The sequence below is a fragment of the Mus caroli genome, unplaced genomic scaffold (assembly GCF_978045245.1).
Source record: "Mus caroli unplaced genomic scaffold, Mus_caroli_1 scaffold_12, whole genome shotgun sequence".
Classification (NCBI taxonomy): Eukaryota; Metazoa; Chordata; class Mammalia; order Rodentia; family Muridae; genus Mus; species Mus caroli.
The window spans coordinates 110,653,336-110,725,424 of NW_028227267.1; the positions used below are offsets into that span (position 1 = coordinate 110,653,336).

The 72,089-nt window shown below is 35.8% G+C and overlaps 1 pseudogene; it reads right to left on the minus strand.

Moving 5' to 3' along the window:
• Positions 1-24,550: 24,550 nt before the first annotated feature.
• LOC147001942 (large ribosomal subunit protein eL29 pseudogene) lies at positions 24,551-24,979 on the minus strand (annotated as a pseudogene).
• Positions 24,980-72,089: the final 47,110 nt, after the last annotated feature.

The following is a 72,089-nucleotide window of genomic DNA, read 5'->3' on the forward strand; positions in this document are numbered from 1 at the left end:
AATCATGAAACATGTCCCACAATTTTACATATATGTATATATATATATATATATATATATATATATATATATATATACACACACACACACACACACACACTACTGGCAGTTAATGGATTGAGGCTTTGCATATGTTTGATAAACTTCTGTGTTCATACTAGACATTTCAACAAAGAGTGTATATTGGAAATTTTTTTCATGGTACATATTTGATTTACTAATTGTGGATAGTGTTAAAGGGTCTTACACATGATCTAGTTTTAATAAGCATTGAATCAACAATCTCTATATGTCACCTAAGATACTGAAAGATTTTCTATAGTAACATCATAGCGTTTGATAAAATAGTAGCATCTACATGAAAAATGTGAATACCGCATCAGAAAATTTCTGTTTCTAGATTCTCAGCCAAAATATTTTCCTTCACATTTTCTCTTTTGCCTGCTTACATTTGTCACAGCTGTAAAACTGTAAGCATCAGAAGAGAAATACTAGCATGCCAAAGAAGAAATAAAACTGTTTCAATAAATGACAGACATCTGTTCAAAAGTGATGGAAGCAGTTCTCCTATTTTTTTCATTTATATTTTCATGATTTATTCAATTTATCTGTTATTGTACTTCTAGTCTTGACCAACAGTACAAAAAGTTGTAAAATGATGACATTATAAAGAGTTTCCTAACAAAGCCCTGTCCTTTTTTCCAGAATATAATATATGTAATTTGTGAAAAACAAAATATGAGGTAATTAAGAAATTAAATGGTGTCTTATACCAAAAACTAAATTTTGTTTTCAATTTTGTTTTTTACTTTAAGAGTTAGTATTCACGGGCTGGTGAGATGGCTCAGTGGGTAAGAGCACCCGACTGCTCTTCCAGAGGTCCAGAGTTCAAATCCCAGCAACCACATGGTGGCTCACAACCATCCGTAACGAGATCTGGCGCCCTCTTCTGGAGTGTCTGTGGACAGCTACAGTGTACTTACATATAATAAATAAATAAAAAAAAAAGAGTTAGTATTCACATATAAGTGAACAGATACAGGTAACATCTCTGAGTCCTATCTTGTATTTCATATGGCTTTATGTCTTTATTTTGACTCTGACCTAAAGACAACTGCATTAATTATAGGGCTTCCAGCCTATAAGGTCTCATTCATTGGAAAACTGAAAATTTTCAAAGTTCTGAGCTGTTTAAACATAGAAAAAACAAACCATCTAGTGTATTTAAGGCTAATTTCCTTTATTAGGTTTCAGACAAATGTTCTCATCAAAGTTCACATCAAAGAGAATTTGGCTATGCTACATCTCTAAGATTATTCAATGTCTCCTCAAAGTAGAGACGCTTATGTTCTACAAAAGTTGATTTGTGAACTATTTTTCATGGAAATATAGGGTCCCTTGTTCAAACACCTTATGGATTTCTAGATTACAACAAGGGGCTTTTTCTACAGAAATGATCTACTGCTGTATGAAGCAGATGCTTACAAACCCATTCTGAGAGCCATTTCATCATAAGTCTAGTATAATTCTTAGCAAAAATAGCATATGCCTACATTAGAATAGGATTTGAGTTTTCATTTACCTTTCATAATTTACATTCCACAATAATTTTCAATTTTGGAGAGGTCCTAAAGTTAAAGCAAAACCCCATCAATAAAAATATGTACCATAAAACTGGTTCTTTATTTTCCTTAGTGTTTTGTACTCTATTTTCTTATCTATGCTTGTATAAATCTGTGACTGCTGCCTTAAACAGTAGGGTCTCCTACTCCTGCACTACTAAAGCTTTCCTGATTCATGACCCCCACCCCAATTTCTCTTCATCAATGTCAAGCTCAATGATATTGGTATCCTGTTTTCCCCAAAGCATATATCATCTGCTCCTTCCATCTTCTGTCCCAATGAACTCTTTTCTGCTTATGTTACGCTTGTCTCTATGTCCAGCTATGATGTGCACAGCATAGAGTACAGAGCTGTGTACCTCATAGGTATGAATAAATATTTGATGAGTGAATATATACCATTATTTTCCTTCCCACTGTTATATTCATGTGCAATTCCTAGTTATTACTGAATTCTACCATTTAATTTGGTAATATGCATAAAGGGACAGGAAAAAAAGTCTCATGAACCAGATAGTTCTGAAAGCAAAATGTGATGTGGTTTGAATTCATTGTACTAGAAGATTGTTACAAATTCATTATTTTAAATCTCAAGGAGAGCATCTTTTGATGCTTGATAGTAAATCTTTGCAAAATATGTGATGCAATATCTCATATTTTATTTTAAATAAAACTTGCTCATTTGTATGTAATATATTCTGCAATTGTCTAAATTGAAAAGTCCGTATATCCACAAATAGTTTGTTTCTTAATATGTATATGAAAGAAAAAACTAAAAAGCACTGAGAGAGAGATGTCTTCCTCTGTCTTATGTTCCAACATATAACATACTATATATCTATATATCTATATCTATAGATTTATGGTATCTAGATCTATATATCTATATATACACATAATATGTATATATATATACATTATATATACTATATATATAAACACACACACACATATATATATATATATATATTATATATATGTTTTTCAAGATAGGGTTTCTCTGAATAGTCCTGGCTGTCCTGGAACTCACTTTGTAGACCAGTTGTAGACCAGGCTGGCCTTGAACTCAGAAATCCGCCTGTCTCTGCCTCTTGAGTCCTGGGATTAAAGGCCTGCGCCACCACGCCTGGCTATACCTTATATTTTCATACGGAAAAGCATTTACAAACATGAAAAAGCCTGACTTCCTGAATGACTTTATAATTATGTTTCCATGAATACTAACTTGGTGATACTCAATATTCTTAAAATTTTTTTATCAACTTTACATCATTCTTTTGCTAAAGACCTTAGTGGAGTATGCATATTTTTGTAAGCTTATTAGTAATCACAAGGACTTTGTAGGAAAAAAAAAGTAATAGTTGTAAGCACTGAGCCTTTATACCTATGGTCACACTGGAAGAAATAATCATAAGCAGATCATGTAATTATTACTTTAATTGCTTTTTAATCTGGTTCATCAGTCAATTTTTTTTCAGTTATGGTCACGAATTTTCAATTTTCTAATAAGTATCTACTACAACTATCAAAATGCATCCCCTCGCTGAAAAATAATAGACAAATAAAAGAAAGAAACCAAAAAACAAAACCAAACAAACACCAAAAAAACCCACTATGAGTTTCTTTTATGTTGGAGCCTTTAAAGAACCTTAAAATTTATTACTTATAATAATGGCAATCACGTTGTGTAAGCAATATATCTCTTATTAATATTTATGTATTTTAAAAATATTATCTATTTATGTATGTGTGTGCATGTGAGCCATACACACACATCTGTTATTTTGTGAAAGTGTGCTCAGGTACCTATGGACGCCAGGAAAGAGCTTCGAATTCCCGAGAGTTGAAGGTAAAGGCCGTTGAGAGGTCCCTGACGTGGGTGGTGAGACTCTATCAATGTTTTCTTCAAGAACAGTGAACATGCAATCACCGTGCTATCTCCTTTGTCTAATATATATATATATATATATATATATATATATATATATATATATATATATATATATGCTAAAAGCCAAATTTTCATGTTAAAAATTGAATTGTAGCAAACATTTTCTCCTGATGAATATTTTAAGTAGTTGTCTACCTATATTCTATGTCTATGTATATTTATATGTAATACATTTATCTTGTTATATGATGTTTATCAAATATTATTGATGGTTATAAAAGAAGATATACAAAATTTAAAATACAAAATACACAATATTTCAATTCTACTCCATATAGCCTCTTCCATTTTGAGATCACCAGTCAATAGAGAGAATGTTCCAAAAGCATACTGGCTAATTTTAGTTATAATTTGTGTCTTAATTTGAGGGAAATGTAGTTTAATCAACAACTTAACCTATGTTAAAGATAAGTTATACTATACATACAAGTTATATAAGTTATATACTATATATACAAGTTATATAAGTTATAACTATACATAAATTATTTTATCTAGAAAAATACTGTTACTATATTGTAAGAAATTACATAATAATTTTATTCATGTAAATTTTAAGGTGTCTTGTTATGGTTACCCAGCTGGCCTGAAACTATGTGCTAGGTTGTGTTCAAGTTTGTAAAACCCTACTGTCTCTGTTAATCAAGAGTTGGGATTACAGACATGAGACATTGAGCTCAGTCAATAAACTCATATTTCACAAGAAATAAGTAAATTAATCCACTGTCTTATGTAAAAACTGTACTTAAGAAATGATGGATGATGTGATTGCCAAAACACTAGCTATTTGTAAGAAATGTGGGTAAAGTCTGGAACTACGTATCACAAATGATTCAGGAAGTTAAGGTGTTATGTATTTGATTTTATCAGACTAACATGAACTAAACTTTCATAGCATCCTTAATAACCTGAGAACAGTCATACATCTTTATTTTTCCTCTAAAGGTCTGAATTCTCTTTTATTTTTTGTTCAAAGCAAATTAAGCATGCATCTAAATTTATTTTTCAATGCAGTAAGCAAACTGTTCTGAAAAAAAAATGATAAAAACATCATGTTAAAATACATTCATATTCATTAAATAAAATTCATGCAAATGATAATAGGAAAAAATAGATTATCCCCATATATTATTTGTAGAGTATTAGATATTGGTCTATTTTTCTAATGACAAAATGAAAATTTCCTGTGAACATTTCTTTATTAAAAATTTGCATTTATTGCTAGAAGATCAATGAGTACATTGCCTTCCACACAGAACATATATACAAAGTGTCTGTGTGTTTATTTTTGGAGGATAATGCACTCTAAGAATGGTAAAAAGAATGGTATCTGTGTCAATGTACCCTTTGAAAGCTATTTTGTTTCCCCCTTAGGGAAAGGCAAAGTCTAAGAACATCAGTTAAACATAGGATACTTGCTACATAGGAGCCTTCCATGAAAAGAGATGAATTAAGATGCTGTGCATGTGGCATGCCATCTGTTCTTGTTTTGTTGTATTCATCAAACGCATCTGCTCTTATTCAGCTATAGGGAAGCACTAAATCATCATTTACACCTCAAAATGCTGAGATGAATAAACGTCAGATGTGTGAGCCTTGCGCACAGAGAAGCAACTAGAGCAGGATTCTAAATCTCAGGTAAAATGAAATGAAACCTGAGTGAATAGTCAGACGGAAAGAACTAACATGACTATGAGTTCTAAAAAGTATTATCTCCTATTTATTTTATCAATTTCATGAAAAATTATGTTTAAAAAAATCACAATAAGTAAATGAACAAATAGCATATACATTTTAACTTGGAGGATTATCTCACTAAAATATAGAATTTTCTTCAATCATGAGTTTGGATAACTCAGTGTGGAAATGGTGGAAACTATATCTTTGACAGCTATAGAAATTATGTTGGGTATGGCATAAACCTTGCCAGCAGTTAGAAGTTTTGGTATTTACTAAGCCTGGACTTGTGTTACATTTTTCTTGACTTAAAACTAATTTCTTAAAGTTATTCCTCAAATGTTCTCGCAATGAATAAGGTCTATACCCACCATTATTCTTCTTCAGACATTAGTATAATTCAATTCAATATTCCATTAACCTTTCTGAATGTGAAACATAGATGTCCTTGAATTTACTGGTTGTGGGGCAAATATTGGCATATAAGAACTCTAGGTTTATTACATAACTTTCTCAAGTAGAGAAATTTGAATCAAGTAAGATTGGTGCTGTAGCTAGGCAATAGATGTGCTGTTAGTACACCCATTTAATCCCAAAGAATGATGCCAAATTGAGGGACAGACAAAGTTATGAATCAGAGAAAGATTTGACAGGATAAAATACTCCCAAATCTCACCTGAGCACACAGGAAAGAGAAGCTATTTAAGAGCACTGCAGAGAAAGAGAAGGAATTATTTTAAAAACCAGGAGAGTTTACAGACTGCTTGCAGAGAGATGAGGCTAGACACTGGTAAAGACAGAATGAACCAGAGAATCAGGAGGCAGAAGATTAGAACAGATTGCTAGAGTTGGTTTGACTCCAAGCAGAGTAAAACAATGAGAAACTGGGTGAAACCAGTTTGAATTAATCAGCTTTGAGAGGAATTTGTGCCAGAAAAACTGGGTTGAACTAGCCGGCCAGAATTCAAAAAGAGCTTACTGCTTATTTTCAGTAGGTCTCAGAGGTTGGAAAGAGTCTAGGTTTAGTTTAGCAGAAAGATGCAGTAAGCCTCCAAGCAAACAATTACATCAGGTGAATAAAAATTACTTTTACATTGTCAGAACTAATAAAAGGCCCCATCTAACATACATCATTTCATCAACACAATTCCACATAAAGGAAAATAATCAGACAAAGGATCACTCAATGTCATATAAGCAGAAGATATAAACATTTGGACTTGAATATGCAATTAAGGCTTAAAAGCCAAAGCTCTTGAACACTCTCTGATAATTAGCACCTTAGGAGTCATCTATTCTCTTTTGAGTTCTGGTTTATTAAATATTCTAGCATGGCACATATTCGATTCAGTTTTCTCAAGTCTTGACCTGTTTTACAACATAGACGTCTATTCATTTATACATTGACATGGTATTTTGAATTGGAATTTAAACATAATAGTACATGAAAATTAGGATAAATTTACAAACAGCAATAAAAATGATCAAGATACAGTTTTATAAATAAGAAAATAAGAACAAAAATCCCTGATTCTTAAGGAAAATAAAGTGAAGCCTTGCTAAAGATTTTCTACTGCCCTTTCTGCTGCTTGGATCTTGATATAGAACAAAGGAAAAATATCAAGCTATAACAACAAAATTGTTTTGCCCCCAAAGATCACCTCTCCCTGTATGTTTCCCCTAAAGCTATTTCTTATTTTAAATAGACATCTAGCTTTTCTTTTGCTACTTCTCCAGGGAAGAAAGATGCACCATCCTGATAAATTTAACATTCCTTCTACTGAGAATGTTTCCCAGGAGACACAACCACTCCCAGCATCAGATACACAATCCTTGTAAACATCCAGTGAAATCAGCTATTATAGGAAACCAAAGGATCAGCATAAGCTACTTCCGTCTCCTCTAAAGCCAGTATTTGACTTCTAGCTCTCCAGCCTCTTAAGGGCTGTGAGGATTTATTTGTCTGTATAGATCAGTTTGCAAATGTTAAGCAGGCCATTCATGATAAAACTTTTGATAGTTCTTGTTCACTTTCTGCTCCGCAAACCATTATTTTTCACAAACCTGATGGAACTACCCAAGAAACATTAAGAATTGGATACCTTTTCAGAGTGAAACTTCTGATTTAGAGAGGTACTCCATCCCCCCTTTTAAAGAGTCTCTTGGAAAAGGCAGTCAGATATTTTGTTATAAATTAATAATTGTTAAATATCAAAGCAATTATAATTTACCTAAATCATTTAAGGGAATAAGGAAATTTGAAACTAGGGGATGTTGCTCAGAGAAGGATGAGAAACGCATATCTCAGCAATATCAGATATTTGTGCTGACTCAGTACAGATCAAACTGGTTATCATTGAGAAGTTCAGAAATAGCCTCGCTACATTTATTCTACCTTAAAGGGAAAACTAAAAACAGACAAGTTTAGAAAGTCTGATGAAACTCTGTATTTCTATTGCCCATATGCACACATACAAACATAAACATATTCCTATACCTGAGGAGATATGGACCTGTCAATTTAGTGTCTTTCTTAAGAATCACAGAAAAGATTATGAACATTTTACTGACTATAGAAATAAGTGCCTATTAGTGTCCAAATGTGACAAACAGATCCCATCAAGTGAGTAAAAGTTTCTAACTCTGGGCATCCAGCATTAACATACAGATTATTTCTAGAGTCATATCAGTGTTAAGAGTCTCAATGATTTATAAAGTGTGATGCTTTTCATAACATCTGGGTAAAGTACTGCCATTCATCAGTCTCCATTCTCTCTAAATATCTTCCACCATAAAATATAAGTCTTTGTTCTAGGGCAATGATTTCATATTGAATGTTCATGTGGACACAATTGTTATATCCGTATGTGGTATAATTTTTTTATTCTGCAGAAAATTCGAATCTGAGTGAGATTTCTATGAGTCACAATAATAATTCCATCATAATTTAGCAAAACCATCAGTGAGTTTTAAATATTCAAGGCTTACACTTACTACTATTATCTAGTACATGGTTTAGTGATATAGTGAATGCATATTTTTAAAGTCAAATTTTAATTTGAACATAATTCTTTATTTTATATATCTATTGGATCATGGGAAGGAAAAATCAATATATCTGTACAAATATTTTCTGAAAAATGGGTGTCATTCATATAATTTATTGAAGAAGACTATAACAAATAAAATACCTAATAAAGAAATAAATATGTATATATATGCATACATATGTACATATGTTTGTACATATGTACGTATGTACATACATACATATATATTTGGAAGAAGACATCCAGGAAATTTGGAACTTTATGAAAAGATAAAATCTAAAATTAATTGGGAATAAAGGAAAGGCGGAAAACCCAGGTAAAAGGCAGAGAAAATATTTTCAACAAAACCGTAGATGAAATAGATAAGATGTGATCAAGTTATAAAAAACATACAGAAATCCAAATGGAAAAAAAAAACAAAGTCCCCTCAGCATACAATGATCAAAACACTGAACATACAGAACAAAATAAAATAATAAAAGCTGTAAGGAGAAATGACAAAATAGCATATAAATTATACCTTAGATAGGACCTGATTTTACAGTAGAGACCCTAAAAACCAGAGTAGCAATATAGGCAATAAGGGATAAAAGATGTCATCATGGGTTACCACGCACATCCAAACTTTTAATCACAGAACAAGGAGAAAATAAGACATTCCATGATAAAATTAAATTCAAGCAAAATTCTATCTACTAATTCAGCTCTTCAAGACAGTGCTTAAAAGAAAACTCCGATAAAGAAGATAATCACAACTAAAGAAGAAATAAATAATCCCATGGAAAGAAATCAAGCAAACCTAACCCTCAAGAGACTAGAAGCCACATGGAGTTTACAAAAGGTACAGCATACAAAAAAAGGAAACATTGGAATCATTAACATTATCCATCTTTTTCTCTTTTACCCAATTTAAAAACACATACACACATACATAGACATATACACACAAAGAGAGATAGAGAGACTGAGAGAGAAAAAAAAAATAGAGGAGAAAGAAAGAAGAAGGTCATTTGGGGGCAGTATGGAAAAACTTAATAGAAGCATCCCAAAATATATACATATATCGAGGAGATCTGAATAAAATTGTCAATAGTGAGAAAGACATGGTCCCAACTGTACTTCCCTATCATCAAGGCTTCAGTACCAAAACTGGGTTACATCTAATAGAGTTGTTGGCCAAAGGGGTCCCATTGGTATCCCAAAATAATCTCACCTAGTATGCAGACTAAAGTATGTTCTCTACAAACTGTCAGAAAAGCATCATTACTTAAGACAACACATATATAGCTAGGTGAAAATGGAGAATTTCATCTGGTGCCTACATACAGCACTCACCTCTTCCTCTTACTTTTCCTGTCTTTGGAACAGAAAGGTAGTCTACAGACTACCAAAAGAAAAATATAAACATCAACCCAGTCACAAACATTTAATCTACAATGGTGTCTCACCCGCACATTATGCTTGTGTAATGCTGGAACAACGCTCATGAGAGTAATGAACTAATATCAGCTTCGTCTTGAGGCCCCCTCCATAAACTGGAGCCCATACCCCACATGGCCTGGGTGACTAAGAACCTAGGACCACACAGTCCAGAAATGATGTGCTTTGTACATGGCATAGATTGCCATAGTATATTTCTATAAGATTATAGCTGTCTATTTTTTAATCATTTATTTGTTTGTGTGTTTGTTTTAAACTCCAGATTTTAATCCCCTCCAGGTCCACCCTCTGTCTGTTCCAAATCCCATTCTTCCTCTGCCACCCCTGTCTCCACAAGGATGCACCACCCACCCAATACCCCCTCACACCTGTAAACTCCCCGTGGCCTCCAGTCTCTTGAGGGTTAGGTGCATCTTCTCTGACTAAACCCAGACCCTCAGCTTCTTCCATCTTTCCACTAATTTAACTGCAGGGCTTAGCAGCTTCTGTTCATTTTTTGGGTACAAATATCTGCATCTGACTCTTTGAGCTGCTTGTTGGGTCTTTTGGGGTGGGGGGAAGTCATGATAGATCCCTTTTTGTGAGTGCTTCATAGCCTCAGTAATAGTGTCAGGCCTTGGAGTCCTCTCTTGAGCTGGATCCCACTTTGGGCCTATAGCTAGACAGGGCTGAAATCAACAAAATAGAAACAAAGAGAACAATACAAGGAATCAACAAAACCAAAAGGTGGTTCTTTGAGAGAATCAGCAAGATAATTAAACCCCTAGCCAAACTAACTACAGGGCAGAGAGGTAGTATCAAATTAACAAATTCAGAAATGAAAAGGGAGACATAACAACAGAAATGGAGGAAATTCAAAAATATCATCAGATCCTATTACAAAAGTCTTATACTCAACAAAACTGGAAAATCTAGATGAAGTAGATGGTTTTCTAGACAGATGCCACATACAAAAGTTACATCAAGAGCAAGTAAACTATTTAAACAGGCCCATATCCCATAAGAAAATAGAAGTGATTAAGAACCTCCCAACCAAAAAAAGCCTAGGGCCTGATGGAATTAGTGTTGAATTCTACCAGACCTTCAAAGAAAATATGATACAAATATACCTCAAACTATTCCATAAAATAAAAACAGAAGGAACACTACCTAATTTCATTCATAAAGCCACAATTACTCTGATACCTAAACCACACAAGGACCTAATCAAAAAAAGAGAACTTCAGACCAATCTTGCTTATGAATATCAATGCAAAAATACTCAATAAAATTCTTGCAAACTGAATACAAGAACACATCAAAACCATCATTCATCAAGATCAAGTAGGCTTCATCCCAGGAATACAAGTTTGTTGGTTCAATATATGAAAAATCCATTAATGTAATTCACTATATAAACAAACACAAAGGGAAAAAAATCACATGACCATTTCCTTGGATGCTTGAAAAGTATTTGACAAAATATAATACCACTTCATGTTAAAAGTATTGGAGAAATCAGGAATTCAAGGACCATACCTAAACATAATTTAGGTTGCTACGATACACAGCAAACCAACAGCCAATATAAAATCAAATGGAGAGATACTTGAAGCAATCCCATTAAAATTGGGGACAAGAAAAGGATGCCCACTCTCCCTGTATCTATTCAATATAGTACTCAAAGTGCTAGCTAGAAAAATAAGATGACAAAAGAGATCAAGGGGATACAAATTGGCAAAGAAAAAAAAATAAAGGTATCACTTTGCAGATCAAATGATAGTATATACAAGAGACCACAAACACTCTACCAAAGAATTTCTCCAGATGATACACAACTTCAGCAAAGTGGCAGGGTATAAAATTAACTCAAATATATTAATAGCTTCCCTTATATAAATGATAAACAGGCCAAAAAAGAAATTAGGGAAAGAACTCCCTTCACAATAGCCACAAGTTACATAAAATATCTTGGAGTAAATCTAACCAAACAAGTGAAAGATCTATATGACAGTAACTTCAAGTCTCTCAAGAAATCAAATAAGATCTCAGAAAATGGAGAGATTGCTTATGCTCATGGATTGGCAGAATTTACATAGTAAAAGTGGCCATCCTACAAAAGGCAATCAAGAGATTCAATGCAATTCACATCAAAATCCCAACATAATTCTTCAAAGACATGGAAAGAGCAAATTTCAAATTCATCTGGAACAGTAAAATACCTAGAATAGCAAATACAACTCTTAACAATAAAAGAATGACTGGGGGAAGCACTATCCCTGACTTCAAGCTTTACTACAGAGCAATAGTGATGAAAACTGCAACAGACACATTGATCAATGGAATAGAATTGAAGACCCAGAAACAAAACCACACACTTATGGACAATTGATCCTTGACAAAGAAGCCAAACATATAAAGTGGAAAAAAAAAAGAAACCATCTTCAACAAATGATGCTGGTCTCACTGTCTCTTGATATGCAGAAAAATGAAAATAGACCCATATTTGTCCCCTTGCACAAAGCTCAAGTCCAAGTGGATCAAGGACTTCAACATAATACACTGAATCTAATAGAAGAGAAAAATGGGAAAGAACCTTGAACTCATTGGCACAGCGGGAACATTTCTAAACAGAACTCCAATGGTGCATGCTCTAAGATCAAAACTTGGTAAATGGGACCTCATGAAACTGGAAAGCTTCTGTAAGGCAAAGGACATAGTCAATAAGATGGGGAAAATATCTTCATTAATTCCATATCTCATAGAGTACTAATATCCAAAATATATAAAGAACTCAAGAAGTTCACCAGGAAACCAAACAAACAAACCAAAAACAGGGTATAAAGTATAGGGTCCCTAATGAAAGAGCTAGAGAAAGGACCTAAGGAGCAAAAGGGGTTTGCGGCCCTATAGGGGGAACAAGAGTATGAATTAACCAGTATCCCCAGATCTCCCAGGGACTAAACCACCAACCAAAGAGCACATATGATGGGACTCATGGCTCCAGCTGCATATGTAGCAGAGGATGGCCTAGTTGGTCATCAATGGGAGGAGAGGTTCTTGGTTCTGTGAAGTGTCTTTGCCCCAGTGTGGGGGAATACCAGGGCCAAGGAGCAGGAGTGAATGGGTTGGTGAGTAGGGGAAGGAGGGAGCATCTAGGGGAAGGATCTAGAGGGGAAACTAGAAACAGAAATAAGTTTTGAAATGTAAATAAAGAAAATATAAAAAAAAAAAAAGGACTAAATTGAGAATTCACAGCAGAGGAATCTCTAATGGCTGAAAAGCACCTAAAGAAGTGTACAAAATCCTTAGAGATCAGAGAAATGCAAATCCAAATGACCCTGAGATTCCACTTTACACCAATCAGAATGGCTAAGATCAAAACCTTGGGTGACAGCCCATGTTGGCCAAGATGTGGAGGAAAGAGGATTACTTCTCCAATGCAGGTGGGATTGCAAACTGGTACAACCACTATGGAAATCAATTTGGAGGTTCCTCAGAAAACTGGAAATAGATTTACCTGAAGACCCAGCAATAGCACTCTTTGGAATATACCTAAAAGATGCCTCATGATGCCAGAGGGGTACATGTTCTACTATGTTCATAGCAGCCTTGTTTGTGATAGACAGGACCTAGGAACAACTCAGATGTTACACGATAGAAGATTGGATATAGAAAACGTGATTCATTTACACAATGGAATAACACTCAGCTTTTAGGAGTGAGGATATCCTGAGTTTTGCAGGCATTTGAATTTGCAGGCCTCAGTTGCACTTGGGAGGGAGATGAAAACAACCAAAAGGGGAAACGAGAGGGAGGGATCTTGTAGGGAAAGGGGATACGTTGTATGTGGAGGGGGAGGGGAACATGATATGACATTGGGTGGAGGAAAAGGACTAAAGCCCTGAGAGCCAGCAGAATAAATGGAAACAGGCAACCTCCAGAGGCATGAGGTTGCGGCGATCCTCCAAATTGTTCCAAAGACATGGGAGGTGAGAGACAGGCAGGATTCATAGGGAGAAACCTTAGATGAAATGCTCTACATTGGGGAGAGGGAACTTGTAGAGCCCACCTCCAGCAGGAAGACAGTACATCAAGTGAGGGATGGGGTTGAAATCCAACAGTCAAAACTCTGACCCATAATTGTTCTGTCCAAAAGAACTGCGGGGATGGAAATAAAGAGGAGCCTGTGGAAAAGAAGGTGTAGCTTTCTCATTTTAAAGAAAACATTGAAACTAGCCTGTCTCACTCCATTCGCTGGCTTCCCACACCACTCTGGATCTCCTAACACAGCCATGAAACACCTACCACAGAACTTAAGATTGTGAACTTAAAAACTATTTTTCAAATTCTGTCAGCAATTTCCTCTAGGAGTTGTAACTTAGAATAAAACCTATTATTCTGTCTTGGTAGTTCTTTTTTGCTGACTGGCATTTTCATTACACTAATATGATATAGGCAATTTTAATCTATAATTACTCCTTATTATCCCATGACCTTTAGACACTTCAACACTGCTTTCATCAACTCAATATAGCCAATTCCCTCAAGAAAAAGGATCTATATCCAATACTTTATATATCAATTCCATTACTTCACATTAATATGTCAGCACTGTTGAATAAAACTGTAGCTACTGATCCTTCTCAGCAGCAATTCATGACACAGCTGCATGGCACAGCTGCATTTAGAGGCACTTAGACATATCACCATTGTGTGTCTTGTTAGATAAAGAATGCAAATATGACTAGAAATAAAATTAGTATCAACAATCTTTATCTATACAATAAAGAATTTCAGCAGCATACTCATCAAAGAGCTAAAACTGAGTAACAACATCCGTGAAATGTTTTAAATTTAGTATGACTTCATACTAAAGTCCTTTTTTATTATTTTACTTACATTTTTCTTATTCCTTGGTTTAATTTTCTGCCTCAGTTTCTAAGTCAGTTTAGTTCATTTGCTGCCTTCATCTTAATTAATGACATCAGAATTAATGGCATCAGAGAAGTAGTTTCTATGTTATGGTATTTTTCCTTAATCAAATGGGAATCTCCTGTTCTCCATTCACTGGATTTCTTGAGTCCATAGTGGGTGCTGTGTGACCTGAAGTATGGGCTAAGGTAAAAGGTGTTTATTAACAGACCAACAAAGAAAACCCAGGGTAATTAATTCAATTATTTGAGAAAAGTCAACAGGAATGTTCAAAATATTAGTTACTAGAGGTGCTTAGGAATGAGCTGGTATGCTACATTCCCCCTCAAGATACTTGAGGTTGTCAGCCCAGCACATTTTTTCCCATAACATTTTGTTTTTTCCAATTTATGCTAAACTTATCAGGTTATTTTCAGATTTATTGCTTAATCTACATATTTTGAGAAATAAAGGAATTCTGCCTGTGACCACATCATGACTATGCACTGTCATCAAAACTGCTTGGATTACTTATGAATGTGATGGTTTTCAAAGTTCTGCAATATGTGTTTCAGGTCCAAGCTAGATTAAGACAATCTCTCACCAGCTGCTGTCAGGAAGATGTAAAATGAAACCAATTTAGCTCTTGTACGTGGATAAAAGAGAAAGAGCAAAAATCCAATAAAGGGAAGAAAGGTCAGCAAAACACAGCCTAAGAGAAGCAAGAAGATCAAATGAAGATACTGGGAAATTGGTCCTCACATTCCTAATGAGTGTTGGCTCTACCCTTGGGTGTGGTTCTTCAAAACTAATTTTGTTTTGAACTAAAGAATAATAACTTTTATACATTTATAGAGAACAATGTGATTTTTATGATGTAGTTACTTAACAGAAAATAACATTCTCAAAGGAAAAGCCAAGTAAAAGAATCTTCATTTTAAAACATGAGCTCATACTTATGAATAAATTGAAAATTGCTTAAAAAAACTCATAAACTGTCCCACCACCCTTTACCTCCCATGATTATTATTTTCTAAATAAGATTGAGGCCTTCACACATTGCTCTTCCTTCTTGATCTTCAAATGCTCTGTAAGTTGAATCATAGGAATTACAAGATTTTTCTTCCTAATGACCACTTATCACTGAGTACATACTATGTGTGTTGTTTTGTGATTGTGTTACCTCACTCAGGATGATATTTTCTAGTTCCATCCATCTGTCTAAGAATTTCATGAAGTCATGAAGTTTTTAATAGCTGAGTAGCACTCCACTGTGCAAATGTACCACATTTTCTGTATCCATTCCTCTGTTGAAGGACATCTGGGATCTTTCCAGTTTTTGGTTATTACAAATAAGGCTTCTATGGACAGAGTGGAGCATGTATCCTTGTTATATGTTGGAGCATATTTTGGGTATAATTCCAGGAGTGGAATAGCTAGGTCCTCAGGTAGTACTATGTCAAATTTTCTGAGGAATTTCCAGACTGATTTCCAGAGTGGTTGTACCAGCTTACAATCCCACCAGCAATGAAGGAATGTTTCTCTTTCTCCTCATCCTTGCCAGTACCTGCTGTCACCTGAGTTTTTGGATCTTAGCCATTCTGACTGGTGCAAGGTGGAATCTCAGTGTCGTTTTGATTTGCATTTTCTTGATGACTAAGGATGTTGAACATTTCTATAGGTGCTTCTCAGACATGAAAGATTCCTCAGTTGAGAAATCTATATTTAGATCTGTACTGCATTTTTAGTAGGGTTATTTAGGTCTCTGGAGTCCAATTTATTTTCTTTGTATACTTTGGATATGAGCCCTCTATAGGATGTGGGATTGGTAAAGATCTTTTCCCAACCCGTTGGTTGCCCTGTTGTCCTATTGACAGTGTCCTTTGCCTTACAGAAGCTTTTCAATTTTATGAGGTCCCTTTTATCAATTGTTAATCTTAGGGAATAAGCCATTAGAGGAAAGGGATAGGGGAAAATGAGAGGCAGGATCAGATGTGGGAAGAGATAGGGGAGATGTACAAAGGGTCAGGGAACTGAACAGAGTTGTGTAGCAATGTCTATATAGCATAAAAAACGCGAGATGATAATGAAAGAAAATAATTTTGCATAAGGTTCATTGTAGTTTCAGAAAATATGCTGCACTTTGAGAAAATAATCATATATGTGTCCATTAGAATATAGAATCACTATGTATCCTGTGTAAATGTGAAGGTCATATTAATTAGCCCAAACTAAAGCATAGTCATTCAGTAAAATTTGTGAGAACAACATACATGACAGCCATCCATTGGACTGGGCACCGGAACCCCAACGGAGGAGTTAGGGAAAGGACTGAAGGAGCTGAAGGGTTTTGCAGCCCCATAGGAAGAACCATAATATCAATCAACCAGAATCACCCCAGAGCTCCCAGCCACTAAACCACTAACCAAAGAATGCACACGGGACCAGCTCCAGCTGCACACTTAGCAGATGGTCTTGCTGGCATCGTGGGGAGGGGAAGCACTTGGTTTCATGAAGGTTTGATGCCCCAGTGTAGGACAATGGAAGGACAGTGGGGCAGGAGTGCATGAGTGGGTGGGGGAGCACCCTTGTGGAAGCAGGTGGGAGGGGAGTCGGATGGGGACCTTTCAGAAAGAAAACTGGGAATGGGGATAACATTTGAAATGTAATAAGAAATATAACCTAAAAATACATTTTAAAAAATCACTTCATAAACTGTTCTCAAAAAGATAACTATTACACCAGTGGAGCCATTACCCCTGAGAGGACCGTGCACAGTTCACACGTTGCTGTCATAGCTGAAATTACCTGATGCTTTTTTCCAAAACAACCAGGAATGCACCCTTTACCAGTAAAAGCTTGCTAGCAAGGGCTCAACTCACTTTCAGCTGTGTTTTCCGTCTCACATCCAAGGTCTGTGTTATGTTCACAAGTACAGTTTTGTTAGCCAGTTCTGACAGGCAAACAGGGAGATGTAAAAGGTCCTCTGTTCTTTTGGAAGTCTCTGGGACATCTGTGACCACCCATGTCTGATACTATGATTTCCATTAAATAACAAAATGAATAACTCTGATATACATTACTCATCCATGCCATTCAGACTATCACCATTCCCACTCTCCTATTTTTTTTATTTGGGTTACAGAGCAATGAGATCCCACAAAACTTTTACAAACACTCTCTATTTGGGTGAAAACGTCTGATAACTCTTATCATATTCTATCACAAACACACACCCTTGTATTTCATGGTATTTAATTTTGTTGATCTCAAAGGAAAATATAGGCAATTTTGTCACTGTAGTGTTCATTGGACAGTTTTTTGTTCCTATAATTGTCTGAGATTCACTTGTTACATCAAACAACATGTAATAAGTAAAAGTGCAATTAAATTATTTATGATTACGTAGTCTATTTTCTTCATTTAAAGAGTCACAGAATAACTCAATAGAAGATTAAAAGTATCCTATACCCTGAAGGACAAACTAAGAACAGAGAATGATCTCAAACTGTGTGATACTTTAACACTAAGCATAAAATATTTAAGCCCTTTCTGTAGCCTCTTGCCCATGAGTTCTCATTTTTAATATTGCTACATTTTAGTAACTGTTTTCATGTGCTCCATAAGTTGGAAAATAGGGGTAGAAAATGTCTTGGCTAGAGAAATATGAGTCATTGGATAACAAGTTTATAATCTGGTCCAAGATTTGAGTCATTGTCATAAATTCCTAATTCATCTTATTAGAAATAAAGTATTAGGATATTTCTTATGGTATATAGCTGATATCTACAGAGGAGTTTTCAAATGCCAAATTACTAAGCCAGTAAATCAGGGTCACTTTTGTATATATTGAAAATTTTGAATTGGGAACTGTTTCTTCTGTAAGAGTTTTTTAGCCTATCCAAGGAAAGATTTAATCAGATATAACCAACTCTACAAATAAAGTAAAAAATAAATTATATTTAAGGTCATATATAAGTACTCAAAAATTAGTATCTATAAGCATTAAAATGATAAGATTACAGGTAATATGCACACCTACAATTTGTGTCTCTACAGATCTTAAAAACCCTAAATCATATAAAGATTTGACTTATAATACATTTAAGGTGGAGGGGACTTTCAATAAACTTCATAGGAATTCCTTAGGTGTTTTCATCTAACTTCTTATAACAGAATACTATGCAACATCATATCAGAATTTCCATCAGGTGAAGAAGACATTGGTCACGTATTTTACTTATATAAATTGTCTATGGGTGAATAAACACATTTAATGTATTTCCATAAATATTTGATGTTTAGGAGGTTATTTTTATCCATGCTACCAAAATCAATATTAGTAACATAATTTTAATTTGCACTGATTTACTCTAACACAAGAAACTTCTTATGAAAAAAATGAAATTATCATGTTAAATAACATATCTTTTTAATATCTGTATTTCCATATTTAATTAAGACCTGAAAAGAGATCATATTGAATGTTCATCCATTAATAATCTTTTAATTACAGTGTTCATGAATTCTTGTACTATTTTACACATGCATTAATGCCAAATGAATTCAATGTGATCATTTCTAAAACCTTATAGGTTTGCTAAAGATGAGGTTCAGAAAATAAAACGGGCTGAGCAATTGCATGAGGAGCTATAATAGAATCAGCATAGAATTGTTTTATCCATAACTTGGCTCAGTACAAAGGCAGGTTTTCTTTTTTTATACTAAGCACTTCAAGTTTCTAATCCATTTTAAATAAGTCATACCTGAATGTTAACAGTATAATGGTATAGGAACCCTATTATAGACAAATGCTTCTAAAGGGATCAGATTTTATAATTATTAATGCCTGATTTCTTAATTGACATTTTGATGGCCGTGTTGGGTCAATATTCTTTTCTCATGATGAACTGTAGCCTAGAGCACAATTCTGTTTTCTTTTAACACGCAGATATAATAGACAGCTCAGTATTACTCCACCAAACATTTTTTTCTAAGAAAAAAAAAACATTGAGATATTTGTCATTTTTCCTGTTTCTGCTATTGCTACAGTAATAGGAAAATCAGAAAATTCTATTGATGCAAAAATGTGAGTCAACCAATATTTATAAACCCTTTTTTCCCTAGGATTTTCAAAAATCTATAACTAAATAGGAGAGTCACATGTCACAGGCATAGCAACTATTGAAATACTAAATCCATTATTAAAATGATGATTCAAATTCTAAAGTGTGCTTAATTTCCAGTAACATAAAAGTTGAGTCTGTTTCTGTGTCTTTGTCTGTCTCTGTGTCTGTCTCTCTGTCTCTATCTCTGTTTCTCTCTCCCTCTCTCTCTTGAAAATAATTCTCTGAAAAAGAACAGAAGTCAAATTTCAGTTAAACAAATGTGTTCGCCAAAAATGAGTAGGTATGATCAGTCTAGATAAACAGAATAGAAAGATTCAGAAACAAAAGTGGTTAGAAGAGGATCCTTCTCAAAAATGGATAAGTTCCAAGGAGGTTGTTCTCACAAATTTTACTGAATGACTATGCTTCAGTTTGGGCTAATTACTGTGACCTGCACATTGACACAGGATACATAATGATTCTGGATTCTAATGTACACATACATGATTATTTTCTCAAAGTGCAGCATATCTTCTGCTACTACAATGTACCTTATTCAAAAAGTTTCTTTTATTAGCACCTCGTGGGTTTTTTGCTATGTAGACATTTTAAATGACATGGATGCTATTTCTTTTATTATGTAGATAAACATCCATTAGAGCTATGCCATTCTTGGAGATGAAAAGGACTTTCGTTAGACATTTTAACTTTATCTACTTTCCAATCCTTATTATGGTAGACTGCCTAGCTTGAAACTTTAACCACTGTCCTCAAGTAAATGGAATGTTAAAGGCCATGGTGTTAGGCTTCTGCTTCATAAAATAATCTTTTTAAAAGAGAGTGCCTTGTGTGTCCGTTTTGCTCATTGCTTTCCATTATGAGATATGTAAGAGAAGGAAGCTGAAATATTTCATTCAGATGCTATCTCCAGAGAACAGATCCACCTTAACCCCCAGAAGACATAAAGGACTGAAAACACAGTGATCTTCATTCCAAGGAATGAAACATGTGAGATAGTAAATCAATGAAAACTAGATATGTTACTAACTCTTGCAGTTATATAGGATGATTAAATAGCATAGAGAGTTTGAAATTGAAGTAGCTACCCTTTCCATTAGTGGGCTATCATGGAGAATGGTGTCCTAGGAATTACACTGGGTTCAGCACATATCTAACATCCTGAAAATCTTTATCTCCAGAAGCACTATACACATCAATTTATCATCTTTCCATGTGTTGATAAAAGAAAAGAAAGGAAGAAAAGATACCAATTACCTTGTAGGTACAATGAGCTTGGAAAGTTCTATAGAAGATCAAGAAATCCTAAATATTTGACAAAGAAGTGACATTTGAAAGAAGAACCTGAGCCCTGGTTGTCATATAAAACCTACTTTCGAATTCTTTTCCACAAAAATCTGACAAGAGCAGGCCATTTTCTCCTTCCTGGAAACTGGAGATGGATTTGATCCCAGGCCAAAATGCTTCCTGGGATGGTTGCCAATAATATGACCTTAGTGATGTCCAAGACATTTTTCCATAAATTAATATAAAACAGAGAAAATCATAATTGTTTCTGTTAAATAGATAATCATTTTTATATTCCAATGCATCACAAATGTGTCAAATATATCAGAAACCAAGTGAAAGAGTATATCTAGGCACTACATTTGCTGTTCCCTGTCACTAAAGGAATCATATAACTTTCTAAGCTAAATCCTATATACTACATAAGAGGAGTAATCATATTGAAAGATATTTTGGTTGTAATGTGAAGGAAGCTTTAGGAATAAAATTTCACATGAATGTTCATTGATATAAACAATCTGTTTCTAGGTATCAAGTGACAAACCTGCCCCATAGATATGTTCTATAGGTAGTAAAGGCGCAATATAAGCTGTCTAACTAAAGCCACGTGGGAATTGTTCAGTTCTACAAGTCAGGAATCACACCTCCCAGTACTAGGCACACAATCATAGCATGTACTTGTGCGCATCATGTTTGTAAACGTGTATGAATGTAGGAACATTTAGAAGTGGTAAATCAACCTCTATTTCCATACTTCATCATGCTTTACTGCTTCGTTTGAGACAGTCTCTCACTAAAACTAGACCTCAAAGTTTTATTGCTAGAGAGATGGCCCAAAATTACTTTTGAAGTGACAGGTTCATGACAACTTATATGGCTTTTGATGGGTGCCCTGATCATTTGACCTGAGATTGTCATGTCTATGCAGCAAACCACTCTATCCACAAACCCACTATGTAGACCAGACTGCTTTCAAATTTAAGTGCTAAAATTAAAGGTGTGTATCACCATGTCCAGCTTATAAACTACCTTAAAAAATGAATATATATGTTTCATCCACAATCAACCGTTATCTATTTTCGGCAATGATGTGTGAATTTCAGTTTTGTGTTAAACTTCATACAAGACTTATAATTACAAAGCCAATATCTCTGAGAAGAAAGTAAAAACGTTGGCAAAGAACCTTAAATAAGCAGTTCAAAATTAAAACCTACAACGGTGAGACATCAGTAGAGTAGAGAAAGGAGGAACAAAGGAGGACAAAGACATCCCTGGGTCTGGGAGCCGTGGACCAACAGGGAAATATCTTCTTGCATATCCTGCAGATTGATTCTGAGCCAGAGGAATTCACTTAAGAGTACAGGAAGCAAACAGGTCCTCTGATTCCCACAAACGTGCTCACACAGATACAAAAGACAACCCCCCCCCCATACACACACACACTTAGAAATGACAATTAGAACTCAGGCAGAGAAGAGTGACTGTGTTCTAATGATACACCTTACCCTTCCTTACTATTGCTTCTTTCAACATGCATGTATGGGTGTGCATCTGTATGTGCATGCAGCTGCAGGTGCCTCTGCATCACAGAGGCTTCCACTCTGTTGAGCTAATGTTACAGACGATTATACAACACCAATCTGGTTGCTGGAAACATAGCCAGTGTCATCTGTAAGAGCTCACAAGTGCTATTACCTGCTGAACCACTGCTCAGGCCCCAAAGATTACTTTAAATGGAAAGGATTAAACTGCCCTATCAAAAAATACAAAGTAGCAAATTGTTGGCATATATATATATATATATATATATATATATATATATATATATATATATATTGGTTGGTATATATATATACAAGATTCAAATATAGGCTGTCGTAAAAAAAAAAGGTTGACTTAAAGATATGAAAGGACAGTAAAAGAAATTCTCTGGAATTTATAAACAACATGGATCCTGTGTAGCTCCACCTAAATTAAGTAAAACGGATGATGTCAGAAATAGTCCCCAGACACAAAAGTATATATTTGGCATTGGCAATGCATCCCTTCAGAAAACATTAATTACAAATGCGTATGAATTGATATTGGGAACCTAAGCACATACATACAGCATGTTGAGGGGTCTGAATGGATGAATCAGCACAATGTAGTACAGTAGGCAAAATAAGAACCAAGATTTCGTTCTCTTTTTCATTAGTGCATTCCAAAGCAATTGTAGTGATGGGTTTAAAAAGTAATTTTATCTAAGCAAGTCATATAATTTGACCACACCATTCATATATGTCCCGCTCCCCTGTGTGACCTTGCTGGTCCCACTTACATCTCTTTGTGTTTTTGTTTTGTTTTGTTTTTATTATATACTAAAAAATAATTTTAGGGAGGAAAGCAAAATCTATGTCTTATTCCCCAATTCAGTCTGAGGAAATCATGTTGTCCTAAACACAATTATGCATATATGTCAGCAGTATGCTGACTTAGATTCATTTCATTAGGTTATTGATCTCATGGTGACTCTACTTTTACATATATGAAGAACTTCCATTTTGGTAATAACTACTAATTTACCATCATACCAGAAAACTGTAACTATTCCTTTATCATCTGCTTCCTTGCAAGCGTTTGGTGTTATTCATTTCGTTAAAGATACTCATTCTGGTTAGAGAGGTGAAATATATCTCAGTGCACTTTAATGATGTTTATCTGATAGCTAGAAATACAGGTAGGTCGCTGTCACCCATTTATTATCTATTTATACTTACGTGTTTGCGAAATTCTATCCCTTTCGTATACCAATTTATCAATTGTATCAATTGCTTTTGTATATTCTCTTTTAAAATTTTATAAATATATTTCCTTTGTTAGGTGAACTTCTACAAGGAACTGCCTCACACTATCTAGCCTGTTTCTTTAGTTAATTGTTTTATTTATAGAGTTGAGTTTTTTCACTTTAGCTAATCCCACTTGCCAATTCATGACATTATTTCCTGAGTTGTTATAGGTACTTTTAGAAACCCTTCCCATTTCTTGGTTTCTTGAAAGGTTCTCTTAAGTTTTACTCAATCATGCTCAGAGTTTTGGGTTTCATATTAGGGTCTTTAACCCATTTGAATTGATTTTGGTTCACTACAGACATTTCATTGTTCTATATTTGAATATCTAGTTTTACAAGGACCTTTTACAAGGACCTTTTGTTAAGTAGATGATCTCCTCTCCTCTCCTCACCTCTCCTCTCCTCTCCTCTCCTCTCCTCTCCTCTCCTCTCCTCTCCTCTCCTCTCCTCTCCTCTCCTCTCCTCTCCTCTCCTCTCCTCTCCTCTCCCCTGCCCTCCCCTCCCCTCCCTTGCCCTCCCCTGCCCTGCCCTGTCCTCCCCTCCCCTCCCCCCCCTCTCTTTTGGACAGATCTCAGTTTATTTGTAAAAACAGCATAGAACACTAGTCATCTGCAAATAGTGTGTGGGTAGATATGTCACAGCAGTCCATCTGTCCTAACACGCAGGAGCCTTTTCTATGGGGCCTTCACAGGGGCCTGGGCACCTTTGGGAACCTGGGCTGGAGTTGAAGCCTGCACCTTAACTGGACCTTTGGCCCCTGCCTTTGCTTGCACCTTACGCTTTCGTTGACAGAGCCTCTGACCCTTGGCCATGTAGCTTTGAAACCATTTCCCAAGCTTGGGGTGATCGATAAAAGCCAGACGGTTGAGTTTGAGGCTGGAGCCCTTTGGCATCTTGGGCTTGATGGCCTGAGGCTTCACAAGGGCCTTGATGGCCTGCATCTTCTTCAAGCCTTCCTTGTTGTGCTTCTTGGCAAAGTTCATATTCCTCAGTAACTTGGGATCAACCCCCTTAAGAGATTCGTATCTTTGTGACCAGGGTTTCTGCCATTTCTGTGCCATTTTCATGAGTGGTTGGGTATAGTGGGGTTCAATGAGGTCCATCATGAAACTAAGTTTGCTGGCCCCGGGGTGTCTTTCCCCTCCATCCATTCCTTGAGGATGACCAGGCACCACCCCTGTTTAGCAATCTCTGCACCCCATAGCCAAATAGATGTCTGCCCTGTCCTTCCTGCGACTTGCGTTGCATGCCCGCTACCCGCCGCCACCCTGTAGTCACGGATGGCATGGAGATGATCTTTTTTCAAAGTGATGAGTTTGTAATTTATGAAAAGTCAGATGGACCCAAGCATGCGCGTTTACTTCTGGGTCCACGACATACATATTTGTGCCAGCAGCATTCCATTTTCACTTTGGATATGCAGTGTTATTAACTATCTTGACACTACCAGCATTGTTCCTTTCCCTCCTTTACTTTTCAGGATATCTTGTGCTTCCAGCTTCCATATATACTCTAGGATTGCATTTCACGTCTCTGAAGCATGGTGCACGGATTTCATTAAATATTTTGGTAACAGGACAATTTCTACGGCATTAATTTTGCTTATCACAAACATGGAAAATATTTTCATTGTCTATGTCTTGTACAGTTTTTATTTACCATGCTTTACATTTTTCAATCTAAAAGTATTTGATTCGTGTTTATTCTTCTGTATTGTATTGTAGCTATTGTGAAAATAATCTTTTCTCACTTTTTCCTCAGCATATTGTTGAAGAATGAGGAAGCATTTAAAGTTGTCAGTGTGTGTATGTTTGTCTCTGTGTGTTTGTCTATACATGTTTGTGTTTATTTCCTAGGATTTTAACTGAAGATATCAAACTTAAAAACAAGTACTTTTACTTATCAAGACATTCTGCTGCCTGGTGACTGATTTTTTTTTTTTTTTTTTTTTTTTGTATGTGAAAACAACTTCTAAAGGAACTCCTTATGGTATTAGAAAGAGTTGTATATTTGTAGAATAGGATGTGTGTTTATACACTACAGCATGCATTTGGCTGCCATAAGTTAGCAGATATAGGTCCCCATTTTTCACCTTTTAGAGAAAAGTCCTCTTTATGTTCATGATGTTGATGTTGTATGTTAGTGTAATGTGCCCGCTAGCTACCTGGGTTTCTCCTTTCTCCATTGCCCATCTACCTGTATGAGCACTGGTATTACAAACAAGGTTGATACTCTGCTTTGTATTGACTCTGACGATTTGAAATTGGGTTCTTAAATTTGCATACTACTTAACTTTTCTAGTTAAGCCACCACACAAGCCCTCCTCAAGATCTTTTGAAGGGACATATTGCTCACAAATAGTGATAATTTCTTTCCATTCTAATCCCTCTTAATTTTTCCTTTTTTTCTTCTTCTTCTTCCTCTGGCTAAAACATGAGTGCTGTACAATAGAGAAGTGAAAAACCTTGCTTCTTATTGCTTATTTTAGAGAAATGCCATTGAGCATTCCACAATTGTTATGAAACTGGCGATCAGTGCTGTATATAGCTTTATTTTTAATGTTAAGGGATGTTCTTTCTATTGCTACTTTCTTGGGACTTTCATTATGAAGGATGCTGCAATAGTCAAAGGTCTCTTTTTTATCTGTTGAGAAAATTGTGTGATTTCTAGTTTGAGTCAGTTTATGTGTTGTATAACATTTATAGCCTTGTGTATATAGAATCATACTTGAATTCCTGTAATGAAACTTCATAGGTCATGGTAGATCTTCTCGGTTGTCTGTTTTTGGATTAGGTTCTAAAGTATGTTATTGAGAACTTTAGCTTCTGTATTTGTCAGTGAGATTGATCAATAATTTGTTTTCTCACGCCTTTACCTGCTTTCTGTGTACCACTAATATTGTTTTATATAAGGAATTTGCTGTCAGCCCCATTCTTTTATTATTTGGAATAACCTAAGGAGCACTAATGTTCATTTAAAGTTCTACTAGAAGTAAGCAGGTAGGGCATTTGAACACGGACTCTTTTTATTTGGGAAAATACATTTTAGAATCTCATACTTCTTGTAAATCTAAAGTTATTCATGCCATCATATTTTAAGTTTGCCATGTCCTATGTGTTTGGAAATTCATCAGTTTATTTTGTATCTTCCAATAATTGGCATATGCGTTTTCAAAGATTTTCTTGTTGATGCTCTGACCTTCATTGCTGTCTGTTACAGAAACCAACCAACCAACCAACCAACCAACCAACCAACCAACCAACCAACACTTCTTAATAGCAAAGGAAATGAGCAATGCATTAAATCTAAATCTATTGTTGTGCTGTCTTTAAACTTTCTGGCCTTCAGAACTATGAGTAATGTATATTGAAATTTGTAAGCTGTGTATTATATGCTATTTTTTCATGTCAACCATAATGTCATGACACTAGATAACCTTTCCACCATTCTCATATACCAGACTTCATTAATTTGATCTGAATTGATCCCTCCATAGCAAGCTATTAATTGTAAATAAAGTATCCTGACCTAACACATTATCACACCGGAGGACAGAACTGTAACTGGTTTGTAGGCATGTCAATCAGGGATGGGGGTGGGACTCCGCTCCCTTCAGCTGTCGTGGACACTCAAATAGCACACTGTACTTGCAACCCAGTGTCTCAGCTAAGATTGGGCAGTTAGTATCCTAACTGAATTAATCTGTGTAAAACATTTATCAGTTTCCACAGAGAGCTGAATTGCTTGGCATTTAAAACATACAAATGTGATTTACAGGTGTGAATGTAAAACTTTTTTTTTTAAGTTTCTTCTGATGTGGATAAAGAACTTAGTTTTATACTATCTAAAGATATGCTTATTTGATTTTAAAGGACCTTTTTACTGAATGTGGTTTTCTAAGTCGACAATTACTGTCCCTTTTCTTTTCTTCAGTACATTAAAGGGGCCCATTTTTTCACTAACATAATTTCTTTGTGTAGTGCTCACATTATGTCTGTTGTTCATGATTCTGACTTTTCTTGTCGTCCAGGTCACCCTTGAACTCATTTTCCTTCTACCTCCATCTTAAAGAGGTAAGATTATACTCAGGTGTCACCCCACTTTGCTTTCTTTTTAATGGGAGAAATTTGACTCTTCTGAATTGTATAATTATTTAAGGGTTGGATTACTTGTGTAATGATTTTACAATTTCTGTGTTTCCATGATGGTGCTGACTCTGGAATAAAACTTATCCAGTGCTCAATGCTCAAGTTCATACTACATTAAGGAAGAGACAAGTTTGCACCCAATCTGGCTTTTGAAATAAGGTGAGGTTTTCTATTTGCTTCAGTGTTTTCATTGCATTTTTTCCCTTTCTTAGTTAAGTTTTTCTTCTCAGCTGTGTGTGGATTTCTTCTCAAACCTGCCAGTGCTTGCTGCATGCAGTATCCCTCAGCTCCACTACACTGCTGTCTCTGGGAAGCACTGTGCTTCCAGGGAAGTCCTGTGATCTGCAGCTGAGCTGCACTCCTTCAGTTCAGCATCACTTGCTGGCTGCTCTTTGATTTGTCCACCAAGCACTTCAAACAGGAAACCCTGAGAATTACTTTCAGAGATTACCTCTACTTCCTTGATGTTCATGAAAATACACAAAAATACCTACCTTTGCTGTATACTTTTGATTTGTATTCTAATTATGAAACAGAGCCTATTTAGTTTTGATTATTTTTCTTGGTAAAATATGGAAAACTATAGGAACTACAACGTATTTTAGATTACTGCACATTGTTTGATGTGCTCAATTATTATATTTATGTCTCTGACTCTTTTAGGATTTATAGTGCATGATGTGATTTTATCAAAGTCTGTCTTTAACTGTTATGGTGTTTTTTGGTGTTATGGTGTTATGTATGGATATTTTGTAAATGTTGTTTTGCCTAATTTGCCTAGCTCCCAAATAATTGAGATGGTAATACTTTATTTATTTAACAGCTTTAAGACACAACATCTGAGCAGTATTAATCTATTTTAATCCTCTAAACTAATCTAGCTACCTCCCAGTCGAAATCCCTGAGATACTTCCATTGTATCACATTCTCGGCTCCAGCTGTGTTTCTTTGATATCTTCTGGACCCCATGGCTGAATCTCCACTTCCTTTTTCATTCTTCCCATTCCCTGACTGAGAGGAAGTCTAGCCTTATTCTCTCCCTTGACCAGTAAGGAAATAATTAGGGGAGCAATGTTTACACATCCTAGAGAAAGAAGACTCTAAGAATAAGAACTGCAACCAGATATGGGGCTCAGAAATCAGCATTTGAGTAATGCAAGGAAACAATAACATTATGCCTAAGAGTCAAATAAAGTTTCCAAGCCTCCAACATAATGCCTTTAAATTTACCCTTAATTCATATTATTGTATGAAAATACCTTTTTCCTGATGCTATTAATCCTGATGCCTTGTTTTATGTGATCAAAATTTACTATTCTTTCAGGAAAACTACTTTACTGGAGAATGCCATAATTTTTCTTGCTGTCAAGATAAATAAACATATTTTATCTCTTTTATTAAATATTTTGCCTAATTGATTATATATTTTCATTGTGTTTCCAGTTATTGAAATTCTATTTCAAACCAGATACTGCATCTCAAGGTTAACCAAATCTTCTAGTTAGAACCATAATTAAAAACCATACTTCACTAATATTTATGATAATAATATAACTTCCAGAGTAGGAGTAGTATGGTTTTCTAAGAATTTTCATATAATAATGATATTGCTTTAAATTATAACTGGAGCGATTTTAGCCCATTTTCTTGATTTTTTTTTATTATTCTCCTCTTTCTTCAATTGAGATAGCATTTTATTCACTTTATTTATTTATAAATGTGCATCTAAATGCAAGCATGCCTACAGTGCAGCACATTTTTGGAGGTCAGAGGCAATCTATGGGAAGGGGTACTCTAATTCCACCATGTGAGTCCCAGAGATTAACTCAGGTGGTTAAGTTTAGCTTCAGGAGCCATGAGGACTTCTTTTGAACAGGAGAACTGACTCTTTAACATGCTATAATAAATAAATTTCTACATCTTCACTGACGAAATACTCACCAAGAGCAACTTAAGGAAGAGACAGCTTGTAGGGTAGAACCCACCATGGTGGGGAAGACATGGCAGCGTGAGTGGCTAGTCACATTGAGTATGAAGTCAGGAACCTAGGAGAAATGAATGATAGTGTATAATTCATCTCTTCCTCTTGTTTTAATTTGGAATCAAACCCAGGTATAACCCTGCCTACATCCAGGGTGTTGAGTCCTCCCTGATCTGTAAAGTGTTCCTAGAGACATAACACTAAACACATTTATGGGTATTTTGTTTCATGATGAATCTAAATACATTAACTTCATAATGAATGTTAATTATCACACATAGCTTGGTGAATCTATTCTTCTGTTATGTCTACTTTCATATGTTTGTTCTGAGTAGCACGTGCCACTCTCCAGTATAGCATTGGAATTAATCTTTACAATAAATATTTAGTCTTCATACTTAATTTTTTTTATATTACTACAACTGTGAGACAAACTCATTGCTCACAAATATATCTATCAAAATCAATATCATTCAAGTTTTCTCTGACTTGGTATATATTGTGAATTACATGTCTTTAACAGTCACAACAAATATGTGCCAATGACACATATTAGAATTCTAGGCATCACTGGACATATTATACTTTCCTGTAAGCTATAAACATTTTTATAAATAGTCATGAATTTCATGCAGAACTATGCTTAAAGAGTTTTACATAGACAGTTAGAAAGTAATAGTGAAGCTAATATTAATAACCTAATTATGAAAAGGGGTACCTCTCAACACATTTATATTTTTTAATTAGAACAAAATTATACAAATCTGGAGATTACAAGAAATTATTTTTTAAGTGATTCTTGGAAAATCTGTCTCATCTTCCATGTAAATTGAACATTTCAGTACACACACACACACAAACACACACATATACACACACACACATCAATGATTTAGTAGATTCACTGTTAACCCTGATTTTTTTTAATGCAATTGATCTAAGGGCCTATCTACCCTTTATATATATATATATATATATATATATATATATATATATATATATACTAATCCCAACAGACATACTAATTTACTCACAAACAGACATTCTTATCTTCCATGTGATTTGAGCAAGTGTTCGATGTATAACTCAGAGAAACCATGAAACAGAAAGTTACTACTTTTAATGTTGTGGGCAACATGCACAGAGACTGATCTATAAGATAGCAAGAGAGGTGCAGTTTTAGAAATATGGAAAATTCAGAATCTTTTCTGAAGCAGTTCATCAGAATTTCTGCTTAGAAGCATTCAAACATATAAAAATATTTCCTTTAACCATCAAACTAAAATTGTGAGAAGAAATTTATTATACAGTCATTATCACATCATGAAATTACCAGTTTTACCATAATCTCATTTTGAACAGTTTTTAAAACACAGAACAAACAGTTCTAATTTTGCAAAAATGTCAAGCACAGTCTTTAACACATAGCAAACTTTTGCTTACCACAATGAGACTCTTCCTTAGCATAATGAGAAACTGACTTAAATTTCTATAGCTATGATAGCATTGAGAGATACCAATGTTTACATCCACAGACCAAGTTCTTGATAAACTTAAAGAGGCTAATAATTAAAATAAAAATAATACCGGGTAATCAGATATATTCCTCCAACTTCCTTATATCACCTAGGTACCAACACCTTATCACACTTTTCAGGATTCTTTATTACATTTCAAGTAAAGCAATATTGATATAGATACTCTAGATTCTATGCATCCATCAAAATTTCATTACTTTCCTCCATTTTCCTTTATATTAATCTAAAATTATATCTAACGTGAAATCCAATAGTGGTATAGAAAATGAAGTTAATCATTTGTTATTTATCCTCCAGCAAGAAATTACAAAGCAATGGATTGGGTTGATTGAAGTGAGATGTAGGTTAGATAAAAATCAAAGTTTTCTTTTAAGTGAGGAGGTATCCATCACTACATGAGAGATAAATATTGTGGTATCATTGAAAATTTAGGAATTTCTTACCTGAAAATCAATCAGAAATAATATATATCTAATCTTTGAGGGTAGATGAGTTCTGCAAAGAATTCAGAGGTGTTATGAAAACCTTTATGGAGTGGTGGACTTTTAATTTCTATATACTGAAGTGTAAGCTAATTTACTCTTTAGGATGGATTTTTATTTTAATTACATTTCTCAAGCTTGCTGACACACCTTTTTTTTTAATCTAAAGAACTTTACTAACACTCAGAGAAAGAGAACAAGACAGCATTGTTAATCTAGCAAACTCTTCTTTTTTCTACAATGCTTTATGCATACAGGTAAAGCCTTAATTGATGGCAAAGAGATGGGAGCTCAGAAGAGAGCTAAGGCAGAAGAATCAGATCACATGATTTACAGAAAAGAATAACCTTACCACTAGAGAAATGTAGTGCTTATATATGAATACAACATACAGGGAATTAATATTTGTGTTAATCTTTATTTCTTTGCATCTTGGTTTGATTGACTGTTTTATCTTTTCAGTGGATATTATATTTATTTACATTTCAAATTTTATCCCATTCCCCAATTCCCCTTCTAGAAAAGGGGATCCCATCCTACCACACCTTGCTTCTAGGAGGGTGCTCCCTCACCTACCCACCTATTCCCCTCTCCCTGCCCTGGCATTCCCCTACACTGGGGCATTGAGCCTTCACAGGACCTCTTCTCACATTGATGTCCAACAAGGCCATCCTCTGCTACACATGAGGCTAAAGCCATAGGTCCCTTCATGTGTACTTTATACTTGGTGGTTTAGTCCCTGTGAGCTCTGGAGGGTCTGGTTGGTTTATATTATTGTTCATCCTGTGTGTTGCAAACACCTTCAGCTCCTTCAGTCCTTCCTCTTAACACCTGCATTGGACAGCCCATGCTCAGTCCAATGGTTGGCTAGGAGATTTGCCTCTGAATTTGTCAGGCTCTTGCAGAGCCTCTCAGGAGACAGCTATATCAGGCTCTTGTCAGCAAGTACTTCTTTGGCTCCACAACAGTATCTGGGTTTGGTGTCTGTATATGGATGGATAGATCCCAAGGTGGAGCAGTCTCTGGATGGCCTTTCCTTCAGTCTCAGCTCCATAATTTGTCTCCATTTTCCCTCCCTTGAGTATTTTGTTCTCCCTTCTAAAAAGGACTGAAGCATCCACACTTTGTTCTTCCCTCTTCTTGAGCTTCATGTGGTCTCTGAATTGTATCTTGGGTATTCCAAGCTTTATGGCTAATATCCACTTATCAATGAGTGCATATCATGTGTATTCTTTTGTGACTAGATTACCTCACTCAGGATGATATTTTCTTTTTTTTTAATTTTCTTAGTTTACATTTCCAATGTTATCCCAAAAGTCCCCCATACCCACCCCCCCAATCCCCTACTCACCCACTCCCCCTTTTTGGTCCTGGCGTTCCCCTGTACAGGGGCATATAAAGTTTGCAAGTCCAAAGGGCCTTTCTTTCCAGTGATGGCAAACTAGGACATCTTTTGATACATATGCAGCTAGAGACAAGAGCTCCGCGGTACTGGTTAGTTCATATTGTTGTTCCACCTATAGGGTTGCAGTTCCCTTTAGCTCCTTGGGTATTTTCTCTAGCTCCTCCATTGGGGGCTGTGTGACCCATTCAATAGCTGACTGTGAGCATCCACTTCTGGGTTTGCTAGGCCCCCGGTATAGTCTAACAAGAGACAGCTATATCTGGGTCCTTACAGCAAAATCTTGCTAGTGTATGCAATGGTGTCAGCGTTTGGAAGCTGATTATAGGATTGATCCCTGGATATTGCAATCACTAGATCGTCCATCCTTTCGTCTCAGATCCAAATTTTGTCTCTGAAACTCCTTCCATTGGTGATTTGTTGCCAATTCTAGGAGGGGTAAAGTGTCCACACTTTGGTCTTCATTCTTCTTGAGTTTCATGCGTTTAGCAAATTGTATCTTATATCTTGGGCACTCTAAGTTTCTGGGCTAATATCCACTTATCAGTGAGTACATATTGTGCGAGTTCCTTTGTGATTGGATAACCTCACTCAGAATGATGCCCTCCAGGTCCATCCATTTACCTAGGAATTTCATAAATTCATTCTTTTTAATAGCTGAGTAGTACTCCATTGTGTAAATGTACCACATTTTCTGTATCCATTCCTCTGTTGAGGGGCATCTGGGTTCTTTCCAGCTTCTGGCTATTATAAATAAGGCTGCTATGAACATAGTGGAGCATGTGTCCTTCTTACCAGTTGGCACATCTTCTGGATATATGCCCAGGAGAGGTATTGCTGGATCCTCCGGTAGTACTATGTCCAAATTTTGAGGAACCACCAGACTGATTTCCAGAGTGGTTGTGCAAGCTTGCAATCCCACAAACAATGGAGGAGTGTTCCTCTTTCTCCACATCCTCGTCAGCATCTGCTGTCACCTGAATTTTTGATCTTAGCCATTCTGACTGGTGTGAGGTGGAACCTCAGGGTTGTTTTGATTTGCATTTCTCTGATGATTAAGGATGTTGAACATTTTTTCAGGTGCTTCTCTGCCATTCGGTATTCCTCAGGTGAGAATTCTTTGTTCAGCTCTGAGCCCCATTTTTAATGGGGTTATTTGTTTTTCTGGAGTCCATCTTCTTGAGTTATTTATATATATTGGATATTAGTCCCCTATCTGATTTAGGATAGGTAAAGATCCTTTCCCATTCTGTTCGTGGTCTTTTTGTCTTATTGACAGTCTCTTTTGCCTTGCAGAAGCTTTGCAATTTTATGAGGTCCCATTTATTGATTCTCGATCTTACAGCACAAGCCATTGCTGTTGTATTCAAGAATTTTTCCCTTGTACCCATATCTTCGAGGCTTTTCCCTACTTTCTTATCTATAAGTTTCAGTGTCTCTGGTTTTATGTGGAGTTCCTTAATCCACTTATATTGGACCTTAGTACAAGGAGACAGGAATGGATCAATTCGCATTCTTCTACATGATAACCGCCAGTTGTGCCAGCATCATTTGTTGAAAATGCTGTCTTTTTTCCACTGGATGGTTTTAGCTCCCTTGTCAAAGATCATGTGACCATAGGTGTGTGGGTTCATCTCTGGGTCTTCAATTCTGTTCCATTGGTCTACTTGTCTGTCATTATACCAGTGCCATGCAGTTTTTATCACAATTGCTCTGTAGTAGAGCTTTAGGTCAGGCATGGTGATTCCACCAGAGGTTCTTTTATCCTTGAGAAGAGTTTTTGCTATCCTAGGTTTTTTGTTATTCCAGATGAATCTGCTGATTGCCCTTTCTAATTCATTGAAGAATTGATTTGGAATTTTGATGGGGATTGCATTGAATATGTAGATTGCTTTTGGCAAGATAGCCATTTTTACTATATTGATCCTCCCAATCCATGAGCATGGGAGATCTTTCCATCTTCTGAGATCTTTAATTTCTTTCTTCAGAGACTTGGAGTTCTTATCATACAGATCTTTCACTTCTTTAGTTAGAGTCATGCCAAGGTATTTTATATTATTTGTGACTATTGAGAAGGGTGTTGTTACCCTAATTTCTTTCTCAGCCTGTTTATCCTTTGTGTACAGAAAGGCCATTGACTTGTTTGAGTTAATTTTATATCCAGCTACTTGATTGAAGCTGTTTATCAGGCTTAGGAGTTCTCTGGTGGAATTTTTAGGGTCACTTATATAAACTATCACATCATCTGCAAAAAGTGTTATTTTGACTTCTTCCTTTCCAATTTGTATCCCCTTGATCTTTTTTTGTTGTCAAATTGTTCTGGCTAGGACTTCAAGTACAATGTTGAATAGGTAGGGAGAGAGTGGACAGCCTTGTCTAGTCCCTGATTTTAGTGGGATTGCTTCCAGCTTCTCACCATTTACTTTGATGTTGGCTACTGGTTTGCTGTAGATTGCTTTTATCATGTTTAGGTATGGGCCTTGAATTCCTGATCTTTCCAAGACTTTTATCATGAATGGGTGTTGGACTTTGTCAAATGCTTTTTCTGCATCTAATGAGATGATCATGTGTTTTTTGTCTTTGAGTTTGTTTATATACTGGATTATGTTGATATATTTCTGTATATTGAACCATCCCTGCATCCTTGGGATGAAACCTACTTGGTCAGGATGGATGATTATTTTGTTGTCTTCTTGGATTTCGTTAGCAAGAACTTTATTGAGGATTTTTGCATCGATATTCATAAGGGAAATTGGTCTGAAATTCTCTATCTTTGTTGGGTCTTTTTGTGGTTTAGGTATCAGAGTAATTGTGGCTTCATAGAATGAGTTGGGTAGAGTACCTTCTGTTTCTATTTTGTGGAGTAGTTTGTGAAGGACTGGGATTAGATCTCATTTGAAGGTCTTATAGAACTCTGCACTAAACCCATCTGGTCCTGGGGTTTTTTTGGTTGGGAGACTATTAATGACCGCTTCTATTTCTTTAGGGGATATAGGACTGTTTAGATCATTAACCTGATCTTGATTTAGCTTTGGTACCTGGTATCTATCTAGAACCTTGTTCATTTCATCCAGGTTTTCCAGTTTTGTTGAGTATAGCCTTTTGTAGAAGGATCTGATGGTGTTTTGGATTTCTTCAGGATCTGTTGTTATGTTTCCCTTTTCATTTCTGATTTTGTTAATTTGGATGCTTTCTCTGTGTCCTCTAGTGAGTCTGGCTAACGGTTTATCTATCTTGTTGATTTTCTCAAAGAACCAGCTCCTCCTTTGGTTGATTATTTGACTAGTTCTTCTTGTTTCCACTTGGTTGATTTCACCCCTGAGTTTGATTATTTCCTGCCTTCTACTCCTTTTTGGTGAATTTGCTTCCTTTTGTTCTAGAGCTTTTAGGTATGTTGTGAGGCTGCTAATGTGTGCTCTCTCTAGTTTCTTTTTGGAGGCACTCAGAGCTATGAGTTTTGCTCTTAGAAATGCTTTCATTGTGTCCCATAAGTTTGGGTATGTTGTGGCTTCATTTTCATTATACTCCAAAAAGTCCTTAATTTCTTTCTTTATTCCTTCCTTGACCAAGTTATCATTGAGAAGAGTGTTGTTCAGTTTCCATGAGAATGTTGGCTTTCTATTATTTATTTTGTTTTTGAAGATCAGCCTTAGTCCATGGTGATCTGATAGGGTACATGGGACTATTTCAATATTTTTGTAAATGATGAGGCTTGTTTTGTGACCAATTATGTGGTCAATTTTGGAGAAGGTACCACGAGGTGCTGAGAAGAAGGTATATCCTTTTGTTTTAGGATAAAATGTTCTGTAGATATCTGTTAAATCCATTTGTTTCATCACTTCTGTTAGTTTCACTGTGTCCCTGTTTAGTTTCTGTTTTCATGATCTGTCCATTGGTGAAAGTGGTGTGTTGAAGTCTCCTACTGTTATTGTGTGAGGTGCAATGTGTGCTTTGAGCTTTACTTAAGTTTCTTTAATGATTGTGGCTGCCCTTGTATTTGGAGCATAGATATTCAGAATTGAGAGATCCTCTTGGGAGATTTTATCTTTGATGAGTATGAAGTGCCCCTCCTTGTCTTTTTTGATTACTTTGGGTTGGAAGTCGATTTTGTTAGATATTAGAATGGCTACTCCAGCTTGTTTCTTCATACCATTTGCTTGGAAAATTGTTTTCCAGCCTTTCATTCAGAGGTAGTGTCTATCTTTTTCTCTGGGATGAGTTTCCTGTAAGCAGCAAAATGTTGGGTCTTGTTTGTGTAGCCAGTTTGTTAGTCTATGTCTTTTTATTGGGGAGTTGAGTCCATTGATATTAAGAGATATTAAGGAAAAGTAATTGCTGCTTCCTGTTATTTTTGTTGTTAAAGTTGGCATTCTGTTTTTGTGGCTGTCTTCTTTTAGGTTTGTTGAGGGATTACCTTCTAGCTTTTTCTAGGACGTGGTTCCCGTCCTTGTATTGGTTTTTTTTCTGTTATTATCCTTTGAAGGGCTGGATTCGTGGAGAGATAATGGGTGAATTTGGTTTTGTAGTGGAATACTTTGTTTTCTCCATCTATGGTAATTGAGAGTTTGGCTGGGTATAGTAGCCTGGGATGGAATTTGTGTTCTTTTAGTGTCTGTATAACATCTGTCCAGGCTCTTCTGGCTTTCATAGTCTTGGTGAAAAATCTGGTGTAATTCTGATAGGCTTGCTTTATATGTTACTTAACCTTTTTTCCTTACTGCTTTTAGTATTCTATATTTATTTAGTGCATTTGTTGTTCTGATTATTGTGTGTCGGAAGGAATTTCTTTTCTGGTCCAGTCTATTTGGAGTTCTGTAGGCTTCTTGTATGTTCATGGGCATCTCTTTCTTTAGATTTGGGAAGTTTTCTTCAATAATTTTGTTGAAGATGTTTGCTGGTCCTTTGAGTTGAAAATCTTCATTCTCATCCACTCCTATTACCCATAAGTTTGGTCTTCTCATTGTGTCCTGGATTTCCTGGATGTTTTGAGTTAGGATCTTTTTGGATTTTGTGTTTTCTTTGATTGTTGTGCTGATGTTCTCTATGGAATCTTCTGCACCTGAGATTCTCTCTTCTATCTCTTGTATTCTGTTGCTGATGCTAGCATCTTTGGTTCCAGATTTTTTTCCTAGGTTTTCTATCTCCAGTGTTGCCTCACTTTGTGTTTTCTTTATTGTGTCTACTTCCCTTTTTAGGTCTTGGATGTTTTTATTCAATTCCATCACCTGTTTGGTCTGGTTTTCCTGCAATTCTTTAAGGGATTTTTGTGTTTCCTCTTTGTCTTCTACCTGTTTGGTTATGTTTTCCTGCAATTCTCTAAGGGATTTTTGTGTTTCCTCTTTAATGTCTTCTACTTGTTTAGCAGTGTTCTCCTATATTTCTTTAAGTGAGTTATTTAAGTCCTTCTTGATGTCCTCCACTATCATCATGAGATATGCTTTTAAATCCAGGTCTAGCTTTTCAGATGTGTTGGGGTGCCCTGGACTGGGCGAAGTGGGAGTGCTGGGTTCTGATGATGGTGAGTGGTCCTGGTTTCTATTAGTAAGATTCTTACCTTTACCTTTCACCCTCTGGTGATCTGTGGAGTTAGTTGTTATAGGTGTCTCTGTTTAGAGATTGTTCCCTGGTAATTTTGTTACCCTCTATGAGTAGACCTGGGAGACTAGCTCTCTCCTCTGAGTTTCAGTGGTCAGAGCAGTCTCTGTAGGCAAGGTCTCCTCTTTCAGGGAAGGTGCACAGTTATCTGGTGTTTGGACCTCCTCCTGGCAGAAGATGAAGGCCCAAAACAGGATCTTTCCCAGAAGCTGTGTTGCTTTGGCCTGTCACAGAAGCCTTTGTTTCAGTAGTCCACACTCTCCCCTGTGTAGACTACTTTCTGGGGAGTCCTGAAACCAAGATGGCTACGGAGGATCATGAGGCAAAGGTCACCCAGGCTGGGTGGACACCTGTCCTCTGGCCAGGAAGGTGGACTGTTGTCTTGAGCCGAAAATGGTGCTGCCTCAGGAGCTCTGTGGCTCTCGCCTGTGCCAGATACTGCTAGCCTCTGTAGTCCACACTCTCACCTGCAGACTGCCTGCTTCAGAGTCCAGAAACAAAGGTGGCTCCTGAGGAACCTGAGGCAGAAGCCTCCTGGGCTGGGTGGACACCTGTCCTCTGGCCCTGAAGGTGTCTGGTTGTCTGGAGCCGAAAATGGCACCGCCTCAGGAGCTCTGTGGCTCTCGCCTCAGGATGATATTTTCTAATTCCATCCATTTGCCTAAGAATTCCATGACGTTATTGTTTTTAATAGCTGAGTAGTACTCCAATGTGTACTACATTTTCTGTATTCATTCCTCTGTTGAAGAACATCTGGTTTCTTTCCAGCTTTTGGCTACTGTAAATAAGGCTACTATGAACATAGTAAAGCATGTATCCTTGTTATATGTTGGATCATATTTTGGGTATATGCTCAGGAGTGGTATAGCTAGGTCCTCGGGTTTTATTCTGTCCAATTTTCTGAGCAACCACCAGACTGATTTCTATAGTAGGTGTACCAGATTGTAATCACACCCACAATGGAAGAGTGTTCCTCTTTATCCACATCCTGGCCAGCATCTTCTATCATCTGAGATTTTCATTGTAGCCATTCTGACTGGAATGAGGTACAATCTCAGGGTTGTTTTGATTTGCATTTCCCTGATGACTAAGGGTACTGAACATTTTTTTAGGTGCTTCTCAGCTGTGCTCTCCCCAAGCCTTGAGCAGGCTGAATCAGACCTTGTTTTTGCCACATCTGGCTAGCTCACCTAGGGTGGAGTCTTCCGACCTGGGTAAAGTCTATTGTCTGCCACATCTGTAGCTTCCTGAAAGATGCCACTACCCAATGAGCAGCCTGAGCTTCTTATCCTGAGGAGATCCTGACAAGCCACAAGATCTCGACATAGTGGGGGATGGGTTCCCTCCTTTTTATGTTCAGATTCAAAAAGTAAACATTGAGCCTTGAACAGAGAACTTTGCCTTGCCTTGCTATTTACCCCTTAAAGGCATAGCCAGATAGCAAAATCGGTCTGTGAAATCTGTTCTCACTGCAGGAGGGGTAATCTTTGGCCCAAGACTCAGACCTTATGCTTAGATTAAGAAATATTTACATTTGAGTTAATGCAAAGCTCAGAGAAGATTCAGTGAAACTTGTGCAGCATTTCTTTTGTTTTGTAAATCCTGCTTAGCAAAGATTTTGGGGCCTTGCCTCTCCTAGCCTCCAGGGAATTATTTTTAAGCCAAAACAGCATTACTACAGATCTATCCAGGTTTTGTTCAAAATAGCGTTCAAACTTAAGTTTTATGAAAGGTCAATGAAGCTGTGGAACTTGTAGAGACATTACAATCTGGCCTGTCTACTCCATACAGAATTATTATGGATTTGGAAGATTGTTTTTTTTTTGCATCCTGATCATTTTAACGGGTTTTCTTCTAGTGAGCTTGTAACCATTGAAAAGTTTTCCCTCTAGAAATGGCTAATAGCCTTACATTATGTAAAAATCTTTTTGTCTCTGCTCAGTAGGAGAAGTTATGACTTTAAATCTTTCAGTGTATATTGTTTATTATATGGAGCATATTTTATTAGGTGATACTTCTAAGGGACTTTTACAATAAACATTTGCTCTTATACAATGAGCTTCAAAATAAAATATTGGGGGAGTAGTTGCTGTTCCAGAAAGATTCAGAGGCAATATCTTTTTTTTTTTTTTTTTTAAATATTTGGGGCCTCAGTTATAATCCTAGAAAAATCATGGTACAGAAAATTCAAAAATGGAAAGATGATTTGCTTACTTCAAATTATTTTCAAAAGCTTCTAAGAGATGTAATTGGCTAAGGCCAGCTTAAGCTCACCACAGCAGGACTTAAGCCTTTGTTGGATGTTAGCAAGGGAGATGCAAATTAACAGGTAAGAGACAAATAGCTTTGCAGAAAGTAGAGGAAGTTTCTGCAATCAAATGCTAGCTATGTATTTTAGTTATTGTTATTCAATCTGCCCATAGCAATTCTTTGACAAAAGAGAACATTAATATGGATTTGTCTTTCTTCATCTCCAAGTAAAGTTTTAACATCCTGTTAAGAAGCTGTTGTGGTGTTAAAAAATTGTAGGCTAGAATCATGAAGGTATTTTTGAATGAATGTCATAAAATCTGAGGAGACATCTATTCCTTGTTTCAAACAGCAATAAAAGTGGTTATGAAAGAATACTGACATTTGGCATATTGAAAAGCAAACATTTTAGGCAAAATTGATAATCATTATCCCAAAGACAAGGTGTTAAAATTCGCTTCTATGCATGCTTTTGTATTTCCTGTAAATTAACATCCCATATGCATGCATCTTATAAAGAATACATTTACTGTATTTAAAAACAGTTTATTCTCAAATAATTAAACTATGTGCTATAGTCACTGTTTTTAAAGTGATAAATATCAAGCTTTTACTTTGTATACCGATAGCCTACACACACACACACACACACACACACACACACACGCACACACACACGTGTGTGTGTGTGTGTGTGTGTGTGTGTGTGTGTGTCACGTGTGTGTGTGCGTGTGTGTGTGTGTGTGTGTCATGGCTTACAACTGCTTGGAATTGTTCCTTTTTTTAAAGATACTACTAATTCTCAAATTTTGCAATTGTTTATGCATATACAACTCAAGCTTAGAGAAAATACTGTTCTGACTCAATCATGGTCTATAAATAAATCCAATATTGGAGATTCCAGTTACAAAGATAGCTAAAAATCTTTATCAGTCAGCTTACCTAACTCTTACTCCTATTTATCTGAGAAGTAACAGGTTTTATTTGATAATTTTCAAAGCCACCTCCCCCACACAGGGAGGCCGGACCTTAGTTCTGATCTTTGCTAATTTACAACTGAATTGAGTACCTGGGATATCCCCACAGACAACCTTAATCCATCTGCTTTTAACTTTTGACTTTGTATCTCAAGCAGGTCAGTAACCTCCATTCAGGCCCACTGTTAGCAAAACTCAGCTATGGCAGTTATTCATCATTAGGAAGAAATGCATTGAGTGCATATTGTGGCTTTTGTCTGAACGGGAAAAAGGTGTGCTATGAAGGCCAGCAACCAAAGACACTCCTATCAACCTAAGACAGAGGCATGTGCCAAAAGGCCATATTTGTTCATAATAAACACTAAAAGACCATGTTTGTGCAAATAAACACAAACAAGCTGTGTGTGACCTCTAAGATGGGTAAGAGGGAGTATAGACACAGTCCCAAGCCAGGCGCTGCAGCCAGGCACCATAATTCCCAGGCAGGACCATGGAGCATATGTAAATCTTATGCCCTAGGCCAGATAATTTTTGATAAATAAAAAGGGAGGAACTTTGCTCTCCTCCAGCCTTGAACAGGATGAATCAGACCTTGTTTTTGCCACAGCTGGGTAGCCCACCTAGGGTGGAGTCTTCCAACCTAGGTAAAGTCTATTGTCTGCCACATCTGTAGCTTCCTGCAAGATGCTACTACCTGATGAGCAGCCTGGGTTCTCTGTCCTGACCAGATCCTGATAAGCCATGTGATCCTGGAATAATGGGGAAAGGGTTTTCCCACTTTTAAAGTTCAAACTCAAAAAGTAAACATTGAGCCTTGATCAGAGAATTTTGTCTTGGCTTGTTTTTTTTTGTTTTTTTTTTGTTTTTTTTTTTGTTTTTGTTTGTTTGTTTGTTTTTCACTCCCTGTCCTTCCCATCCATCCCCAGCTTTCATTTCAGGAACCCAGTAACCTGTGGGCTTTGGCAGCTACACTCAGCCATTCTATATTCCGCAGTTGAGAATTCTTTGTTTAGCTATGTTCCCCATTCTTAAAATAGGGTTGTTGGTTCTCTGGAGTATAACATCTTGAGTTCTTTGTATATATTAGATATTAGCCTTCTATCAGATGTAGAGATAATGTAAAGATATTTTCCCAATGTTTTGGTTGCTGTTTGTCCTATTGACAGTGTCCTTTGCCTTACAGAAGCTTTGCAATGTTATGAGGTCCCATTTGTCTGTTGATCTTAAGGCATAAGCCATTGGTGTTATGTTCAGGAAAAATTTCCTTGTGCCCATGTGGTCAAGGCTCTTCTCAACTTTCTCTTCTATTGGGTTCAGTGTATCTGGTTTTAGGCAATCTTCTGTGATGTTCCTGTCCTCTTTAGGTCTCTCAATTCTTCCCCCAACTCTTCCAGAAGAGTCCTCAACCTCCATCCAATGTTTGTCTGTGGGCCTCTGTATTTGTTTCAGTAAGCTGCTGGGCAAAGCCTCTCAAAGGACAGTTATGCTAGGCTCCTGTCAGCAAGCATAACAGAGTATCATTAGTAGTGTCAGGGATTAGTGTTTGCTCATGGAATGGGGTACAATTGTTTTCCATTCCCTCAGTCTCTGCTCCATCTTTGTTACTGTATTTCTTGTGGACAGTACACATTTTGGCTCAAAACTTTTGTTGGTTGGTTGGTGACCTCAACCCTTCACTGAGACAGGGGGTCCTGCCTGGTTATAGGAGGTAGCTATTTCAGATTCCATATCCAAAGTCTTATGAGTCTCACCTGGAGTCACTCTTCCCCATCCCAGGCCTATTAATCACCTACCCTTCCAAACCCTCCAACTGCTGATTTTCATTAATTCTCCTGGTCTTTTGGCCTCTCTACTAATGATCCCAACACTTGATCCTGAACCAACCCCCCACCCCCCGCCATTACCCTATCTATCTATCTATCTATCTATCTATCTATCTATCTATCTATGGATTTATGGACTTCATGGATTTACATTCTAGTCGTTGCCCCCTCCACAGTTCCTCACCCCACTCCTTCTTCCTTCTACCTTTCTGAGAGTGCTCTGTCACACCAGACCTCTCATTTCCCTGGGGCCTCAAGTATTTCTAGACCTAAGCAAGTCTTCTCCCACAGAGGTCATGTCAAGCATTACTCTGCTATATATGTGCCTAGAGCTTCATACCAGCCCATATATGCTGCCTAGTCATTGAATCAGTCTCCTGGAGCTCCCTGCCCCCTGTGTCCCTGTGGTCCAGGTAGGTTGAGACTGCTGGTCTCCCTATGAGGCCACCCTCCCAATATTATTATTATTAATTATTATTTTTTTCCAATGTGTATTTTGAGCTTTAGTAAAGTTTCTTTTATGAATGTGGGTACTCTTGCATTTGGCATAGGTGTTCAGAATTGAATGAATTGGCGAACTTTCCCTTTGATGAATATAAAATGTTCTTCCCCATTTTATTTGATAACTTTTGGTTGAAAGTTTATTTTACTGCATATTATATTGGCAACTCCTGCTTTTCTTAGGACCATTTGCTTGGATTTTTTTCCCTAGCCTTTTCTTTGAGGTCTGTCTTTGAGGTTTGTCATTGAGGTGTGTTTATTGTGTGTAGCAAAATGCTATATCCAGTCTTTTGTGGGGGGAATTGAATCCATTTGTAGAGAGATGTTAAAGACAGATGAATGTCTGTTACTGTTATTTTTGTTTCTGGAGGTGGTATTATGTATGTATGGACTTCTTTTGGTTTTGTTGTGAGATGAACAATTTCTAACGTAGCCTAGACTGGCATTTGTGTTCTATTAGAGTCCTGATGACACCTGTGCAGGATCTTCTGACTTTTAGATTATCTGTGGAGAAGTCTAGTGTAATATGGTGAATTATTTGTTCTTTTTTCCTTTACAGCTTTTCATATCCTTTCTTTGCTCTCTGAATTCATTATGTGAAGAGACCATTTTCTTTATGGTCCAATTTATTTGGGGTTCTGTAGGCTTCTTGTACATTTATGGCCATCTCTTTCTTTAGGCTAGGAATGTTTTCTTCTAAGTTTTTGTTGAAAATATTTTTGGGCCCTTTGTGCTGGGAATCTTCACGCTTTTCCATTCTTATTATTCTTAGATTTGATCTTTTTATTGTGTCCTTAATTTCCTGGGTATTTTGGGTTAGGAGTTTTTTACCCTTTGTATTTTCTTTGACTGATGTGTCAATATCTTCTATGGTATCTTCTACACCTGTGATTCTCTCTTCTACTTCTTGTAATTCTGTTGGTGATGCTTGCATCTGTAGCTTCTGACCTCTTTCCTAAGTTGTCCATCTCCAGGGTTGAGTGCAGATAGGGCTTCCTCAGCTGGATTCTGTGGGTGTCACAGCTGGCATGAAAATTTGGGAGAGAGGAAGTCTCTCCTGTGTCCCTGGCTACTGTGAACTTCATGAAAGACAGACAGACTGTAGGGTGTGGGAGGGTATTGGACTTATGATTTGGCCATGCTTGGAAAACATACCAGAAGGCTATTGATACATCTTAATGTTTATCAGCCACAACAATATAATTTTTTTTAGTGTTTAGATAACTTAAAATGCATTGATATTTTAAATAGGAAACTGCATCATCACGATTAAAGATTATGTATTTTCTAGGATGGTTTTGAAATTTTGATATTACAATGACTGTTTAAAAATTATGTACCAAGTACATAATTTAATTCCACATGATTTAGACAAATGTCATAGCATGTTTAGAAATCCAAAATTTTCTGTAAATCCTACATTAAAACATCTTGCTTCTTTTTCCTCACATAGAATATCACACATTTAAAATATCACTAGTTAACAACATGGTTATGCAAGATTACATACAATATCTTAAGAAATATACGCTTGATATTTCAGTTTTGATCCATGTAAATTTTCTTTATAACAAATAAAATTCTGAAATGATTTAGAAACATTTTTTTCAGTATGTGTATTTATAAGTCACACCTATTCACCTAGGTTTTACTCACACTATAAGGAAGTGAGAAGTTTTTTTTTTCTTTCAGAATTTAACATTGTAATTCCACTAATTAAGTATACAAATCTTGAAGTGTGACCTTGACAAACTTACTTATAAATATAAATGGTTAAATCTCTCAATTCAAGTGATCCTCAAGAAATTAATTATACATTTTTAGTCAGAAAAGACTGTTGCAGTTAAATAGTAATATAAGAATGTTGGATCTTGATAAACATTATTAAGAAAATCAAAGGTAAACACAATGATTTAACAATCAGGAACATCTTCCATGAAACACTGAGATGGAATGGAAGAACAGATATGAGGCTTCAGCCATACATCATTGGGAGTGTGGGGGAAGTGACATGCATAAGACTAAGGATTCAATTTGTTGACCTGATCAGTTCAGTGTAAGCAATGCAGGGGGGAATCTGAATGTTGACTGAGATGTAAGGAAGTGACAGCTCCGTAACGAGGGCACTGATATCTGTGAACCATGTCATATTTATCCAAATAGCACTAACTTTAGTAATATCATTCCATAAGGGTTTACAAATCTGCTATTTAAGATTGATGTTTTTTTTAAATAATTTTTCCCTCAAATCATTCATTTGTTCACAGTAAGAAATTTCTACTCTAAAACTTAAAAATTGTCTAAAATGTAACATCTCTGCATTTTTTATGTCATTGAGATAAATTCTGTATCTTTTAATTTTGTATTTGTAATGAGTAACATATATAATCAACAGTATTTAGAAGGTAGAAAAACTGAGTATCACAATGTTTGGAGGAATACTGTATGGATACTTGGCATAGACTCCTCACCAAATGAGTGTTATAGCAGTTGATTTACTCACTTTCAACTTTCCTCTGCTCTTCTTGCAAACATTGGGTTTCTTATGTCTAAAGGTTAATAGAATAAATTATTAGAGAACGATTTCTCATATCTGTTTGTCAAAATTATAAGGAGTGATTCATAGGCTGTAACAAAAATAGCTTTTGCTTGGGATAAAATTGCTTTTTCTAAAATCAATTCTTATTCCTTTTCTAGACTATACATTACAGTCACCATTGAGTTGCAATTACTTTATAACACTATGAAAATGTAAATCTCACCGTAAAAATTCAAATTTCAAAATAATCAATAGACAGACATACACTGGGCTGAAATAGGATATAAATACATGTATTTGTTCAACAGTGGAATAAATGTTATGTCTTCTACAAGTTATACTAAGAATTGGAACTCTTTAATACCTTCTTCTGACTCCTTTCAGGCATCTTTTAATATTTTTGCATTTTTCTAAAATCTTGCACATGATTGACTGAAGACAGAAATAAATGAGTTCTTTTGAAAAACAAACTAGCTTGTCAGGCAATTGATATACAATGAAGAATAATTTATTATATTTTCTTACAACAATTATGTATTTGTTTTCATACTATAAAATATTTTTATAAAACAGTGACCATTACCACATTTTTCTATATAATACATATGCCCACACATAAACATGTGCACATATATGTATCACTTTCAAAACAAAATTTTGATGGATTTTATTCCACATTTATAATATATTTATTAGGTTTTTTTGGCAAGTACTTGTTATCTCTGTGTAAAATTTAAAAAATGAATTGTGCTATATTTTGAGTGAACTTAAGTCTGATTGCATTCATTTTTCAATTTTTCATTTTGGTGCTGAGCTTAAGATATGGCTCATTGCTTAAGAACACTGGTTGCCCATAGGAAAAACAACAGCAGTTAGCTGGACCACCCAGTGCTCCCAGGGACTAGACCACCAGCCAAGGAATGTACAGGAAGGGATCCATGGCTCCAGATAGCTATGTAGGAGAAGATGCTCTTGTCTGACATCAATGGAGGGCATTCCCTTGGTCCCGTGGAGTTTTGATGCCCCAGCATAGAGGAATACTGGAGGGGTAAGGCAGTAGAGGTTGGGTGGGTGGGGAAGTATCTTCATAGAGGCAAAAGGAAGGGAGGAGACGGAGGTTGTGGGATGGGGGAGGCTTGTGGGATGAGGGGTAACCAGGAAGTTGGATGCCATTTGAGATGTAAATGAATGGAATAATTAATTAATTTATTTATTCATACAACACTTGAGGACCCAGATTCAGTTTCCATCACCTACATAGTTGCATACAACCAGATAAAACTCCAAGTAAGTTGACAATATTTCTTTGCCTTTGCACCAGACAAATATTGGACAAAAGATATACAATCAGACAAATATTGGACAAAAGATATACAATCAGGCAAAACAAAATGTATATAAAATAAATAAGTAAGACAAAATAAATAAAAATAAAGGAACATCTATATGGTTAACATCAAAGACCTTTCGAAAATACTATTTGAACCTTCTAGAGAAAAGTAAAGTATAAGAGGTAACGATGCCCCTATCAGAGCACAGGGTAACGAATGATAAGTTTGGTGTCAGGAATGTCTTAATTATTTTGGTGTTGTTTCCAACAATTTCCTTCAGTGTCTAAAACATCGCAAGCTACAGCAATTGCTTTTTTAAAAATCTTTTACAACTTGGTAGTAGGACAATATTGCTGAAGATGCCATATATTTATGTCATACATCATGAAAAGCCGGTATGGTACTCAACTGAGGCATGCATCTCCTCTATATAGTTTTCCTGGTGCTGGAAGGCACTATGTATGCTACTCAAAGAGAAAAGTAACCATCCAACAAACAAAGATATGATCCTCATTAGCTAAAAAATGACGGCTTGGTAATCCGTGCCCGCCATTATAAGTAGCACATACACCATGGTAGTAAACGATTATTTTCTTATTGTATCTATGCTCCACTTCAAAGAATGAACCCATACTGGGTACTCTCAGAAGTCCAAGAACCTAAATGTAGATAGTTTTAGGACCTAGGGAAGAAATCACTTTTATTATTCTGGTAAAACACATTGGTAAAATGAATATATATATATCAGTGATAAATTGTCATAGATTAATATATTTATCGAACTCCATTTGAGCCAGGCGTGGTGGCACACGCCTTTAATTCCAGCACTTGAGAGGCAGAGGAAGGTGAATTTCTGAGTGTGAGGCCAGCCTGGTCTACAGAGTGAGTTCCAGGACAGGCCAAGCTACACAGAGAAACCCTGTCTCAAAAAACAAACAAACAAAAACAAAAAAACAAACTCCATTTGAGAAGGTTGTATGTGAAGTGGATGTTCATTAACACAGTGTCTCACTACTGGTCAGTATGTGGAGAATATGAGTCTGAAGAGTGCAGAGACATAAAAGAAGCATATATAATACATCTCCCACTACCACAATTCTCAAAGATAATTGTATCTATGTATCTATCTATGTATCTATCTATGTATCTATCTATGTATCTATCTATGTATCTATCTATGTATCTATGTATATATGCATATATGTGTATTTTTTCAGAAAAATTGATAATAAGCAGAAATATTGTAAGCTATATAATATTTTAGTTATAGATTTTTTAGTTATTACTAGCTATAGACTATATTTAGTCTTAGGAAATAATACCCTAGTAGATAAAATGGATGTGTTAGCCAACATTTCTCAACAGTTTCTGTGTCCATAAGTATGATGATAGAATTATATAAAATCAGGTCCATTACACTGAGTCTACAACTTCCAGAATTATGTTAAAACTCATAACTCATTGTTGCTGCCTTCTTCAGACTCTCCTTTACTTCAGTGGATTAGCTAGTCTTATTCTAGTTGATCAATAGAGTGATTTTTCAGAAGGAGTTAACAATGATAATCTAGAACATCTATTGTATATTTTCCATGCATTCAAAAATAGTTCATTTTCTTCTTTTCTCATGTATTTGGAGTTTTATCCTTTAGAAAAGCTGGCAAAATGCCTTTTTGATTATTGAAATAAGAGATTAATATGATAAATTATTTTACAATTGAATTTGAGTTTTAGACAGGACATTATATTCTATTTTTTAAGTGTCAGAAAGTATACAGATTATTAATGATATACACTGCTAATCTCACCACACCAGTATTTTCACAGAATGTGCTGACTGGAAACATTACTCATGCTAATAGAAGTTGACGATTTGGGGGCATGAGGATAAATATCACTGAAAATATTTTTTTTCCAGGAATGACTTCTATTTTAGGTCTTTTGCTTGAAAATACACTTTGATACACACTTTAATATTTAAATTTAATTTTTATTAACTTTTTATTATTTTTATCCAAAGTAGTAATTTATCTTGTCATAATTATTCCTACTTAATTTCTAAGACTTTTTTGTTCACTTGTAACAATTCCAGCCTTTGAGGATACTTGAAGGTCTGAATATTCAAAGAGGACTGCTAAGTATATTAGATTTCATCAGTTGATAGTGACTTCAATTACTACGATGCTAAAACATAAATCTTCAAAGCTAAATAAAGGATTTGGGGCTTGGAAAATTATGGATTTTGAGACTGATTCTTATCTGTCCTCTAGCTTTGCCCAGAGCTAGACTCTGGAGACAAGGCTGTCCCCAAGCTCACAAGAGCACCCTCTCCTCCACTCTCAGCTTTCAAACTAATATGCATAAGGCAACATATCTGGATTGGGTTGCTTCACCCAGTGGGCTAACAAATAAGGTTCTTTCTATTTACATGGAGCTCATGTTGTATTATCATCAGATGCTACTTTGAGGCCTCATACTGAATAGACCTTGAAAAATTTAAAAACAGCAAACCCTTCCTTAGTAATCATTATTTAACACAACTTGTATTTGAAACTTCCATGTCTTCCCCTGATCGATTCCTATACACTTCCATTTATACTGCACGCTTATCCTATTCGCTCTGCTACCTTATGCCATATGTGCTTACTGAGAAAACTATAACTTTTGAGGAAATATGAAAGCCTGCATATTGAAAGAAGACCGCTAAATATTTTCAAATTTTATCACTTGATATTGACATCAGGTTCCATGCTGTTAAAATATGAGTCTTCAAGAATCGGTGCTTAGAAATGGTATGGATTTGTTGCCTCCCTGCTTGTAGGTTTCCCAGGGCGTAATTCTCCCTCACTCTTTCCTTTCAACAAAGCATGCATTAAATACTCTTACCCACTGTCTCCTTGAAGATGAAAGTGTGATTGGAATTCTCTTGGTTCTAATCATTATGGATTTTCGTCACCTGCCCCCATACTTCAGTGGTTCTCATGATTCCAAGAGGATAGGGATTTGAAATAACCATTTCTTTCTAAACCATTTCATCACATATCACTTCAATGTCATAATTACAGGTACAATATTCAAAACATGAAAGGGGAGGTAACATTTAGATATCTAAATCTTTGATTACTTCAGTTTAAAATGTAAACATTCAAGAATCATATCACATCCTTTTTTGTATAAGGATTAACTATGTGAGGATTAGAGAACAGAAGAAAATTCATCATATTTTTCAAATGATACTATATTTTAAATGTTTCATCAAACAAAAATTAAAACTACCATTATTTTAAAACAAACAATGGAAAGTAGATTAGATTCTGAGTTGCACAACCTTTGCTTTAGAAGTTCATCACTGCACAACCTTGTCTTGCAGCAACCCCTGAAAAGATAACTTTTAGAGTCCTGAAAATTGATTTCAGTAACAGGGATAAATTGCACTGATTTCAAAAGAAAGATTGATACATGGCTTATCTTGATGGAATTTCCCTCTGCATTTCAGTGAGCAGTAAAACTATTTTTTTCTCTGAACAAGTCCCGCAAAACAGGAAGTATTTTAACAAATGGGAGTGCAGAGAACACATTATTTCAAAAAAGGTTATTTACAAGAAAAAATTGTGTGAGCATGAGCACATGAGCCGTGGTCATTTTTAGAAAGATTATAAATTCTGAGATAATGGTATGAATGAAATGTGGTTTAGGCCACAGTTCTTCCAGTTAATAGGATCTAGGGATTTTGATCAGGGACATGTTTTCAGGAAATCAGTCTCTTAATGAAATACTAAAGGATGAATTAGAGCAGAAAAAACAGCTAGAATTTGTTAAGTCAATTACCACACTTAGGCAAGATCTAAATGGGTGACTTAGAGAGGCTGATTGAGGACAATGACATAGAAAAATGGATCAAAATAAAAAAAATAATAAAAAAACCAGCTTATTCAAAGTAGGAATAGAAGGCAGCCACAAGTGTTGCTCTATTTTATTTTTATTAGTTCTTGAATTTTGATACATTTCATGGTATTCCACGACCCTTGCAGCCCTTCCAACTCTAAACCCTTTTCCTTACCCACCTAAATTTCTGTCCTATTTTTAAAGTCCTTATTGTACAATTTTTTGTTGCCCATATATTCCTGGTTTTCTGGGTGAGAATGGGGACTTCCAATGGCTGCACTCTTAAGAGAAAACTGTCTTTTCCTCTCAGCAGCTAAAAGAGAAATAATTCATCAAACATGTGAAACTCCTTGCTCCAGTTAGATTTTGTGTTTGCTTCTTTGCTTTGGGGGAGTTTGGGTTGTTTGTTTGTTTTGTTTTGCTTTGCTTTTCCTGAACAACAGTGAATGGGGCTGTGGGTTCAGAGGGGAGGCTGGAGAGAGCTGGAAGGTGAGGGATTTGTGGAAGAATGGGAAATAGTTATCAGAAAATGTTGTATGGAAGCAGAATCTATTTTCAATAATAAAAAATGAACAGTAAACATAGGTTGCACGGGTGTGTGTATTCTGTGACATACACGTGTTATGCTAGGACTTAGATAATGATATGCTTCCTTTCAAAAAATTCCACTCAGCTACAAGTATTTCCCAATATCAAACAGGGTAGTGATAATTTGAATGTATTCAAAGATAATTTGATAACAGCAAAGTTCAAGAATCTCTATTTATATTCATGTTTCAGTGCAAAAAACACTATGCAATAACTAAAAATCCTTGCCCTAAATTTCAAGAATAAAATAAGAAACACAGAGACATAGATACAAGGTAATTACTCCTGAAAGATGAAGTTTACTTCAGATATGAAATAAATTATTAATAATAATGATTAAAATTAATAACAAATCATTTATAGAAAAATAAGTCTAAATACCTGACTATCCTTTTCTTTTGCTTGGACTGCTAAAGTAAAACTCATTTTTTGATGAGCACATATATGTTAGTTTATAAAGTGTATACCTCCAATTAAACATATAAAGAATTCCAGTGAACAAGATTATATGTTAATGCTAAAAGTAACAGAAAATAATGTTTGGTGTTTGATCTTTTGTAGAGATCCTACACCCACAATAATTTTATGTGTATGGTTAGGAAATCTTGTACTTCCTAGGTGCCAATTCCTTCCACCCGGTCTTCCCTTAAATCTTCTGAGATCATTCATATTTCCAGACTCTACAGAAGTATGGTGCCATCTGCAGAGCTCTTAAACTCCTTCTAATCCCTCTTTTCACCTCTAGTTTGAAAGTCTTCCTGTCACTTCTTTCCTCATGGTTTCTGAGCATTGGCAGAGTAAACTGTGATCTAGATGCTTAAGAACTGAGTAATCCATTGACACTTATTTTTTTTGAACTTCTACATCTTTGGAGTCTACGTATAAATCCTTATATAATTCAAAATGTATTTTTGATGGAAGATGAGATATGCACTAATTTATTGATATGAAGAAAATAAATTAGAAGGCAGCTGAATGCAATGCCTTTGTAGCAAGAGTATGACGCTGGGGCCTGGGGCCTACCAAACCTTTGGTTCTTGGACCAATTTACCATACCAAATATGAATTCTGACATGGGAAATTGATCTTAAATTAAACTAGAAAGTAATTGGTTACCCTCATAACATTTGAGACAAAGTTTTAACCACAGCGGTATCTTACCAGGCCAGTTATTATTTGAGGATACAGAGTTCAAAATTAAGACTTTAGATTGTTCCACATTTTACAAGCCTGCATAGCACTTTACAGCAGTGGAAAAGCTTATGCATTGGATGGAGCTTTCAGGTCAGCAGTGGTCCAATTTCTCCAAGTACTATGACTTAAGTATGTGATGTCTTTAGGGATGATATTTAAGCATCAGCTTCTAGAGGAAAGCCCAAATGATGACATTAGCCTGTAATGTTATATGAGTAAAGAGTCTAAGGGATGTCACTGATCAAAAAAAGTTATTTCTTGTTTGGCACTGGACTTATCTGATCATTCACAGTGCTTTGAGAGGAATATTTGCCCAATATAGGATAACAGTTTTTATGCTATATGTATAATATGCTAGGAAACTTTAGAAATAGAAGATTTCTATATGGTGTTTTCAAAAGTCATTAATATTAGTTATCCCTTCTCAGACTCATCCTCTCCTCTTCCTCCTTCCTTTAACCCTTGCTGCACCTTGTTTCACGTGGTTTCATTATACCACCTCTGTTCTATACCAACTCTTCAAATCTCCACACCATGCCCCTTTCTTCCTTCTATGAGGACACAAACTTTAATACACACCGCTAAAGACTCAAAATGAGACTGTATATTTGGAGTATTTCTATGTGTGGATGGTCTAAGCCACTTCACTGTGAATAGTTATTTTCGCCTCCATCCTTTTTCACACGTCTTCAAAATAAGAAGGAAGAAGTGATGAAAACATACTTGGCAGTACAAGATGGTTAATACATGGAGTAAGTGAATTTATTGCATAGAAAACTGAAAAAGCCCATGATAAGAAACTCCAAAGTAAACAGGATTTGATATGGGAGATATTGCAATTTAGATAAGAATGGAAAATTATTCATATTAAAAATTATAATGAAGAAATCCTTGTATAATATGTGGCAGGAAAATAGGCTATACATCATTTGAAAAATCTTCAGAAATAAGTTCATGTTTGGGGATGCTCAGTAGACATGCTCAGCTGTCAAACTGTCTATGAAGAAGACTTGAATATACATTTTATTGAAAGCATCTGCTCCGTCCATGAGGATTAGATGACAGATTGAACGGTTTGATACAATTCTACTAGAACAAACAGAATCATTACTTTACAAGTAATCACACTCCCTTTAATATGTCTGTATAAAAATTTAATTAAAGAGTATCACAAATAAGTAATCAATATTCTCAGTTCCTAAACTTATTATCATGGATTTAATCAATACTACTACTCAGAAGAAATTTCACACTGTACTGTTTAACTTAGCAATTTTCTTTTCTAGCAAACCTCCAATGTTTGAGCAAATAAACTAAATAATAAAACTAAATAGACACTGAGTGGATGCTTTAAATAAAATGTAAATTCATGTCTATTTTAGGAATGATTAATTTTCCATTCTTATATAAATTGCAATATCTCCCATATTTAATACTGTTTACTTTGGAATTTCTTGTCATGGATGGATTCTTCAGTTTTCTATTTAGTGCTGAATAAGCTTAGTGCCCAAATTGAAAACACTATCCCATGAGCTAACTCCTGCCCTGTCATGGCAGGGAAGATATAACATAGTTCTCACACCTGGAACAGAACCAGCAGTGTGTGTTGCTGTAGATGTAAGGCTTATTTGTATAATAATGCACAAATTATCATGTTCCTCCTTTGAAGTATATTCTGTCTGCCATGGTTAATGACTACATGACAATCAAAGACCACACAAGTCCAGGAGGCAAGGAAGTGTTTAATGTCTCATCACACTGCTGAATGCTGTGACCTTCAGGATAGCTCTCAAGGCTGTTGGAAGGAAGACTGAAATCAGGAGTTTGAAAATATATAATTTCTCAACTATGCAAAATGTAAGGATGCAATATGACTTGTATAAGGAGCTTCACAGATCTAAAGCAACAGCAGCAGCTGCACTATGAGCCAGCTGGTCAGAAAGATACTAAAGAAGGAGATAAAGAGATTTGGAGAGTAGTAATTGCAGGGCAACATTCCACCCAGCTAAGTATTTTTGTTCATGTTTACAGAGGCAGTCAGGTCCTTAAATTCAAGGTCAGTCTGGGGCAGAAGAGTTTAGGTCCAAGATGAAGAATAGTAGGAGTGATAATTTTCCAACTATCTTATTGTCTGTTCATGTGCTGCTATCACTTTCTAAACAAATCAAGGGGCTTGGTTCATGGGATGCTGATTCACAGGATAATAAAAAGGAAACCTACAGTAAAGTATAAATCAATATGTAAATAAAAGACTGGGAGTTTGATCTCTAAGAGATGGACTATCCTGAGAATTTTTAGGATAGTAACAGGAAGCTTCCTCAAGCAGACCACACACACACACACACACACACACACACACACACACACACACACACACAAATGGAGGAGAGAGAGAGAGAGAGAGAGAGAGAGAGAGAGAGAGAGAGAGAGAGAATGAATCAGGAAAGCTGTCTCAAGGAGATCACAGGACCTCATCTCCCTCATTGTTGACTCTTTCCCCACAAATACTATATATATTGAAATTTGAAAATACATAAATCAAATATTTCAATGAAAGCATATAAAATAAAGTATCAAAGTAATATTTTACCTGGTGACAATTTCTATGGAAAGAATATTTTTTCTCTTTATTTTTTAATAGATATTTTCTTTATTTACAGTTTAAATGCTATCCTGAAAGTTCCCTATACCCTCCCCCCTGCCCTGCTCCCCTACCCACCCACTCCCACTTCTTGGCCCTGGCGTTCCGCTGTACTGGGGCATATAAAGTTTGCAAAACCAAGGGGCCTCTCTTCCCAATAATGTACCAACATCATCTCAATATGTGTGAAACTACAGCTAATCAATACAGACTGAAAATTCTGCTTTGAAAACATAATCTAATCTTAGAAAACTTCATGTATACTGAGAATAAAATTAATGTTTGGAAAGTAATAAAAATCAATATATATTGAAGGCCAAATCCATAACATTTGTGTTTTAGAGTATCCACATGACAGGAGATTTGTGTGTGTGTGTGTGTGTGTTTGTCTTTTCCTGAATAAAATATATTCATAAAGAATACTACAATATAAGCTAGCTGTGACTTGTCAATCAAGTTCTCATTTAAATATTGTGTCTTAAATGATACTACTAATTTTAGTGAGAAAAATTTACCAAATATTAATTACAATATATTTTCTATATGATATTTTATGAACTACCTTACAATGTTAGTACTTCACAGGAAACACATTTTTTTTCTGCCTAATTTGTGACTTAAAATTTGTTCTCATGAGTGTTTTCTTTTTTATTATATTCCTCCTAGAGGAAATAAAAAGAATGGACGGCATTTTAAAAGGCTATTAAGGAAGCAGTGCACTCCCATTATTAGGTTCGTGTCTGCCATCAGAAGGAATATATTGAAAACTGTCTCCATCTGTTTTTGTCTTTGCTCCCTTGAACTCTGATACTTTATCTTCAAAATACAGAGAGAGAATGATATCTTAGCCAAAAGGCTATTTCAAGATTTAATAAAATAATGAAAGAAATGTTCTCATCTTAGTAATTGGTTCAGAAAACTAAATAAAATTGAATGAATGATATTGTGCCCCTTAAGTTATTGATCTTAGGAATCCTGTGAGTGTTGACTTCCAAATCTGTCCTTTAATTTTCTTTTTTTCTCTTTCCTTATTATTCATCTTTTTTATTCTTTATTTATTCATTTCCATTTCAAATGATATCCCCTTTCCGGCTTACCCCTCCACAAAAACCCCCATCCCATCCCCCCTCTCCCTCTCTTCTTTGCCTCTATGAGAGTGCTCAGTGATCCACTCACCCACTCCTGCCTCACACCTGTAGCATCTCCTACACTGGGGCACCAAGCTTCCTTCCCCACCCATTGATGTCTGATAAGGCCATCCATCCTCTGCTACATAGGTGTCTGGAGTCAAGGATCCCTCCATGTATACTCTTTGGTTTGTTGTTTAGTCCCTGGAAGTTCTGGGTGGTCTGGTTAATTGATATTATTGTTTGTGGATTCTTTTACAGTGGAAAAGTTTGCATTTTCATTTCTCCATGAGATCAATTATAAAGACAATGGAGGTTTTAACATGAGAATGGCCAGACAAGTAAAGCCAAATACAGCACTCCCAGAGAATGCTTCTTTTCACTGGTCCCTATGTTACCATTTTCATGGTTATATCCCAGACTTTCCCTGTGTATTTCCTTAAGTATGACGCTTTGTGTAAGAGCTTTCCATCTGATGTCTGAGGCACCCAGCATTTTCCTTATAATAATGCAGATCTTTGAGTATTCACACCACAGTGTCAAGTATTTATGTGTATTTTCTTTTTTCAATCTCTGCCCAAGAAGAGAACAAGGCTTGATGAATGTCAAGTAACTAAGAGACACGAATACCAAGTTGGTATGAGTGACACAGAAGAGGTGAATTATTGAACATAAATAGATCATGTCAGCAAAGAATCGTGATGGGAATGTGTAACCCTTAATGGACTTTTTTTTCCTTTCTAAGTATTCAAAAATTGGGAAAAAATACTGATGTAGTGTTTAAATTACATATTTATGGCAGAAAAAGAAATTATTGCCAACTCAATAAAATAAACACATTATGCACATAGACAGAATAATTAAGCTGTGATCTATCATCACATTTACATTCTATTTACTTTAAATTCTACATAAATATTTTAACATTGATTTTATGACTAACTATATTAAATCTCATAAGTAAATAAAATATTACCAATACAATTCATGGGATTTATGCCTATGTACATAAAATGTCATCATTATTTTAGGAAAATAGTTTTGGCTTATATAACACTGGGTATAGTACTAGGAGAATAAATTCTGCTCCAAGAAATACATTACAAATACAGGAATTCCAAATAAACACTTATTCACCTGTCATTGCTAGTCATTCTCACCACGCTTCCATTTATTCACTTAACAGTAGACGTATTTAATGGACTCTTACATATGTTTTAGTGTTATTCTAGTGATACCATTTGTAGGATTTCAGCTTAAGTTTGTAGTGTATTCTTTATAAGTTTGTCTCACAAAGAAAAGGAATGAGAAAAATGATTAAATTTTGTTAACATTGACTAGTTAGAGAATTCTGAAATAAAGGCTAAGGAGCATGAGTTCACCAAAGATCGTTCAATGAAATAATCTCTCCTCTTACACTATTGAAAGTATGACTGTGAAAAAATATCATTCCTAAGATAGGTGACAGACAGATGATAGAATGATAGAACGATAAAACAATAGATAGGTAGATAGATAGATAGATAGATAGATAGATAGATAGATAGATAGATAGATATGGATATGGATATGGATAGAGATAGATAGAGATAGATAAACAATAGATAGACAGACAGGCATATAGACAGACAGATAGATAAATAATAGGCAGTGTAAATTTTCCTTCACTGAGAACCCAAATTCATAGCTTTAAATTAGTTTAAAAAGTTACTGTATTTTCTCAACTCTTAGAGACATATTAAGTACTTTATTTTTACCAAATGCACTCTTAGTTAAAACCAATAGAAGTGAATTTATGCTCAACATTCTGCATTTGAAAATACAAGAAGTTCTAAAATTGGACTCACATGGTAGTTATTTCCTTGCTTGGTGGAATAGAAGCACCCTTTTCCATATTGATTATAACCAATGAATTTTGGAATTTGCATTCAAAATTAAAGTTGAATTTTAAATGTTTATTGAGCAAAGGTGGGCAAAAGAGTACTGAAACAAAGAATTGTATGGTAACAATATATTTTATTTCATTAGTTGCTTGTAGTTCTCTCTCTAAGGCTAATATCTGTCAGTTTTTTTCACTTTTATGCTTACATTTCAATTGATACTATTGTTGTTTTGGTCTTGCTGATAAAGCTATTTCTAATAGATGTTTTGGAGTTCCATTTCTTACAATTCCTACTCTATCTTCTATATGGCTCATCAAGCTGTAAATGCAGATGTTGTAGTAGAGATGTGTCTGTGAAGCTGGCTTTCTTACAATGTGTTGCTCTCTGCAGATTGTGCACTCTTGTAGTTTTCTCAGAGGGGCTCCATTTTCTTTAAAGAGAAGCTTTTTAAATATGAAAGGTGGAAGCTACATTTATCTTGGGTACAATGATAAGATTTAGAATGTAGTAAGGTAGTAGGCTGGTCTAGGGATGTGGCAGCAGCAGGCTCTTTTCTATGGTCCATGGTCACACTAACCCTGAGAAGTTGGATAGGTTTCCAGTACTGACTTCATCTTCCTCCTGTAAGGTAGGTTTTAAGTCCAGTTAGACTTCCATTGGTTGCCATTAATACATGAGTTCCATTTATTACACATTCATGCATATCTTGCCATTTTGGTATTTACTGGGATTTCTAGATATTATAGCCATGTAGTAGTGTTTGGTTGCTTTCCTCCCTTGGCATCTTCTGTAGTATTTTCTAAAACCATTGAAGCAAGACTGCAGGAAAGTGTTTTTCAAGTCAGATCCATCCACTAATCACCCAAATCCTGTGTCCTAGATGTGTACTTTCTTCATCAACAGGTCCTCATTCTCTGTGAGAATTGGGATGAAGCCCCTGCTGGTTGTCAGGTACAGAATGCTGAGTCCCAAAATCACATACACACAAACAACAAATTCAAATTGATTATAGTTTGTAAATTAGTGCCTATATACATACTCATGTGTGTGTGTCTGTGTGTGTGTGTGTGTGTGTGTGTGTGTGTGTGCATGTATACTTTTTCTTGGAGCCTAGAAACATAAGATACTTGTCATTAGAGTTACCTTGCCTTATGAGATGCTGGGAACTGAACTAGTATCATCCAGTAGAGCAGAATATCTCTACAGCCCACTTTTGAAGATTTTTGCAGATTTATTTTTTTTAAATAAAATATGCTACAGTATGAGAAGAATGAGAATTAAACCATTGAACACGAAATTATTCGGAATATCGCTTTGGGAACACCACATAGTCTAAAGAACACTTCCTGTGATACCATGCTTTCCTCTAATGAACACCTGCTGTCAGTCAGTATCCAAGAACAGGGATAATAATGCTTAAAGAGAAAATACATAGAAAGAAGTAGAAAATACTGTATTATAAATACTGTCATAAAGTGTGGGTAAGCATGGAATTCATAAGGTGTAACATATGGGACAAATGCATACTGAAACAAACCAAAACAAATTGCAATGAAAGAAGTAACTACAAATATATATTGAAGGAAAGCATCATTGTAGTATTAAAGAATAAATTACATATTAATATTCAAATATATTTAGTTTTATATATGTTAAAATATAGGCCTGAAAGGGACAAAATGTTTTAGAAATATAATGTATAATGAACAACTCTCCATCTTCCTAAGGCTAAGAATTGCAGAAGCTGAAGAGTGACTATCAGAGGCATAGGTTAGGGGAAATTCCTCTAAAATAATGCATTCTGGATATTATAGCTCTGTGACCTCACGATCTTATGGTAGAATCTATAGTTAAAGGTACAAAATTATACAAAATAAAGCTATTTATCACTCCAGTATGTCAAGGGCTTAAAACATCACCATATCCAGCCTTTAAGCTAAAGGCAGTTGATGGCCATTGTGGAAGGAAGAGTGTTTTCTGCATGGGTTTGTTCCATGTCTATCACCAAGATTGGGAAAGACCTGGTATAGATGAACTAAAACTGATCATTAAGATGATAATGGATAGTCTCTGGATAGTCCATCCTTTCGTCTTAGCTCCAAATTTTGTCCCTGTAACTCTTTTCATGGGTATTTTGTTCCCTATTCTAAGGAGAAATGAAGTATCCACACGTTGGTCTTCCCTCTTCTTGATTTTCTTGTGTTTAGCAAATTGTATCTTGGGTATTCTAAGTTTCGGGGCTAATATCCACTTATCAGTGAGTGCATATCTAATGACTTCTTTTGTGATATCCTCCAGATACATCCATTTGCCCAAGAATTTCATAAATTCATTGTTTTTAATAGCTGAGTAGAACTCCATTGTGTAAATGTAACACATTTTCTGTATCCATTCCTCTGCCGAGGGACATCTGGGTTCTTTCCAGCTTCTGGCTATTATAAATAAGGCTGTTATGAACATAGTGGAGCATGTGTTCTTATGATCCATCCCATAATCAGCCACCAAAGGCAGACACTTGCACACACCAGCAAGATTTTACTGAAGGTACCCTGATATAGCTGCCTCATATGAGGCTATGCCAGTGCCTGTGAAATACAGAAGTAGATGCTCACAGTCATCTATAGGATGGAACAGAGGGCCCCCAATGGAGAAGCTAGAGAAAGTACCCAAGGAGCTGAAGAGGTCTGCAATCCTATAGGTACAACAATATGAACTAACCAGTACCCCACAGAGCTCGTGTCTCTAGCTGCATATGTAGCAGAAGATGGCCTAGTTGGCCATCATTGGAAAGAGAGGCCCCTTGGTCTAGAAAACTTTATATGCCCCAGTACAGGGGAATGCCAGGACCAAGAATTAGGAGTGGGTGGGTAGGGGAGCAGGACAGGGAGAGGGTATAGGGAACTTTTGGGATAGCATTTAAAGTGTAAATAAAGAAAATATCTAATAAAGAAAAAAAGATGATAATGGATGGGGTTTACTCAAACTGCATATGCTAAATTGGAGGTAAAATTCATTTCACTATCCCTTGGGATTTGGACAAAGGAAGGCTGATATATAATATATGGTCATTTATGGCTGAGTGCTCAGACTCTATCTAAGCACTTCAAATAGTTGGGATTTTCTAAATTAACCACTATACTATAAATATATTTTTGAGTGAGATTTAGAGAAGAAAGAACGCATGCGAATAAACATTAATATTTTCGAACTCCAGGCCTAGGGAACATCATAGAAGACAAAGTGCTATGAACAAGATGTGAAAAGTGTTGTGAAATACTGTCTACTAGACATGATGAGGATACTACGCATATGAACTTGAGCAGGTGTGATTACTTTCAAAATAATTCCAGTGTGGGGAAGTAAGGAGTGTCTGAGGTCCTGCCCTTATCTGAGGAGCTATTGGCAGTTAGCATTTCTGAATGTGTTCCCAGTGATAGGTAGCCTATGCTCCAATTGTCAGCTCTATAATCATGTGCATATAGGAACCACAAGTTAGATTCTCTACATAATCAAATTTTTTAAAGGGCATGAAGTTTGGAGAGAGAGATGAATTGTGTTGCTTGGTCCTAGGGGCAGATTTAAAGATGTAGTGTGGAGTGGTTATAATAAGAATGCATTGCATACATGTGTGAAATTTTCATAGAGTAAGAAAAAATAACTTTAATGGTAATTTTAATTCCGTGTGTATAAATACATATATTGAAATACAATGAACCATGACAGTGTAATTATTAACAAATACCTAATATTCAAGAATGTGAGCAAAGCAAATGATAGGAAAATGAAAATGATGTTGAAAATCAACTACTAAAAACTATCATCCTGTTTCCATATTATAATGTGATGTGAATATTTTAACTCTTGCTGTGGCTTAAATCGGCAGATACATCTGCTATAAAGAGCTCATATAAGAATGCAGATTAATAGTCTATGTATTTCTTGCTTGGATTAGCATAATGTTTAATGGGATCACATGTATGTGTCAGGAGCTCTGAGGATAGCTCTTTGATCTCTAAATCTTGAAAGTAAAAAGATTCTGAAGCCTTTGTCAGCAATAGCCGGGGCGGGGCCGCTGTTCTATTTAATATCCCTTTGATATTTGGCCTCCTTTTAGTTGTATGTGTTCAGAATTCTTTTGGGGTCATGCACTGATATGCAACACAAAATATTATGATCTTAATGACCATGGAAATATTCTCAAACTTAATACTGATTGATGGTTCTTGATTTCAAGGTACCAAAATGCTAGTACAATTTAAAACATGGCTTTTCTTGTATCCTTTATGTCTTTAAGTAATTCAGAAGCAAATAGTTTATTGTAATTATAGTTATATAGTAATTGTGGACCAAAGAAACACTATTTGTAGCTTTCTACCAAGTGAATGAAATAATGCAGATGTAACAAGAGCAATGAAACCACAGAATGCTGGTGGCTCAGTGGAGTTTGACTTTTAGTTTTGCTTCCCTAATTCAATTATCACAGAAAAACACTATGCCATGCAAAGTTGACATAAAAATAAATTCTTTACATGGATTGATCTGTCATAAATATTATGGAAATGATCATTTCTTTGGGCAAATTGATTTAAAAGAATCACAGAATCAAGAAATGACTTAATGAAAGAACAACTTTACCAAGTTCTGTTTTATTTACGTCCAATCTAGCCTACTGTGGTTTAAACAAAAATGACCCCTCCAGGCTCAGCATTTTGAATACTTGGTACCCAATCAGGAGAACTGTTTGGGAAAACTTAGAACGTGTGCCCTCCTTTTGGAGACTGTATGTCACAAGAGTGCTTTGAGGCTTCAAAAGCCCATACCATAGCCAGTTAGTTCTCCTGTCTCCTACAAAAGGATGTGAGGTCTCAGTTACTCCTCAACACCATGCTCAACAAACCATTGCAGTGTTTGCTGCCCTGAAGGCCAGAGACTCTATCACTTTGGAACTTCGAAGCCCAATATGATAATTCTTTTATAAGTTACCTTTCTCATGGTGTCTTATCACGGTAATAAGAAGAGGCTTAGTTATCTATGTTAGGAGATCTTAATATAGCAACAGTTACGAGATTTGCCTTCAGAAGGCATTAAGTTTTAAAACATTTTCTTTCTTTTTCTTTTTTTTTAATATTTTTTTATTACGTATTTTCCTCAATTACATTTCCATTGCTATCCCAAAAGTCCCCCATACCCTCCCCGCCACTTCCCTACCCACCCATTCCCATTTTTTTGGCCCTGGCGTCCCCCTGTACTGAGGCAAATAAAGTTTGCAGGACCAATGGGCCTCTCTTTCCACTGATGGCTGACTATGCCATCTTTTGATACATATGCAGCTAGAGTCAAGAGCTCCGGGATACTGGTTAGTTAATAATGTTGTTCCACCTATAGGGTTTTAGATCCCTTTAGCTCCTTGGGTATTTTCTCTAGATCCTCCATTGGGGGCCCTGTGATCCATCCAATACCTGACTGTGAGCATCCACTTCTGTGTTTGCTAGGCCCCTACATAGTCTCACAAGAGACAGCTCTATCAGGGTCCTTTTAGCAAAATCTAGCTACTGTATGCAATGGTGTCAGCGTTTGGAGACTGATCCCTGGATATGGCAGTCTCTATATGGTCCATCCTTTTGTCTCAGCTCCAAACTTTGTCTCTATAACTCCTTCCATGGGTGTTTTGTTCCCAATTCTAAGAAGGGGCAAAGTGTCCATACTTTGGTCTTCGTTCTTCTTGAATTTCATGTCTTTTGCAAATTGAAACTTATATCTCTGGTATTCTAAGTTTCTGGGGTAATATCCACTTATCAGTGAGTACATAATGTGTGAGTTCCTTTGTGATTGTGTTACCTCACTCAGGATGATGCCCTCCATGTCCAACCATTTACTTGGAATTTCATAAATTCATTCTTTTTAATAGCGGAGTAGTATTCCATTGTGTAAATGTACCACAATTTTTGTATCCATTCCTCTATTGAGGGGCATCTGGGTTCTTTCCAGCTTCTGGCTATTATAAATAGGGCTGCTATGAACATAGTGGAACATGTTTCTTTCTTACTCGTTGGAACATCTTCTGGATATATGCCCTGGAGAGGTATTGTGGGATCCTCCGGTAGTACTATGTCCAATTTTCTGAGGAACCGCCAGACTGATTTCCAGAGTGGTTGTACAAACTTGCAATCCCACAGACAATGGAGGAATGTTCCTCTTTCTCCACAATCTCGCCAGCATCTGCTGTCACCTGAATTTTTGATCTTAGCCATTCTGACTGGTGTGAGGTGGAATCTCAGGGTTGTTTTGATTTGCATTTCCCTGATGATTAAGGATGCTGAACATTTTTTCAGGCTTTTCCTAGCCATTCGGTATTCCTCAGGTGATAATTCTTTGTTTAGCTCTGAGCCCCATTTTTTAATGGCGTTATTTGATTTTATGGAGTCCACCTTCTTGAGTTCTTTATATATATTGGATATTAGCCCCTTATCTGATTTAGGATAGGTAAAGATCCTTTCCCAATCTGTTGGTGGCCTTTTTGTCTTATTGACTGTGTTTTTGCCTTGCAGAAGCTTTGCAATTTTATGAGGTCCCATTTGTCAATTCTCGATCTTATAGCACAAGCCATTGCTGTTCTATTCAGGAATTTTCCCCTGTACCCATATCTTTGAGACTTTTCCCTACTTTCTCCTCTATAAGTTTCAGTGTCTCTGGTTTTATGTGGAGTTCCCTAATCCACTTAGATTTGACCTTAGTACAAGGAGATAGGAATGGATCAATTCACATTCTTCTACATGTTAACCGCCAGTTGTGCCAGCACCATTTGTTGAAAATGCTGTCTCTTTTCCACTGAATGGTTTTAGCTCCCTTGTCAGATATCAAGTGAACATAGGTGTATGGGTTCATTTCTGGGTCTTCTATTCTATTCCATTGGTCTACTTGTCTTTTGCTATATCAGTAAGATGCAGTTTCTCTTTTCATTATTTTTTTTAATTAGGTATTTTCCTCATTTACATTTCCAATGCTACCCCAAAAGTCCCCAAACCCTCCCCCCAACCCCACCCCGCACTCTAACTTCTTGGCCCTGGCATTCCCCTGTACTGAAGCATATAAAGCAGTTTTTTATCACAATTGCTCTGTAGTACAGCTTTAGATCGGGCATGGTGATTACCCCAGAGGTTCTTTTATCATTGAGAAGAGTTTTTGCTATCCTAGGTTTTTTTGTTATTCCAGATGAATTTGCAGATTGATGAGGCTGTTTCTGAAAGAAAAAAAATAAAGAGAGAAAGAGAAAGGAACACCAACAACTATATATATATATATTGTTGTTATATATATGTATAAAACAAAGTGGCATTAGTAGTCCCATGTTTCTTTTAGTTATTTTACCTGTCAAAAAGGGCAACAACCAAACTAGATTTTGCCCTTGTTATTATCTTTATTCTTACCAGCCTGTATATGTATCATTCTATATTATATTCAACTTATACTCAAAACTATATAAATGTTTGAGTTTGTACACAAATCACTTTAAATGTTAATCATAATAGATGCATTGACATCTTACAGATTTGACAGTGTGTATCTGTTTTTTCATTTAAAGTAATTTGCCACTTTCAAATATTCAAGTTTTATTGATCCATGTTTTTGAATTTTAGGCATATAAAATTCCTCTTCTCAGTTTCTGCCTTACTCAATGTTTCCCTACTGGAAAGCTTTGAAACCTAAAATTGCATACTCAGGGAGTTATGGTATTTTGGTGTTCTCCCCCTCCCCTGCCGCGTTTTTAAAAATTGTATATTATCTTTATTTACATTTCAAATGTTATTCTCTTTCCAGTTCCCCACCCCCGCGGAAATTCCTCCTCCCCTCCTACTTCTATGAGGGTGTTCCTTCACCTACTCTCCCATTCCCTCCTCCTTACCCTAGCATTCCCCTATACTGTGGCATCTATCGAGGCCTCACAGGACCAAGAGCCTCTCCTCCTCCTCCCATTGATGCTCAACAAAGCCATCCTCTGCTACATATGCTTCTGGAGCCATGGGTCCCTCCATGTGCATCCTTTGGTAGGTGGTTTATTCCCTGAAAAGTATGGAGGTGATAGTTGGTTCATATTGTTGTTCCTTCTCTGGAGCTATACACCCCTTCAGCTCCTTTGGTCCTTTCTCTAGCTCCTCCATTGTGGACCCTATGTTCAGTCCAGTGATTGGTTGAAAACATCAATCTCTGTATTTGTCAGGCACTGGCAGAGCCTCTCAGGAGACAGCTACATCAGGCTCCTTGGCATCTACAATAGTGTGTGTGTGTGTGTGTGTGTGTGTGTGTGTGTGTGTGTGTTTGGTGACAGCATATGGAATGGATTCCCAGGGGAGGCACTCTCTGGATGGTCCTTCATTCAATCTCTACTCCACACATTGTTTCTGTATTTCCTCCCTTGAGTATTTTGTCCCCCCACCCCCACCCCCACTTCTAAGAAGGATTGAAGCACCCACACTTTGGTTTTTCTTATTCTTGAGCTTCATGTGGTCTGTGAATTGTATTTTGGCAAGTATCACATAGGATGTACTAGGCGCCCAAAGTCACAAACTGTTTACATTTCCAAAACAGTGTTGCATTTTAACTATACCTTCAGTAATGCCTTTCTTTTCTTTAAATGTGTGTTCTAATACATTTACTGGCCAAATGGAATACTGAAATATTTATGGCAAATATCTTTCAAATAGATGCTTAGAGACTGTATCCACAATGGTAGATTCCAACTATTCATTTAATAAGGCTACAGGCTAATCTTGGCAATATCAACTCATAATACACTTCAGGTGGATTTCCATCACTGGAGAAAAATGTTGCTTGGCCTCCCTATTCAATTAGCGATCTTCCTCATTCCCACTCAGAATAGTTACTTTATCAATACATTTTTCTTTAAGTGCATTTAAATGATACTACTACACCCAAAACACACATACTGAGGATGGTGAGGTAGATCAGCTGGCAAAGTGTTTGCTGTGAAAAATGAGCATGAGAGTCCTAGTAGCATAACCAAGAAAAAGCCAGTGTGACATTTCATGAACCCTAGAGTGCACTTTCTCTCTCTCTCTCTCTCTCTCTCTCTCTCTCTCTCTCTCTCTCTCTCTCTCTCTCTCTCTGTGTGTGTGTGTGTGTGTGTATGAGTGCTAGAGGGGACAAGAGTCAGTGGGTAGACACAGGTTGATACTAGTTTCTACTGACCTTAGCTGTTCTCTCTCTCTCTCTCTCTCTCTGTCTCTCTCTCTGTATGTTTGATATATGCATATATGTGTAATGAAAATATATATGAATTATATCCATTTATCTATTTATGTGTGGTTAGGCTGGTTTCATGGTTTCATTTTCGAAATATTCGAGACATGGATTCTTGGATCCTGTAAGGGATATCAGAGTAACCATTTTGTACTCAATCCATGTTGAGAGAGTCCAAAAATGAACAAGAGCAAATTTTGTGTGTTAAAATTCTGGAATGTACCAAGAAGACAAAATTCGTTATTAATAAGTTCACCTAGGAAAAAATGGTTTTGGAGAAGTTAAAAGTTAGTAGTACGAAATAAACATTGCTATAAATTAATCTTTATGGTAGAAATCATGATTATTTAGGTTTATAAGGCTTATACCCATGATGATATGGTTGTTTGATTTCTTTCTAACAGAAAATTTTAGGTTGGCTAATAATTTTTCAATGTTTTGGAGACATGGATTCTTGGATCCTGTAAGGGATATCAGAGTAACCATTTTGTACTCAATCCATGTTGAGAGAGTCCAAAAATGAACAAGAGCAAATTTTGTGTGTTAAAATTCTGGAATGTACCAAGAAGACAAAATTCGTTATTAATAAGTTCACCTAGGAAAAAATGGTTTTGGAGAAGTTAAAAGTGATAAGAATTTGATCTGGACTACTATTATGAGGTCAGAAGTAGGGAAAGAACAAAGTAGTATGATATATATATATATATATATATATATATATATATATATATATATGAATAAACATAAAATAAAAAAATAAAATACAGTGATAACGGAAGAGTCTTCTTAATAGGAGTACAAGATGCTCATTTGTGTCTTCCTTTATAAATTCAGAATGAGAGCAGTTACACACAGGCATGTACATGCCTAGTGAATACTTTTTGCACTCCCGGTTTGAAGCCTTCTAGCTCAGTTCATAAGTAACAAGAGGAAAGTATGTGAGCAGGATATAATCACAAGAGAGAAATGGCATGTGATTTCACAGTGTATTTAAAGAAGTAATTCTAAAGTAGCCATTTTAATGATTTATAAATCTAGGGCAAATTATCACTTTAAAAAGTTTGTATAGCAAATAGACTTATTAAACAGGTTGTTCCAGCTGAATTGCTACCAATGGATTTCAATTTCTATCTTTTAATAATGATTTTGGAAAAGTAGTGTTACATAAATGCTTGGCCAGTTTATTGCATCCTTTCATGTCTGAAGCAAAGAGTTCACCAGTTTCTGTACAGCTCTTAAAATAAGACCCTGAGTTGGTAATTAATTTAGAACATTCTAAAGCCTTCTTTCACCTAAATTGTTCTTACTTGGATACTCTAGATAATTCTCTGTGTCCTAATTTATTCTGCTGTATGTCTTCACTCTCCTAATATTACTTCTGCTACTGGATCTTGATGTTTTCCTATTATAAGTTCTCAATTATGCTTAGAGAAATGTAAGTTTTCAGAATTTTAGACAGTTTTAGTTACACAAGCTTTATATATGTACTGATTCCTGGTAAAATGAATGTTTTTATCTGAGATATTTGAAATACATGTTGACAGTCAAATACTTAAAAGTTTTCTGCCACTGGGATCATGGGCTGTTTTTTGTTTAGATTCTCTTGAAATCCAATGTCAAGATCAATAATGATAAGTACTAATTTTCTTTACTTAGGTCAAGCACTTCATTTATTTGCAAAGTTAACAAATCATACAGCCGTGCCAGCGTTATAAGCATTGTACCCTTTAGTTTCTTCAAGAAGGCAAATCTGTATTTTCCAGATCTCATATGTATATGAAATTATACCTTCTATCAGTTTTTATATTACTGAAGAAAAATGGTAAGCAAGCATGTCTGGGAAATAAAATGAATGTTAAAAGTAAAAGAACAACAAGATTCCCACATAACAATTGACTCCTCTATTATTACAGAAAAATTACAACTATTTCTACAGAATCAAGAGAGAGTAGTAATTTTTACTCAATTAACGATGCAGGCTTATAAGCAGAACATGATCTGGATGTACAGGTAACTAAATTTTTTTAGGTGATTTGCTAATACACATTTATGCCTTATCCATTTTCAACACGTGAAAAATCCCAAGTCTGAATGAGTCAATGGTGCATTGCAGAGCACTCTAGACAATTTGATTATCAATATCAATCTTTAAATGGTGTCTGACAAGGGTTAGTTGAAGCAAATGATTAATATTTTTCAGAAAATTTAAAATTTCCTAGTTTAATAGGGCAAGATTAGTTTAGCAGCCTCCCCTACAAATATGAAAATGCAACATTAATTTGTAGAAAATGAAATACAGAATTTCGGTTTTAAAATCTGAAAAGGAATATTTTTGTCATTTTCCTTGATTGTTGGTTGCTTATGAAATTTTAGAGATGTATAAAAATCTCTGCATTATTATAAAGTATTCCTCCAAACAGCATTATAGCCATGTATGTTAGTTAACCAATATAAACTACCAATAATCTATATTTGCATTTCTGCCCTCATAATAGCACATTCTATCTAGGGATCTTTCTATCTAGATACATATAATATTTTCTTAGAATATCATCCTATATAAAGAGGAATAGACTTAATAGTTATAATATGAATCTGATGCTAGCTACTGAACTGTAAGTGTCACTTACTTCTTAAATACAAGGTCACAGTTTTATCGTGTCCTTTAGTTCATGACATCTTCCATCAACTTCTCTGGCTGAAGATTGATCTCTGCCTTCTGCCTGCCATCTAGATTGTCAGATATATAGTTTTATTAGGATTGACCTGTCAACCATGAGATGTTGTCAAAAACAGCCTGAAAAATAAAAATAGTTCATATTTTTCAGAATTCAGGGATGTGCTCTGGTAAAGTTTTAGCACACATGTCCCACTATCAGTCCCAGCAATAACTATGCATTTTAGTTCAATGCCAACATCCTTAAATTAAAAGCAATATTTGTGATATATCATACTTGACAGGAAAAATACATCTGTGGGAAAGATATAAAAAGACTTCTTGTAATATATAAGATGCTATAGATCACTGTGAATTACTCATTCTAAGTGATAACCGTCCCATTGTAAGAATGAG